This window comes from Podarcis tiliguerta, assembly GCF_965153285.1.
Source record: "Podarcis tiliguerta genome assembly, chromosome: 10".
Taxonomy (NCBI): Eukaryota; Metazoa; Chordata; class Lepidosauria; order Squamata; family Lacertidae; genus Podarcis; species Podarcis tiliguerta.
Genome location: NC_139543.1, coordinates 32899040 through 32970126, shown reverse-complemented (window position 1 = coordinate 32970126; position 71087 = coordinate 32899040). Strand labels below are relative to the sequence as shown.

Here is a 71087-nt window from a genome sequence, read left to right as displayed (position 1 = left end):
AAAGAAGAAACAAAAGGGGTGTATGGGTGGGTGTATATAGTTAATGCAATCAGCAAACAACTGCTATAAATCTATAGGAAAAACATATAATATGATTGTATTACTGTGAACTCATTTTTTAAATAAAGTGCATGCATTATTGTGCGAGATCCTAATAGTAAGTTCTTCTCTCTCATAATTATTAGTAATGCATTCAAAAGGAACACAGTTACATTTTGCCACCACACTATGAATTCATTTCAGAAGCTAGTATCACAGCTGGATGATAGCATATTACTATAGGATCATCATTCTTTCATATTTAAACGCAAAAGCTATGCCAAATTCAAATATACCTATTCTTGAGTCCTATCACTAAGAATTCAAGCTTTTTATAATACAACTGTGCGGGGAAGTCAAGCCTTTCATCCATCTGTTACTTCCTTGGTTGTTGTAAGAACATACCTGGATTTTAAAATATGGCCATTTGACAGATGCTTGATTTCCATTATAGGCCATCTGAGGATTTTAGTAGACATAATAGCATAGCTTTACTGAAGGCATTAATTGCATAGTCTTCTGTTATATCACTTATAAATTGTCTCCCCAGATGTGCAAACTCCTTGCAACCTGTGGCTTAGGTAGCCCAATGAACAGAATACCTCCAGAGGCACAAATAAATAAAAAATCAAAAATCTGCCTTTTACATTGGCACTGAGACCATGAAGATGTAATGCCCTGCTTTGTGGCTTTGTCTCGGTGGCCTGTCAGATTGTATTTATGTATTTGTTTATCTATTTATTCTGGAATAAGGACTCCCAAAGCGTTTCATAAATAACAGTCATGAGACAGTCCCTGCCCTCAGAGTGACAATCTAAAAGACATGGCACAAAAGGAAAAGGGATTGAGCAGGAGGAGAAAACAGGCAAACTCAAGAGACTGTTCCATATGTTTCAAAGTTTGACCAGGTAGAACTAAGTGATTTCAAGGCGATAAGCCAAAAATTGCTGGTCTTGCAGCAGAGGGGGCCCTACAGTACCATCTCTCTCCCTCTCCCATCCAATTTTAACCCATACTGGAATATCACTAGTTCTTCTAAAAACCTTAAGGCTGCGTGGTACTGTACATGCAGGGGTGGGAGAAGAGAAACACTCCCCAGGCCAGGGACTGTGTGTGCATCGTTGATTGGTTATATACAACCACCGTCTCTAAATACTATTTTCAGCGTAAGCTTTCTCTTCACACACTCTGTGGGATCTCAGCTCTTTTTAAGACAATTCTCAGAAAACAAAACACCTTCTTTCTTCTCATTTCCAGATGTTTGTCAAAAAGAAACATAAGTCCACAATTCGCAAGCTGACTGGTGAACGGTGACAGTGAACCCATTTCGACTTGCCTGGAAAACATTCATTTATTTATTTAAATGGCTGCCTTGGAAGCTCTTTTGAGGGAGAAAATTGAGGCTTTCCCCATAGAAAGTTGCAAGGTAATCCTGACTGGCCCTACCATGAGGTAAGGTGAGGCATCCACGTTAGGCAGCAGATTTTGGACGTCATGAAAGGGTAGCAAATTGTCAAGCTCTTTAAACTGTAATTATTGTACTTCATTGCCAGGGAGTAGGATGCTTGTGGGGTTTTCTGGCTCAGGTGCCCAAATAACTTGGTCTGGGCTGAGGTACTATGCACCTCCATTTGCTGTGGGGACATGCTACCATTTGCTACTCTGCCTCAGGCAGCAAAATACCTTGGTCAGCTCTGGCTCCTCCCTTTCCCCTCAATTTGCACCTTCCTCCTCTGTAGCAAAGGAAGCTCACAGCCAAGACAGAACCCAACACATTCAGGTATTTATTTCAGTAATGATTTAAGCATCTTATTTCAAATATATTCTTTGTCCATTGGGCAAGCTTTTACTGATGGAACAATCTCCTTATGTTGAATTCTACCCAATATTCTTTCTAGTGTAAATGATCCCAGAGTTTGCTTGCTTTTGTCTTTGGCGATTTCTGAAACCTCCAAACACTTAAAATGTGAGCTGTAGTTTGTTATTTTAATCATATGTGTCAATAAAGTAATATTGTTTTCTCCTTACTCCCCCCCCCCCTCACCCTTGCAGAATACATACGCAGATCCATAATAACATACTGAGGACCAGTAGAGGTCCAGAAAAAGTAACTGGCAAATCCAAATTGATGATAGACTGGAACCAATAGGGTTCACACATCCATCCTACAATAATACATTTGCAGAGCAAATATTGTGCGGACTAGAAGTCAAGTGAATGAACCCCTGGCTTTGATTTTGTCCTGCCAAACAGCCTCCCTGGCTCTCTATATATGTGGGGTCACAATGGGCAGAAAATGGCTTGCACAGCAGTTAGGACTACAGTTGTAGTCCAGCACATCTTGAGTGCATGAGGGTGAGGAAGGCTCTTCTGTGGTGTGTACTTGCTTGGCCCCTTCCAGCTTATTTTGCTTCTCTCCATGGCTACAAAAATAGATTCCTGCAGGGTTATTTTCTATCAGCATAGGTATCTGATAGCCAGAGTGAGTCAGAAGGAATTGCCATCCTTGACATTTCTGATATACCGCACAAGGATGCTGAGTAACATCAATTAGCTTTATTACAGGCAGACGATACACCTTAAAAATGCATTAGGATAAGGTGAATCTTAATGCAACAGCTATTTTATTCAAGTATACTAATGTACACAAAGGAGACCACTGCTTCAGGTGCAAGGTGTATATGGCATAGATCCTATGCCATAACTTACTAAGTGAGCACATCTGCGAAGACTCTAACTAACCTATCCTATCTCAGCTTAACCAACCACATAGATTGTTGTGCTAAAAAAGGGCTAGAGAGAACCATGTATGCAATGGGTGGGGAACTTTTTGCCCTCCAGATGTTGATGACTTACAACTCCCCTCATCTCTGGCCACTGGTCATACTTTCTGGGGCCAATAAGAGTTTTAATTCAGCAACATCTGGAAGGCCAAAGGTCCCTCACTTCTGAACTTTATGGAGTAAGACATATCATGTTGTGTATCTCCTGGCCTCACCAGTCAATGATATGAAGTGGGCAATCATACAAAGAAATATAATCTTTTTATTTTTAACTATGTAAAATGAAATTTGACAGGAATACAAAGCTCCATTTGAAAATAAACTTCAGTATGAAAGACTCCACTATTTCAAACTGAATACACAGAGAATATTCAGAGAAAATTAGCATTTGAATTTTGGATGGTGAACTACTTTAGGAAACCCCCCAGATTGCCTTTAACTTATATACCGTTCTGTAAGACTACAAAACAAATTTTCTACCACCAAGAGAGGAGTTTAAAAGCTTTTTATTCCACTGTGTAGTTTCTTCGGTTGTAAGCCACCTTAAGGACCACTTCAATGAAAAGATGGGATATAAATCTTTTAAATAAACAATAAATCTTTGAACTCAGTTTGAGATGTGATGCCAGAGGGCTGAGATTTCAATGCTAAATATTAATCTGAGCATGGCTCACTGCAGTTAAAATAATAAAGCAAAAAGGCAGTGAATTAATCAAACTTCAAAAATAGAGCCTACTGAATTATAACACCAATTAATAATTTATGATAGCAGCACACGATACGACAGTTCCCAGATCAGAGAGACCAACGAAAAGAAGAGGCATTTGATAAGCTTTGGATAAAGATAGAAACTGATCCAGCAAGTTTTAAAAGGTGAACTTTCCACACAATATCAAGTAGGGTTGTTTGGGGTTTTTTTGCCGAGTAAGAGCCGCAGAGCCAACTGAGCTTTCTTCCTGAGGAAATCTTAAGGATCTACAGTTCAGCCAGTGGCTTCTTAGTAGTTTGCAGCCAAGAGAAGGTGGGATGTTTCGAAGACAGTGAAAGAAAGGTAGAGCTCACCCGCTGCTCCTATTCAATCTGTTTTCAGGACTCCACAGGAGTACGTATATGAAAATGTAGCTACTGTACTTCTTTCGGTGTATTTGAAGCTGCAGAGTTTATTGTCTGCCAATAAGCATTCAAGTTTTGAACCTGTCCATCCAAACTTAGGTGTTACTAGAGAGCGAAGGTGGGCATGTGTCTCCTCTAAAAATGCCCCCCCTTTCTTCCTCTTCTGCTGGAAAAAACACCCTATTGGTAACGGATGGCCAAAGCAGGAACCACAACTGCTGATTGAGCCCAACAAGCCATATCTGCTTCCCACTCACCTCACAGAGTGTTTGTTGTGAGGGAAGAAGGAGAATGTTAGCCGCTTTGAGACTCCTTCAGGTAGTGATAAAGCGGGATATCAAATCCAAACTCCTCCTCCTCCTCTTCTTCTTCCACCTCTTTTTTCTGAGACATGCTGCAAGTGGCAAGGTTTTGTGGCTGTAAAAACCTATCTGACATGAAAAGAGTTTTATGACATCATATCATATTCATCCCACCCACTCCTAATATTACCACTGAATCCAACATAATTGAGACAAGGTCAATGCAAGCATGTGGAGGTTCTTGCACAAGGATATGTCTGTCTTTTGTAGATATTTATCGAAGCATTATCAATTGGATTTTAGCACAACAAATGCAAATTTGCTTGCTCATTTGATGTGCATAGTCTAGTGCCTTCTATCTTGAGGTCATTCTTCTGTTGCAGAGATACTGCATTTTCTGAGCGACAGATGAGCTGTATTTCGTACCTGATGAAATGTGATGCTTTCCTTAGACAGCGCATCCATCACTGTTGCACAAATGGCATGCCATTTAACTAACACTGTCTATGATGACATAACGCTGAACGATATCTGGAAAAGTTTACAGCCAAGGGAACTTTACAAGGTGCTGCTTATCAGCATCTGAGCTTTCTTTTCTAACTAGCTGCAAGCTGTACACCAGGTGTGGGAATCTTTGGGCTCCCAGTTGCTGCTGAACTATAACTCCTATCCTCCCATGCCATTAGTGTGTTCAACAACATCCGGAGGTCCAAATGTTTCCCACACCTGCTGTTCATCATAAAGTAAGTTTACTAAGGAGAAGAATATTGCAACCCAGTCCCAGAACTCAGTCCATTAGACTCTGAATTTGAAAATCTGACAAAATGTAACGCTAATGGTTACAAAAATGTTCAGTTTGATAAATTCATGTTTCTGCGCAACTGCAGCAGAACTTGCAAATGGAAATATGTGAAACAATTGTTGTGGGTAAGTTACTGCATGTCAGTTCATCTTATATGTCAGATTCTTAACAGCTTGTGTCAAAATGTAAGGCATCACCCCTTTCCCTTGCTCTCTAGTATTTAAACTGTACACATAAACACTGAGCATGTTTCTATATTATACATGCCTCACCAGCCCATTGATCTTATATTTTTTTATGAATCACTTTCAGTTTATTGTGTAATATCTGCAGTTCCAATTGCAGTAATTTGGACAGTACTGGGATGATATAGGCATTGATCCTGAAACACAGTAAATATTTTGTATCATATGATTTAGATGAGTCTGTTTTACTCAGACTGAATAGCACTGCAGACACTGAGAAAACAAATTTATGCAGCAATTTTCTTTCAATCAATACTTTGTCATCTAGAACTGACTCATCTCTAACCCATGACATGGAAGTCTCCCAGTCCTATTTCTATGATGTCTACTACCAATTTATACTGTAAGGTAAAGGTAAAGGGACCCCTGACCATTAGGTCCAGTTGTGACCGACTCTGGGGTTGCGCGCTCATCTCACTCTATAGGCCGAGGGAGCTGGCGTTTGTCCACAGACAGCTTCCTGGTCACGTGGCCAGCATGACTAAGCCGTTTATACTGTAGCATCTTGTAAATAATTGTTCAGGCTCTGTTTCTCTAACATCTACTGTATCTCTCCAGTTACCCTTTCCCCCCCTATTACTATCCCAAAACCTGAGTAGAACAGCTGCTTGTTCATCCCAAGGCATCCCAAGGCAAATCTGTTTTGACTTGGCTTTCGCTAACGCCCAGAGACCATGCTAGTGCCAGGCTCGCTGGCTACCCCCACGCCTTCATTCAAAAATGCATCCTTCCAATGCTTCCTTTCATTAAAGAAACAAACAAACCCTGTCAAGCTTCATCAGAGGTATTTGCATAAAACATGCAGTTTGACCCAGAAGAGGACTGTGTCACACTTTAGCATTGTTATCCAAAGCTACTAAAATGCACTGTTTTGCATCTTACGCCACTTTCTGATTTTCTCTATGAACTGTACTCCCTGTGTGCATAATTAATCCTTGTGGTGTTAAGGCAAGAATCACGGTTTGTCCCTGAAGAGTTGAAAAACTAGTAAGAAATAAGATACTTTAAAGAAACTCATATTTATGTCAAAAAATGTATAATCACATTTCAACTTTTCATTCCACCCCATACCACATTCTTGTTCTCTTTTCTTTTCTTCTCATGATGTTCCAAGAGGTTCTACCTATATTTCTCTACTTGACTGTTGTGTCCCCTGGGTGGAAAAACTACTCTTTTTTTCGCTAACGCAAAAGAAACAAGTGAAAACAGAAAGATGGGTGGGAATCTCATTTAAACTTACAAGGAGAACTGAATCCCCTGCAATGTGATAGCATCACTGGGGCTCTATTAAACTATAATCTAACTTGCTTCCTGATGAATCACTAATCTGCCTCTGCTCTAAAAATATCAGTCAGGAAGTAAAGAACAATAGGGAAGGTACTGTGAGTCCTTCACTGAATTACTATCTTGATTATATATGTAACATTTTCATTGCCAAGAAAAAGTGAGCATGTCATGTTTGATGCCCCACAACTGCCATAGAAAAATATATCTTCCAAACAGACTATTTACTGAGCCATCAATTTCTCTAGCACAATGCTGGTGCCATTTATTACAAATTACAATGTAAGATCCAAAGAAACCCTAAGTAATCCATATGCTAATGTCACCAAGCTCAATGAATGGACAAGCTCTGATCCCGCAGCTTTAAGAATTTTGTTAGTGGCAAAATTCACTAAGTGGTACAGCTTTTCCCATCACAAAGCTGCAGTGATGGAAGAAGTCACACCCGTGATAGTTGTCTATCCACTGTATCCACTCATGCCATATTAAGTTGGTAAGTCATTCAGGTGCCACAAGACTCCTTATCCTTTTTTTAACCTTTTTAAACTTTTTTTTAACTAAAACTGGGAAGGTATTGTATGTTGCAATTGTGAAAGCATCTAAATATGTCTCTCTGCAGTCAGTTCAATTATGAGTTCTGTAATATAGTCAGTCCTATTAATACCCACTTTATTCTGGTAAAGTCTCCCATAAGGCTGCAATCCTACCTGGAAAGTATAAGACTCATTGAACAAAATGGTATTTACTTCTGAGTTAAAATGCATAGAATTTGGTGGATACTTTCTGGTCCACTGCAGAAAAAGCAGGTTTTTGTTTCAAGAGTGCGCAGCATTCTTCATTTTTGGGCACTTCTATGCTAGCCATTTGCTTCATGCTTGCAGTGTCCCAGGCACTCATTTTTAGGTATATTTCCACATGACGTCATGCTGGAATTCAGCATGTCTTGATTCAAACCCCTCCCCCACCTAACATATTATATAGCGTTATCTAAGGGGCGGGGGGGGGGGAGAGATAAGACCAGTAAAATCACAAAAACTAGACAATTCAAAGTGAAACTATTTCATATTGTTGTAAATTGCCCTGTGATCTTTGGATAATTCAGGTGCAGCTATCACACACACACACACACACACACACACACACAGTCCTGTGTGAGTTATTGTGCCACCAATAATAGAGGCATGCCAGGCTTTTCAATGAAGCATAAGTCCTACTCCACCATGAAAAAAACCATTCAGGTCCAGCTGTCACCTCCATCCGCTACTATAGGTGCTGCATGAGTTATAAGTGTGGGCAGACAGTGACAACTGTACAACAGTGAACTTCATGTGGGCATACAATTCCAAAATCCCTGCTGTACTTTGTGATTTGTACATACGCTCAATGAGGTGAAGCAGATAGTCAGTGGGAAACATTAAGAAAGGGAGAGGGCCTACATATGCAAAACAGGCGCACTGAGTCATGCACTGGTGTGGACAGGATACAGCAGACGTAAATACATAAAATTCACAAAGGTGTGTGCCATTCCCGATCCAGATTAAAGCAGAATAAGGGGAGAAAGAAACTGGCAGAAGGCTTCTGTGTAGAAGTATCCTTAATAATTACTGCTTCGCAAAGCAGAGGGCGAAGTCCTGAAACAAAGTCAATGCTGGTGCTGAGTCCTACTGCAAATTAAGGCTTGATGGAGTATGTTAGGAGTATTTTGAGCCTAACTGCTCAGTAGTAGAAAGCAGCAGAGCTCAAGCTTGCTTTGAAACCAACTAGGGGTTATTGCTCCTGATTCACCAGATGTGAATTAGGCTGTGGCTGTTCAAGGGCGTGAAGGGAATGTACTGTTTGGGCTCACAAGCACTCTGTGATGGTGGTATAAGCATTGTTAAGGCATTTCTACAACAGATAAAAAGCTGGACATAGCACATATGCAGTTCAGGAAACTGATCAGAAGAAATGTCTGAATATGAGACTCCCCACAATACCTAACACTAAAAAATCAAGATGTTAAGTCTGAGCACTGCAAATTTCTCCTGTCTTCTGTTCTCACCTTGGTCCCCTCCTGTCTATTCAGCACTCTGCTTTGACATGCAACACCTCTGCTTAGAATCTTCATAGCCTCGCCCCTTTCTGATTGCTCTGCTTTTGAATCCTGTACATCCCTGCCTATTTATTTACTTATGTCCAGGACAAAGTATCTAGGTGAACATAACATATCCATAAAACTGCAAAAATACTTAGCCAATACCTGGACAATGATGCACAATAACTGATTGTTGAGCTATACATCTTAAAAATGCTTAAGTAGACTTAAGTAGCCATCTGAAATGAAATGATTCTTGCTAATGAGTAATAGGCAAGACGTTTAGTGTGTGCAGACACTAAATATCCTCTGTTTTGTAGAAGCAAGGCAAACATCACGTGGCATCCTTAACCGTGCCTCCCTGGCTGAATGTAATGATGGAGCAGATTTATATGGGGCAAGGCAGTGCCTCAGTTAACTGGCCCCAACCTGTTCAGGGCTTTATATACTTCTAGCAATACCGAAATTTGGTCCATTAACATTTAGACAACCAATGCAGATCCTTATGCAGAAGTGCTATAAACTGTTGATGGGAATCCCCCACCAGCAGCCAGACAGTTGCATTTTACACAATTTGTGGCTTCTTGACCAAACACAAGGGAAGTCCCACATAAAGTAATAGTGTAATTTTGAGATTACCAATGCATGAAGCACAGAGACCAAGCTAATCTTGATCCAGGAATGGCTGCAGCTGTCTTACCAGATGAAGTTTATAGGTGCTCCTAGTCACTGAGACCATTTGGGCCTCTAGTGATAAAGATGGATGCAGAAGGACCACACTTCAGACCTGTTTCCTTAGCATAAGCCCATCGAGGATAGACACTTTACCTGTCTCCTAATCACAGAAACCACTCACCCACTGTGCCTCCATCTTACTGGGACTCAAACTCTGTTTATTGGCCCCCATCCATCCCACCACTGCATCCTGGCATTGGTCCAGGGCTTGCACAGTCTCACCTGATTCAGATGTAATAGAGAAGTACGGCTGAGTGTCATCAGCATACTGATGATTTCCCACCCGAAAACTCCTAATGAAGCTTCCAACAGATTTATATAGCTATTTAAAAGCATTGGCGATAAAATGGTGCCCTATGACCTTCACTCGTCCATCTCCATAATCCTCAATTGTCCCAAGTCTCCAGGTTCCTCAAATGAGTCCATCCTTTGTCTTTTGCTGACCCTTTAGCCTAGAACTCAGACACCAGAAGGACATCTGCGTTATTTCCTTGAAATCTCTCTCAAACCCCACTTTTTTGAGCGAAGCCTGGGCAATTTATTTCACACTGACCTGAAATCAAGCTTAAGTACTGAAATAAACACATTTTATACTCCTGGCTCCATCTTCCACTGCCGCCTGCCCTGTATCAAACTGGAAACTCTTCGGGGCAGAGATCTGTCTTCTTACACTTTGTAATGCACCGTGTTTGTGGATGGTAGCAATGATGATGGTGAACATGGCAATACTGACCAAATCAGCGCCAATATGGGACAGAATGGAAGATGGAATCTCTCTCTCTCTCTCTCTCTCACACACACACACACACACACACACACACAGAGTGTATATACAAGCGCACAGAAGAAATGCAGGCAGGATGCGCTTGAAGCGCTGCTCAGTCTGTGGCCAGGATTAGCCAGGCTGGCCGTCACGCAGGGCCGGAGGGAACCACCCAAGGCGCGCCCCAAGCTTTCAGCTCTCCCTTTCCCTTTCCTTGCCAACTGCCCGCCAGCCCGGGCTCGCGGCGCTGCAATCCTCCCTCCCCTTTCACTTCCTCCCCCCCCCCCAACTCCACGCACACGCTCCACACACCCAAGCGCGCTCGCGCGCTGTTGTTTGTCCCAGGGAACCCGGGACCACGTGGCCTTGCCTGTGGCGTGCCCAAGGCCTGGCTCGCGCCCGGGCCCCGGTGGTTGGCTGGGACTTTGGTTGGCGGGCTGATTGGCGGGCGAGAGAGAGAGAAAGAGGTGAGAGGAAAGAAGAGCCCGCTGCTTGTCACTAGGCAGCAAGGCTCGCCGTTCCAAGGCGCGCGCACGCACGGGGTTGCCTGGAGACAGGGGCGCGCGGGAAGAGGAAGGGGAGGGGAAGGACAGAGAGGAGGAGGGGGAAGAGGAGGGGGGATGTTACGTGGTGACGTTAATTCTATATGAGCGCGAGCGGCGGGAGCTCGGGTCTTTTTACCGCCAGCCGCGCGGCGCTTCTCCCTCGCTCCTGAGTCACTGCGAGACCCGGCCTCGCGCAGGTAGGTAAGCGTGGGCTCGGAGGGTGGGGGCCTCCTGTTACAATAGGAGGCGGTTGGTGGCGGGGGAGGGAGGGGGAGCCTCTGCCCTGGCTTGGAGGGGATCTCGCGCTCTGCTCTGAGGCGGAGGGGGAGAAAACAGGGAGGGGGCAGAGGCGGCCCCCTTCTCTGGCGGCCCCTCCGCAGGCGGGGAACGTTCCCCCACCGTGGCCATTCTCGATGGGGCGCCGTGGGGGGCAGTACGTGCGGGGAAAGGGCCGCCCGCCCGCCCATCTCCGCTTCTCCCTCGGGGCGAGGCTGCGGTCAAGCGGGCCGCCCCAGCTTGGCCTAGTCTGACCGGCTGAGCCACAGGCGAGCACGTGGGGACGAGACGCGGTTCTGGCTGGGCGGCCTCCGTCTCCCCTCTCGCCCGCCCGCCCGCCCGCCCGCCTCGGGCATGTTGAGGAGAAAGGAGCCGCGGCGCTGTGGTGCCGAAACGTAAATAAGCCTCGCGGCGACTGTGGCGGGTTGGGAGGGCGGAGAAGCGGGAGGGAAGCGGAGGGCCCGATGGGGAAGGGGAGGCACCGCGCCTGGGCAGGGCTTGGAGGGGGGGGGGCGCTTGTGGCGGGAAGGTTGAGAGTCCCTCCACGCTTCCTTCTGTTCGGAGGAGAGGCGAGACTGGCCAGAGCAGCTCCGGGACGGCTGGGTGTGCTCGAGGAAAGGCTTCCCCACGGCGGAGCCTGGCCGGGCTGCGTCCGCCAGGTAGTAAACAACCGCTGGCCTCGGTTTCCCGCATTTTGTGCGCCCTTCTTGTCGCTCTTGGAGATTGAAAGGCTGCAGGGTGAGTGCGTGTGAATAAAAATGGGCGTTTTGCTCTTTTTGAGGTGTCAACTAAGTGTCCCAAATAACCGGCTCGGGGGGTAGTTGTGCTGCCTTTAAATTATTCCAAACGCCCCTTATCAGGTGCTTTTTTAAAGGTGCCACAAAACCCGAGGTTTTCTTTTTACATGGTTAGTTTACAGGCGCCTGGGTGGGTTGCACTGAAGACGAGGGCACGGGGAATGACGCTGGGCGGAGGCAGGGAGGCTTACGGTCTTGAAGGTACTGCCCACTGCCGCCTTGGTTTTCAACTGGCAGATGGATCATCGCACGTGGGTTGCGTCTGATCCAAGGTGGGTCTCTTCTTGAAGCGGTGGATTACGGGTCCGGAGAGACGTGCCATGTAAAATATTAAAAGAAGGGTCCGTGTTGTGGGTTAGGGTAAAAGTGGGTCTGAAAAGGCAGCAAAAGACGGATTTGTCTCTGTAATGATAGGCTGGCTAAGTGGAAAAGCTTGTTGTGGAACGAAGACCTTCAAGACATGGCTGTTTTCTGTAGTCTTTGTTTAACATCCAGCAACAGCCTGTAGATGGTCAGATAAGTGCTGAGAAGGCCTGACACTCGGCTGGAGTTGTTGGCTTTTCTTAAATTGTAAATACCAAACAAATCAGGCTTTAAAATTGGCTTGGATTTCAAACAGTGGGTTTCAAGGTTCATATTTACCTTGAAGATCTCATTGAACAATGGATGTTGAGTTTTTCACAAACAGGAATTTTAAAGATTAAAAGTGACCCTTCTAGGCTCCATGTTGTGTGTGTGACCTAATATTAAATTTTGTGTATGGACGCTAATGTCAATTTTTGTGGCCTTAGTATATTTACTACAGCAGTATAGGCAGTGTAAAAACATTCTATAGATTTGTTGGTAACCTCAAGCAAGTCACCAGTCTCTGCTTCAGTTACTCTTCTGAGGGTGGATTTGCAGAATTGTAAAGTACTTTGTTCCCCATGTTATTCAGATATTCATAGCAGGCAGTGATAAAACATTCAGAATAACAAAGTCTCAGTTTAACAGATTCCCATTGTGTGTGTTTTAATAGAGGTCTAAAGCTGGAATTATTTTAGCAGTTAATTAGGAGCAAGCCCTGGTGAACTTGGTGGGACTTACTTCTGAGTATACATATATAGGATTGTGCTGTTAGTGAATGCATTGTGGCTTAATTCCACATGGGTGTTCTTAGGATTAACCATGCTTGGCTTGCATATCTCATAAGGCTCGAAAATGAAAGGGGTATACAATTGATATTACTTACCACTGTGTAGTTCAAATAAGAATTGCAAAAGTGACCCTTCAGGTGTTCCTGTGCTTCAGGATTTAATAAAGTATGATTTAATAAAGTAAATAATAAACATTCACACTTAAGATGGAGGAGAGTTGCTCTTCAGGACTAGGTAAAGGGGCTATGTTTAAAGTGATGGTGGTTACATTGGGTATTTCGTAGGCCCCTCAAGATGGTGAAATGTGTATTTCAACAATGCTATGCGAGTTGAAATTCATTTGAGATTGATAGTCCTATGTAGGTGCTCTGCCCATAAATAAGAGGTATCACAATATGGCGTGGAAGATCCCTGTTCCCCTTACTCTGTGACAGTGCATTCACAGATGCTGTGTGTCTAGGTGCAAAGGCCCTGTATGGTTTTTATCTTGTTCAGCTGTTTGCATTCCTTAACCTATGGATGAGGGGAGCTGAACAGGAGTATTTGAGTTCTGCACAGACCTCCATTTTCTGTGTTCCCATGCATGTGTGCCATGAGGATGCCGGGCATTTGTGCATGGGGGGGGGGGGTCCCTGCATGTGCTTGTGGTCTGCTTTGAGGTTTCTATCTTATGTTGTCTCGGAAGGTTGCAAATGGCACCATGCATGTACCTTTAAATGAATGAAAATCCTAGTTTACCTTAGTACAGTGACTTCACCAAACTCATAGCATCAACAGAAGTGATACTTAATGAAACTTGTGTATCAGGGTCAATGCGTGGAAGTTAGACTGCATTTTGGAATTATAGTACAGGGATGTAATAATCGTATCCAGCCCAGTAGAGAAAAGAAGAAGAAGAGTTTGGATTTGATATCCCGCTTTATCACTACCCAAAGGAGCCTCAAAGCAGCTAACATTCTCCTTTCCCTTCCTCCCCCACAACAAACACTCTGTGAGGTGAGTGGGGCTGAGAGACTTCAGAGAAGTGTGACTAGCCCAAGGTCACCCAGCAGCTGCATGTGGAGAAGTGTTGACAGGAACCCGGTTCACCAGATTATAAGTCTACCGCTCTTAACCACTACACCGCAGTAGCTTTAGTGCATCCCTATCTACTATAAAACTGCTTAATATTGGTAAAAATTGTTGAAAGAAGGTGACACTAGGTAGACTAGCAGCAAACTATGCATAATGTTGACAGAGAGAACTGGCCAAACATTGAGACCAAAATACAGCCACGCCTGCTATGATGCTGTTCTTTCTGCCTTTAGTTCATATGCCTCTTCTATGTCTGAACTCTTTTATTTGTTCTTTAGCAGTTCTTTTTTGTTGACAAAGTAACTCCAGGTCTCTTTTTACCATATTGAAAGCAGCACTTTTTACACTTCGATGACTAGTGTATGTATTTCTGCTAGTCTTTTTAACATACTGGTAGCACAGTACAATGTCACAGCTTGTTCTATTCACCAGTAAGGTCCCCTGATACGATTTTGTTTTCATAGTTCAATTAAGTATAAAATTATTTCCCTTACAACTAAATCCTTCTCTATTGATTATATTGGCAGGAATTCTATTTTTATGTTGTAAGGATGGTGCGAGCTGTGACCAAAATGTTTGGGGAAAATCTCAGAAAACAAGTAAGGACGGGGCACTTAGATGCCTTTGTCTTTCAGTTCCCTTGAATACCAGGAAGGGAATATAATGTGTGAAAGTTGGAGGTGGAGGAATTAGTTGCATACCTCTCCTCAAGTTGTCCTTTGCCTTTATCCACTTCTAGAGGCTATCCCCCCTTTACATTGAAATGTCTGTTGGAACATTTAACCTAGTGCATGTTGATTGAATGGATCTGAGAGGGTTCTAGTGTATTGTTCCTGAATATACTTTGTTACTTCTAAATGATTGGCAGCAGTCCCTTGTTCAGTTTGGAAGCCCTAGGAAATACAGTGGACGCTTGGGTTGCGAACGTGATCCATGCGGGAGGCATGTTCGCAACCCGCAGTGCTGCATCTGCGCACGCATGGGTTGCGCTTCTGTGCATGTGCGACCGCCAAAACCCGGAAGTAACCCGTTCCGGTACTTCCAGGTTTCGGCACATGCGTACTCCCCCCCCCAAAAAAAAACCCGCTACCTGAAGCGTCTGTAACCCGAGGTTCTTAACAGGGGTAGCAAACAGTAGTTGTCAGATATATGGACTGCAATTTGTAACATTCCTAGCGAGGATTGAACAACAGACTTGTTTGAATCCCACACTGAATCAGACTGATTTGTGCTGAATCTGGATAGGGTCAAGGCAGCTATAGTACATGTCAGGTAGACCTAAATTGATTTGTAGTGATATGTGCTGATCTGGAGCTCAAAACAGTCTCTTAAAACTCCAGATAGACTGTCTCCAAAGTTGTGCAATTATTGCAACATCATATAAGGAGAACATCCAGGTGAGGTAGGAGTGGGAGAGGAGCAGGACATTGTTCATTAAGGGTCAGAATCTCATCCAGCATTGTCTCTTAGGCGTTCTGACTCTTAGAAGTAGTTTGGTGGCATTTATGTTCTTTTTCCTGCACAGTACTCTACCTGTCCTTAGGCATATTCATTTTCCATTCTTTCTTGATCAATCCTAGTCCCATACCTACACAATAACATAAGCGTATTTGTCTTTGTTTTAGCTACTTAAGCTGTGTCACACACCCCTCCCATTTGGACCCTAGTTTTTTAAAGTTAGGTTTGCATTTTATTTACATCGGTGTTCTGTTTTCTGTGTCTCTTTATTTGTGCTTTTGTGTCGGTATGTCTTGTATAATAGCGCATACATTATGTGCACAAGGAGCACACATATAGTATAATAGCGCATACATCAGCATTTTTTTTTCTTTTTCAAAAAAGCAAACTTCAAAGATGGCTAACACAAAACCCCTAGAGCTACTAGTCTTAAATTTGGCAGAGTTAATCTCCTTTTGAGCAGCTATTCTATCTCCAGATTTCATGCACCTAGGTGAAAAAACAAAGTTATGGTCATTTTGATTTCCTGGTGCAAGTGAATTGAAATACAGTGGTACCTTGGGTTACGAACCGTCCTGCTTACGAATGCTTCGGGTTACGAACTCCGCAAACTTGGAAGTAGGTGTTCCGGGTTGCGAACTTTGCCCCTGGATACGAACGTAATCTGCTTCCGGGACCTATGTAGGGAATGTGCGCCTTGGGTTAAGAATGGACTTCCGGAACAAATAAAGTTCGTAACGCGAGGTACCACTGTACAAGTTTTGGATTTTAGGTAGTGTAGTATATGAGCTGTGTATTCTATGGGGCATCCACTGAAATAATTTTTTGTGTGAGATACTGTCATCTTAAAGGGTGTAATGGCAGTAATAAAGTTTGGATCATTACTAATTTTTTTTCTTAATAGGACCTGTTTGTTACATTATAGAAATATTAATTTTCAGGGTGTTTTATCTTGAGGTCTGCATACTATTTCTATTTCTCGATAATACATATTTTAGTTGCTCACAGTACTGATGGTTTTCATTTTCACTTTATTGATTTATTTTCTATTTACTAACTGGGAATATTAGTCTTGTTCATGCTAGGGTACAGCAGCATACAAATCTTATCTCTGGCATGTTGTAGTAATTTTCAGTATTTTTTTCATAAGTATTTCCAAGTACTGTATTATTTTATACATAAACTAGATATGAATCTAGTAGCATCAGCATGCTTGTAAATTGACTTCTGCTCATTCAGGTGGGACTTACCCTTCCTTTTGGTCCCCTGCAGACCCAATGTGCCCCCAAAACCTGCTCTGGATGTTGGGTGACCCTCAAGAGCTGATGGGAGGATAGTAGGGGACTGTAGAGGGAGACCATCTTAACATGTACATAAAATATTTGGGGAAAAATATTCCAAATATTTTAAAGTCTCTTTTAGGAAATACATTTTATCCCCCCACCCCCATGGTTTCAGAAACTAATATTTCTATACCATTTAATGTTTAGATGTGTTCTTTAGTATATTTTGGTTGACATACCATCTTAGCAAATTGCCCTGTCAAATATGTACGTGTTTACTTTAAAAAGAGAAAATCATATGAAAAGAGTAGATAGAATTAGCATTTGAAGCAACTTTGGATCTGGCGATCCTTTGTGTTTAGCCAAATATGCTGTCTTGCATTCAGCTTCATTTTCATTTCTTAAGCTGCCTTTAGACTTCAAACCATAAGGTATATATAACAATACTTTTTCTTCCTCTCTGCCCAAGAACATCTCAGATAAGATTTGCTTCAAAGCTAAAGAGAAGGTACCATGCTTATGTTAATTATCCTTTTCTAGCAAGTTGAAACTAACAGAGCAATGACAAAGTATGAATGTTATTGTTTGACTTTTGTTTGAAATACATTTACTTCGGCAGATTGCTTTCTAAAGAATAAACTTGTACCAGGAATAGTTTTATAGAAGGCCTTCCAACTACAATGTTTTCACTAAGACAGACAGCTACTGTCACAAACTTGAAACTTACTCCCCATCCACCCAAGAGTTCAAAGAGGAAACGTACAGTCCAGTTGAAGGCTGTGAGGAGAATTTCAAGGGAGGGGAGTGGGAAATCAATGTTATGTCTTCCTTTATCCCAAGTCTTTGCAGACTTGAGCATTGTGCAGATTGGCTAACACACATAATTTTACCCCCAAGAAAAATCTGGCCATGGTTTTGCACTTTAAAAAGCTTATGTATATGTCATGGTCTCCCCCCCCCTTTTTTAAAAGGACATCCTGCATGCATGAAATATGCAGGAAGTGACAGGGCTCATGCCTAACCCAACTTTTTGTTAGCAAGTGCTCATATTCTGACATTTCAGGATGAAACGGGCTGTTCATTTGGCTGAGAACCTGCTTCTATTGTATTACATCTATTTCCACTTATTCCATTAATATAGAAGTTCTTTTGTAACTTAATTCCTCATATCAATATTTTAGCTGTCCTCCAAGTTTAACTTAAGTGTATTTAACTGTGCTTAAGAAATGAGAGTTTGAACTTAGGGTTTGGCCTTTATAAGCAGCTGTTCTGATCATCATTAGTAAAGCCTGATGACACTACCAAGCAAGGCTTCAGAGTGAGCCCTGGCATTGTTAGCATGTCTTGCTACTTTGTGCCAGCAACTCTGGCAAGGCAGAAAACGGTTCTGGAATCTCAGTTGAAGGTCTCTTGAATATCACTGCTGCTTCTGTCCTAGTGCTGGGGTGAAAATACTTGATAGAAAATTCTGATAGAGAATTCCAATGAGAGATTAAATGACTTGCTCTGCAGTGCAGAAGGAATGAATGATGGAGAAACTGTAGTTCTGGAAGATTTATGGATATTAGGGTTTTTGATTAGGGGCAGAATCATTTATTGAATACCACTGTTGAAAATGGGGTAAGGTCACATACTTGCGGATACATAAGTTTGTCAAGAATAAATGAGAACTTTCAATAATTTCCACATTCTTTTAACCCCCAGCTTGCAAGGCTCGGTTGTACATACTTCATGAATCTACTCTTTCCCATCTCTTATTCACTCTTCTTATCCTTACATATTTTTAAAAGAAAATGGAAGTTGCTGGTTGCAACTCATCTCTGGGATGCAGTCATTGATCATGTAGTCAAGACTCAGGCACTCTTGATAAATCCTATGCCATGCCACTGTTGCTTCTATATTTGAACTCCAACCATAAGAACAGTTACTCCTGTGCTCAAGGAGGCTCGGTTGAAGTTCTTCCATGGCCTTTGCTTCTCCAATTTAAGATGCATCTGATAGCTTGGCTTGCAGAGCACCTACTTAGAGTGAAGAGCAGTGTTCGAAATTCAACAAACTCGTTTTGCAAATGGCCATCAGCCACTTGCAACCACATGAAGATGACTGACTGACATCTTGACCATCTGAAAGTCCATGCCTAGAGTTCATTGGATCTGGACTGTTTTAACACACTTCTGCCACATCCAGTAGAATTCTATCAATTCTAATTTATCCACACAATTGGAATAAATTTCAGGAACCAAAATGCTTTTTCTGTGCAGCTTGAGCAGGAGCAGTGAACAATGTTAGTTAAATGTTGTAGCTTACTCCACCCCATTGCCCTGCTTACAGTTGTGAAGAATATCCCTACGTTATGAATGGTCTGTGCCATCATTCATTAAGGCAAAAAAGGTTATGCTGGGGATTGGAGTCCTGAAGTCAGCAATGTGCTGGGAGATTGGAACTTTTCCTTTTATCAGTGTGTTGCTTGTCTGCAAGGTGCTTTGAAGTCCAACTTCAGGACCTCAAAGCACCAAACATCAAATCACCTGACATAATTTTTGACACCACTTATTTTGGTCCACGGACCCAGAACGTTTCCACACTTCTGCTGTAAGAAAGCATTTTATCAAGTTGTAGATGGGAATTGCTGACAGCCACTTTCTTAACAATACATTTCTCTTACAGTCACAGGGATCCTGCAGTTATAGCCATGCAGTTCACACCTGAAATTCTTAGAGTCACCATAATTTTTCTCATGCTGATAATGCACAATGCTGCAATTTATTCCCAAAGTGTATATATCATGAGATGTGAGAAGAAACACCCTAAGATTATGACATCAAAATAGTATTTACACATAGTATTTAAAGTTGTGCTTCCAGATAACATGAAATACTGCCATATAAAAGGTTTTGTATCATGCAGAAGCCTTCAAATATTGTATCTTCATCTGCTGAATCTTAGGCCTGTGACACTAGGTACAGGATTATTTCATATGAGTATGAAAGGATGTGACCAAATAGGTGATATGTATGAGAGGGGTTCGTGAAAAGAAGGAAATGGACGTCAGAGAAGGAATTGAAATAGGACATGCCTCACATAGCCAAAAACGGCTGGAAATTGGAGACCTTAAAATAAATGGTGGCTGGTTGAGTGATCAGCCCTGGTGAGACCACTATGTTAAGTCTTCCATGCAGAAGCCTTTTAAGTGGTCTCCCAACTGATGGCTGCAGTGGAAGAATTTGCCTTAAATAGTACTGTCTCTTGACTGACAAATAGTCCTGTAATTCAGAATGTGCACAAACCTAGCAATGCTAAAACCTTTTGTATATGATTTTGGGGTGGGAATACAAACTTTAGACACATTGGACTTTAGTACTAATGTCGTACAATTATTAGTTTTTTCAAGCAGTCTCCGACATTAGTTGTAATGTTAGAATATGAAATGACTGACAGTATGACAAAACGTCAGACTGAATATCTGTTTCCCAAAGGCGTTATAAAAGGGTCCTATCCTGTTTTATTATTTTATTGTTTAAGCTGCAACTTAATGTAAAATGTTTTCTGTTCTTTTCTAGGGGTTTTCTGAGGTCTAGGAAAATGGCAGACATTGACAAGTAAGCATGCTAAATTTTGGCTAATGCGCCGTTCTATCTTTCTATCTATTGTGTGAAATCTGCAGATGTGTTCTTTCTTACAAGGGCATATATAGTTAGTAGCAAACAATGTTCTAGGTCTTCCAGTTGTTAATATAAATTTGTAAATTTATAGGCAATACTTTTTAATCCTAGACTTACCGTAGTTCAGATACTTAGCCAAGGCCCAGCAGTGTTTATGTTGGAGGAGCAAATACCGCTTATTTTGACCATGCACATGATGCAACGCGTTCTTCCTACTCAATTTTTTGTGTGTATCAAGCCTGCATGTAAGGGCTCTCTGGGTGCTTTTCCCATATCAAAACATATTAAATGTTATTGCACATTTATGCAAAGTGTATACTGTATTTGTAGTAACCTTTGCTTGGGACTTAGGGACATACCCAGCAGGTTCGACTGAATAATAGCAATTTAATTGTACATATGGATCCTGGTCCCTTAAAAGGTTGGCAATAATTATAAACCACATACATGGACTCAGAAAGAGGTGTGTGCTGGTCATTTCTTATGTAGCTATTTGCAAGCAGGCTTGCGGTTTACCCAATAGACATTCATATCAGGTGCAAACTAGAGAACATTGCATGCCTTCAGTCCTGTCACAGTGAGGACAGGGTGTTTTCTCTTCAGTTAGGATAATAATGTTAAATCAGAAAGACAGTGTTGTCTTACCTCCTCCTGAAAATGTCAGTTACATTTGCTTCTGATGCTAAAGGCAAGGTAGTGCACAGTTGGGGAAAGATGCAAGTAGAAACATTTATGCAAGGAAGGTAGAACATCAATTAATTTTCAGTATGTCTATGTAGAACATGGGTTGCAAGTTGTGAATACAAATTTTGCTTCATCCCCTCCCTCAATAAAGTTAAAAAATCAAACAGTCAGCTTGTAGAAGTCTGATTCTAATAATCATTTATCACTCTTGGAGGGTCTTATCAAATCTTTGTTCTGTTGCCCACCAGTTAAGCAGTGCTGTGGCTCTCAGTCCAGGAGTATTAGTGTGGCTTATTATCAGGCTGTAACCATTACAGAGTATAGTTATGCTCAATCTCCTGATGCCAAAGTGTTTGACAAGTTATATCCTTCCTTCTACTTGTGATGGATCTCTGGTGTAAATAATATCTTAAAATACTTTTCACTAGATTTTTCTTTTTGCAAAAGGTCACATATTTTATCTGCTTTACACTGCACCTAACACCTTCCAATAACATACGTGCAATTGCAAACTATCCAAAGGTTCTCTGTATAGCTGGAGTAAGTGTACATCTCTCCTCTTCCTCTAGTGATAATTGCTTTTTTTTAAATCAAACGAGGGAAATCATAGGCTATATCTGTCATGCACAGTGCCTCTTATGGATCATGAATATACACCTTAATAGAACAGTGTTTGTCTCTGATTATACTGGCTTTTTGCATGTTGCATGTGCTTTTGCAGTGAGAGCCTTAAAAGCTCAAGTCCCTGCCAACTTATAGATAACATATGGGATGTACATTAGAGAAATGATTTGAAAGACACTAGCTTCTGGGCATTTTCTGAACTTTAATATGCTAGATTAAATCTGAATTGGTAACTTGCTAGATGTACTTTCATACTACATTTTTTTGGGTTAAAGAGATTCAAATTCCTGTTTTGACTTGGAATTTAATAGCAAAGAACAGGCTGAGCTGGACCAGCAAGATATGGAAGATGTTGAAGAGGTAGAAGAGGAAGAAACTGGAGAGGATGCTAACAGTAAAGGTAAGGGGAAAATGAGCCCAGGCAAAGGTTTTCTTCTGTAGGCATAATGGAAGAAGTGCTTTTCTTGGCTCAGATACCTGCTGGTTAAATATTCACCTTCAGCAGATCTTGCCATTCAGAGGAAAAACAAATTGATTGTTTAGTGCAATGCTTACCTTAAATGCTTTAGGCAAACTAGTGTGATTTTTGTTTCCCATCTCATAATCTAGCTTTTCCTGTGCATGCTTACTTGGAGGCAAGTATTGCTGCCCAAGTAATGTGTATAGGATTGCTGTCTTTATAAACATAGATATTTAGCATTAAATTTTGTGACTCTTGAGGTGCGTGTTAGACCTTATGTATCCTAATTATATGTGTTACCTCTTTTGGTTACTTAACATGGGAGGTAGATATTTAAAAATAGTCATCCTTCTGCTATAACAGTAGATCTGTTGAGGCAGGTTTCTTTTGACGCTTGACTTCTAGGCAATAAGTAATGCAAAATCTTGACATTTTATGTTATATCATTTGGTAAAATCTGAATTGCAAGCACTGGGCTAAAATTTCATAATGGGGGAGTATAATAGTGTTTTTTAAAACTTCTTTTGTTTTGTTAAGCACGCCAGCTGACTGTACAAATGATGCAGAATCCTCAAATTCTTGCAGCCCTTCAGGAAAGACTTGACGGTCTGGTTGGAACACCTACAGGATATATAGAGAGGTAGAGTGTTCAGCAGTTACATATATTATTTCCTCTTTGTTTGTTCGTACCTCTTTAATAGATAAAATTATTTGCGTTATGTTAAATGGTCTTTGTTCTGCAATATTAAGTACAGAAGTACGACCTACAGGTTAGAAATAGTGATGTTGGAAGGTAGTCTAAAATCAGGACATAACAATCTGCTTGAGAGAGTAATAGTGACTGCTACTTCAGAAAACTTAAGTAATTAAGGCTGCAGTTACACACACACACTGCTTGAGAATAAGTATAACTGAACTCAGTTGGGCATGGAAACAATTGCACTTTTAGTATTGAAGATCAGAATGTGGTTGCTGAACCACATATCTGTTTTGTGGGTGTTGTATGTTTGAGCAGTCTATACAGGTATTTCATTTTTGAGACATATACAGAGTTTGCTTCCTTTGAAATTTGCAGAGCATATGTGTGCTCTCCATATTGCACATTCTGCCCCTCTTGATAAACTTCTGATTTATCTCAGGTTACACTGACTCATGAAAAAAAACATTGTAATAAAATGATAAAATTTTCTTGGTATGCATTTTGTAAGAGTGGAGATGGAAGATTGAAACCGATTGACCATACTGCTGAAAATTCACAACCCATGTACTATTTCAGGCTTCAGGTATAAAAGTGAATGTTGTGCCAGTGTAATAGGCCCCAAGTCCACTGCTTTCCACACAATGGAGAGCCACAAGTTTTTGGTAGGTAGGTAGTACAAGTAGTAACAATCCTCACAGCTGAGTGGGCAGTGATCTCCATCACTAGCATTTTGTGGGCTACTTCAGAAAAGTATTAATGACACTACCTTCAGATCATCTGCAAGATTGGACTGATGGATGCTGGGTAGAATATACTGCTTTTAGGTTGGAAGAAGGAAACAAGTTTCAAATGATATGTCCTTTAGATAAATCCAAAATGTGAGAATTACTTTTAAAAAAGGAAAAAGCAGGTATGCATTTGAATAGAGCTTCAATAAAGAAAGTTTCTCACTTTTTAGGAAGACATCTGTACAAGTGTTGTTCCCAAGAAGCACCTGCAATACTTTTTCTCTCCCCCCCCCCTTCTTTTCCTTTTCCTTTTTACATTCAAGTGTCTATAATGATGCCCTGATAACGCTTTTTCTGAATAAAAAATGTAATGGGAAGCTGTAATTTTGACCACAGAATGAGGCACGTTTGGTTTGTTACCTCCAGGCTTTTTCTGTTCCAAAAAGCCTCTTCGGTGTCCCATCCTGAGGTGCCACATAAGCATTTTACTTCTATGCAAGCGTAGAAGTGGAATTCTGTAGGAAGGAAGCAACTGGGCAATCAGTTTGGAGCAGAAATGACAAGCAAGGAAAAGGTCAAACACCCTAGAGCTGCTGCTCCGAATAAAAAAGTCCCACACCATCTAATCGCTGGCCACAATTGATCTTACATCTGCTATGAACTTGCTTTCTTTTCTCTCGTAGCATATTTAAGTAACCTGCAAGGTCCTTGATCCAAGATCAGCAAGTCCTTACTGAGTTTCATGCTGTGCTTTCACTGAGATACTATACCTTTTTGAGAGTTTTCAAAAAGCCATCTCTTCATCACTTCAAGTACAGTAGCTCATCCCTAAAGCTTATATAGCATGTCAACTAAAGCATTTGAAGCAAAATAAATTAACAGGAGTACTGTGTTTGAGCTTTGTCTAATACTTGCACGTTTGCTTGATCTTAAAATGTTTTGTAGATGTCCATTGCATTTCATACTTGATATCACCTCTGAATATGAATTAGAAGGGCAGGTTTGGACTACTTATCTATAGAATATGCAATGTATTCCTTGAATTGATTCAAGAGAAGCTACTCTCTGTTACACAAACTGACAGGTGGAGAATTGGGAGCCCTTATTTATTACTGTAACTTTTACTCCTTTGTCAATTTTTAACTTGATCTAGTATACTGAAATATAGTCTACCCAATCAAGCTAAAGAAATATTGCTCAGCTATGTCATTTCCTGTTTGTAAGTAGTCAGCCCCTGTCCCCTGGCCAGCTGATATAACTGGCTGGTGCCCCATAATCCCTGACCATTTACCATACTGGCTAGGACTGGTGATAGCTGTAGTCCAAGCGTCTGAAGGCACAGTGTTAACTACCCTTAGGCTGGCCCAACTGCTACTCAGTTATTGAGGCGCCCACCTGTCAATCACTTGTCATTAAGCCATCAGGTGACAGCATAAAATGGGCTCGCTATCAGCGTTGGTTAGCTTATTGGCACTGTGAACCCCATTTATTCCATTTACAGGCAGTGTTTGGATTCAAACCATGTCTGGAGACAGGCCATTTTCTCCTACTGCAAACCTGTCTGTAAAGAGTCTGCAGAGGACAAATGCCACTTACCTTTGATTTGTAACAGTTTACTCATGCAAACAGGGGCTCTTGGTGGGTGTGCAAAAATGCAAAGGAACAAGAAGTTCTCTACGTCATTATTTGTTGGTCTCTGTTTTTTCAACCCAACATAAAGAAATTTAACTGAAGCCAAACAAAAACAGGTATCTCATTTAAAAAATTGTTAAAAGCTTCTGCTTTTAATATTCTTTACAAACATTTAAATGTTTTTCTCCTGACCATAAACTAAAGGTAACAAACATTGTGACCTCCAGGTGTTGTTTGGCTGCAAATCATGTCTGATGAAAGTTAAAGTCCAGCAAAATCTGGATGCTCCCCCTCCCTAAACCCATCCTGTGACCAGCTGTGAGTTGCTGCTTTGGAATCCCTGTTGTAAAAAAGGCTCTTCAGTAGTTTAATTACTCCACAGTGCCTCAGAAGCAAAAAATGATTGGTATTGGATTTCTGGAAAAAGAGTATCGCATACACATTTAGATAAAAAATACCCATCAATACAGTCCTATTTTTGTATGATTTAATATGGAGCGGTTATTAAGAACCTGATTTCTTGTTATCTAAAGAGGAATTGTTGTATTTCCCCCCTTTTTGTGTGTGTTTACTAATTCCCCCTGGTTTTGTGACCAGTATAGGCCACATTAGCCCAAACAGAGTAGGCAGCAAAGTTACCCAATTTTGAATAAAGACACAGTAGAGTGTCCCATTGATTGCAGCAGGATATATCACCATGTGGTATTTTTTGGAGTGTTGCTGTACTTAAGAAGCATTCACTTAGGGTTCTCCCCCCCCACAAGGTTTCTGGAAGAATACTGCTTACCCCTTTTTTAAATAGCCTTCACAGTAAACCTGGGTCTCACTTCTACAGCTTGTAAAATTGCTTTAGTAATGTGTTGCGATCTTTTTTTCTTTTCTGGTTTTGGTCGTCCTTCAAACATTTTCACATTACCAAAAATAGGATATGAATAACTGAAAGCAGGATAATATGCAAACACTAAGTTATATATGGTGATCAAATTTAGAAATAATTACTAGAATTTCAATTTAATAGACTTCGATCCAAATAATTGCCTATCTAAAATTCTCCACCCATTGACCACCTTGTCTCAGTAAGAACTGGAGCCCTCTCCTGAATGTCCAGTGTTGGGCATCCAGGAAGGTGGGTAGTGGCCTGACACTGAAAGAAGGCACATGTCCACTCACGTTCATTACTGAAATGAAGTTATCCGAATGGGTTTCTGTAAGAAGCTTTAGTTTGGCCTCAATATTGAAATATGCAACTTTCATACTATTTTTCAACTTGGTGTGAACAGATACAACAATATGAAATTAACCTTGAAATTTACTGACTTGTAGCTTTATTAGGTTTTGCTTACAAATTCTACCTGAAAGGTGTTGCCATGCTATTTATTACAAAGCATACCTAATACTGACATAGCTTGTAATGTAAAGCAGTTGTGTGCTGGTGTATCAATCCTGGGGATCATGTAACACATTGTTTTTATCTAACTCTGACTACAGTAAACTCTGTATAAATAAATACTAGATAGAGCTTTGAATTTGGAGCTTTTGCTTACTAACTGTCCTTAAGTCCACCCAAGACTAATTTAAACTATGAAAAGGAGGGGGTGGGGTGGAGAAAAAAGTAGGTGTATAATGTTAATATTTTGTGTGAAATATCAAAGCAGGAACTTCTATCACTATGGTTGCATATGTGTGTGTGTGTGTGTGTGTGTGTGTGCATGTATGTATAGATGTTCTTTTTAAACAAGTCTCATCTATTCAAGAAATGGCAGGTTTTGTCCTAAGCATTGGTGCTGCAGGGTTTAAACAATTGGCTATTGGACACGCTTGGTGAGACAGCAGTATTGGGGAAGTTGAGGAACTTACCATGCTGTACTTCTCCCCTGTCTTCTGCTTGTATATGACGAGGTGCCAGAGGCATGCTTAAGTCTTGACTGGTGAACTTTGGAAAGTTGACATGTGCAAAGCACACCTGAAATTGCTTAATCGGTGTAAGGCTAGGGGGCATGATAAGTCGGGTAAAGGTGGCCCAGGCTGGACTCCATCCAGGATACGTCAGTATCTGGGATTGACCCTGTTAAATTGTTATCCTTGTCACGAATTAAAATTACCAGCTCAGAATACTTTAATAGATCTTTGTTGTCTGTGCCTAGTTGTTGCCAGAATTCACTTTTACTTCAGTATGTGCTGAATTATTAAAGAAAACAATGGGTTCTTAGAATCCAGAGAATTCCAAAATTCTCTCAATGTTCAGCACTCAGTCGAATCCTTTATCCTAAAATCAGCTGACCTGAGCAGCATTTTTAATGTGTTTACTCAACTTTTCAGTTGTTAGTGTCATGTCACTTTAACTTTTGAACTGCATGGAGTGCACTTAATATACTGCTTGCAAAGAAGTCACAGATAGTTGTTTAATCTGTCTTTTCAGGTGCTAAATTAAGTTATTTAAAAAGTTAGTTTCTAAAACATATATACACCTTGAATTCTGAAATTTCAGTTGATAATTGATATTAAGAATTGTGTTCAAATTGAACAATATTTTCCACAAAGAAATATGGTCTGAAACACTTAAGGGATTTCCTGGGATGGGCGATTATGGGGTTTATCTTGTTCTATATGTAAGTGATTCAGAATTGATATTGTATATGTTAATATCCATAAAACCTTCAAAAATAAAAATCACTCTTGTGTTAATATCACAGTTTTGCTCTGCTGTTGCTCTTGGAAATAAAAGTTAACAGCATAATTCAACCTGTTTAAAGGAAACTTTATTAGGAGAATGAATCAACATGATTGTCATTGATGTAACAATGTAGTATTATATTCCTCCCTCAGCTTGCCTAAAGTAGTTAAGAGACGTGTAAATGCACTCAAGAACCTTCAAGTTAAATGTGCACAGATAGAAGCAAAGTTCTATGAAGAAGTTCATGAATTGGAAAGGAAATATGCTGCTCTTTATCAGCCCTTGTTTGACAAGGTAATCTTTATACTTTTACCTCTAGGGATGAGAGTTTAATTGTGCAGAGTCAAATGGGACCAAATTCCCACTGGTTCAGTAATTCTGTAACCTTTTATTTGCAAAAAAATTAATAATAATACTTATTTGTTGCTTTTGTTGGTATTGGGTCAAACTAAATTCTGGTAACCTGAATAAACAAACAATTTACTCTTCCAGAGGAGTGAAATCATCAACGCAGTTTATGAACCTACTGAAGAAGAATGTGAATGGAAAACAGATGTTGAAGAAGAAATTTCAGTGAGTACTTAAATATGATTGTGGGTGGAATTAATTGTGTATTCGTGCTTTACAAGTTTGAAGTACTGTAGACTTATTCTAGTAGGAAATGCAGACAAATCATTCAATTTATAACTCTAAATTGTTTGCCCCCTTGATGGCTAGTAAACATTTTGATCGGGTTAATGTTGTTTTGTATTGGATTGATATAGCAGCCCATCAATAAACATTTCCTGTGTGTCTTATAACAATTAAACACAGTGACCCCGTTCTCATGTGGCTCTAAGATAAGACATGGCTTAGTTCAAACATGTGGATTTCCAAATAGCAGATTGCAGCTGTTGCACTCTTCCCTGGTCCTCCTGCTGCCAAGAGGTCTGAAACACTTAGTGTGCTATGTGAACCAGGATTCATGGTTTGCCTCCTCCAGAGAAACCATGTGCTTATATGACCAAATTTTGTTTGGGGGTTTATAACTCATGGTTTGTCTGGGATGAGACAAACAAAGAGTCTCTGTTCAGACAGCACATCGTACCATGGTTTACCTCACACCAGTACAGTAGCAGAAGGACCAGGGGAGAGCGCATTCACACTAAGTCATGATTAGGCTTACTGTTATATGCATACTGAACCAATATATATATTACATATATATATGTAAATATGTACATATTTACATATATATATGTAAATATGTAAATATGTTAAATTACATATATATATGTAATTTAAACAAGACAGCCAAAAATATTCCTTTACAGATGCAGCATAAAAACAGCATAAAACATTTTACAACTCATATTTAAAAGAGTTAAAATGTTCTGATATCCTATGTGTGCCTTGAGAGGTTCTGTGTAGCTTTAAGTAGTAAGGTGCCTGTCTTACATAAATATTGGAGTATACAGCCACTAATCTTAAATACTATTAGATTGACTGAAGGTTTTCCTGTTTGTTGTGGTTACTAGTATAACACTAGATTTCTTGGTTAGTGTGCAGTACTCAAATTTTAGAAAGAGTAACTTCTTAATTTTAACAAGGAGGAAATGAAAGAGAAAGCCAAGCTTGAAGAAGAGAAAAAAGATGAAGAAAAAGATGACCCTAAAGGAATTCCTGAATTTTGGCTGACTGTGTTCAAGAATGTTGACTTACTCAGTGATATGGTTCAGGTAAAAGAATGACTTTTAATTTCTTGCAATTTTGCTGGTAAGCTAAGGGTTGCATCTAGTGTTGTCTTGCTTAGAGTAGACCCACTGAAAATTATGGGCGTGACTTTCCCAGGTTCACTGATTTAAGTGGGTCCACTTAGAGTAGAATTTAGTTCCAGACTCTAAGGAGCCTGTTTTTTTCTGGAATTCAGCTTTAGTTTCTAGTAATCCAGTAATCCATTTTTTCTGAGAAACATTCAGAAAGAATAGATCATTTGTCTTTATGAACTCAAAATTCTACACCATAAGAACATGACATAGTTGTCTTAGATCAATCTACAGTGGAATCTCGTCCAATATTTTGTTCCTAAGTGTTTCAGCAGTGCCTTTTGGGAAACCCACAAGTTAGGGGGTGAAAGGTGCAACCATTTAAAGTTGGTCCCCAGTATCTCATATTTGGTGGCATACTGCCTCAGAACATGGATGACCCAGTTAATTTCATGGACATCAAATGCTAATCTAAAAGCTTTTTAAACCAGTAGTCCTGGTTACATGCTGTGGCAGTGAATTCCTCTTAAGTTTCTGAACTTTCTACCACCTATGTTGAATGTTATTCAGCTGTCATTGCTCTCACATTAGTCTACATCAGAAGCTGTCATAAGGGCTAAAAGTAACATGTCATACAACAAAAACTCTGATTCTTGAAAAGCTGGATACCTCACTCAATATCACATTCCACATTTGCATCAAATTGCAAAGTACATACAGCCCTGGGCATGTGGTATGCTTTTTCATTTCTCAGAAGCTTGTGTTTTATGAGAGTACTTGTTCAATGGTTGCCACTACCTGGAGAACTAGCTTTGATTGAAATATGGATTTATGAATCAAATGCTCACCCCAGATTATTTGTATTTGCTTCTTTTTGCTATGTTACGCTGCTTTTTCTTCTTGTAGCTACATGATAATTGTCATGTTTTTTGTAGGAACATGATGAACCAATTCTGAAACACTTGAAAGATATTAAAGTGAAGTTTTCAGAGGCTGGGCAGCCTATGGTAAGTTCTTGATGAGAGTACATTGAATATTGAGATACATAAACTATGCTTCTGTTCAGTACCGTACAGTAATCAACTGTAACACTTGAAAATTTTGCAATCTATTCTACGCTTGTAGGAGTCTTAAACTTGATGGTCCACATGACTTGTTAGCTGAAAATTAGGGTTGAGTTAAATACGTAGGATTTTGATACTTAATCATGCAAAGACTTATCTCTGATTTGCGGCTGAATGTGTGGACTGGCTCCATTTGAAAAGGATATATTATGAATATGGATATGTGAAGATTCTGTAAGAACTTCATAAAGATCTGTGTTTCCAGTTGGGCATTGCTAAATGAGAGCTTTACTGAAAATGGGATCCCACCAGTGTAAGTTCCTTGAAAAAATGGGGAACACAAATGAATGCCATGCAGAAAATAAAATGTACATTTACGTGTTTGTTTTGCAAAATTGAAGTATAACAGTTTGGTTATACTTTTGAAGTATAACAAAACATTGTGTAGACCTGCTTTCCCAACTTGATACCCTCCTGATGTTTTAGACTCCAACTCCTAACCCAGCCAACTCCCTGCTGTCCGAGACTGATGGAAGTTACAGTCATAGAATCATAGAGTTGGAAGGAACCCTGAAAATTCTCTAGTCCAGCCCCCTGTAGTTCAGGAATATGCAGCCATCCCTTACGGGGACTGAACCTGCAACCTTGGCATTATCAGCACCACACTCTGACCAACTGAGCTATTCAGCTGATGTGTCCAAAACATCTGGAGGACATTGAAGGTGTAGAAGGCTGCACTATCCAATGTATCCATTTGAGCAAGAAATAGAACTTAAGCAGCACTGTTTGCTCCTTTATGGTACTAAAGTAATTCCATTGTTTTGACATATTGGATAGCTGACCTGCGGTGCTTAATGATGCATTACTCACTTCTTTCTAACACAGTCTTTCTATATTTTTTAAAAAGACTTTCACATTAGAGTTCCACTTTGAACCCAATGAATATTTCACAAATGACGTGGTGACAAAAACATACAGAATGAGGTCAGAACCTGATGATTCTGATCCTTTCTCCTTCGATGGACCAGAAATTATGGGTTGCACAGGGTAAGTGTGATGTTCTCTTAAAATAAGTGGTTTACAGTCTTCCATAACATGAGACTGGCCCAGTTTGCATGCAGTTCTAAGCCAAACTCTTTGCAGGCTCCTCAAAAGGAGATAGCAGCCCAGTCATTTAGCGACTATGCTGAGCCAAGCTGTGGTTTTGCTTAGCATCCTGTTCAAATTCACATTCATAGTTTAGCTTTCTCCAGGCAAACCAAGAGCTATAACCAAAGTTTTCCTGCTTGGTTTACCGGCACGTCTGCAAATGAGGACAAAATCTGTAATCTATTGTAAGAATATATACAAGTAAACTATGATAATCCAGTAAATTAAAAAAGTGAGGCAAAGAAAAACAAAGAGTAACATAAATTCCACTAATAGCAGCTGCTATTAAGTTCTCAAGTAAAAGAAGAGTTTTTTTAGCTGTCAGCCTAAAGGCTAGCAAGTAGGTGCCTGACAAATAAACAGAGTTTTAATAGGCAATGTTCTATCACATGAAAAGAACTTTCACTTGTTGTTACCCACCTTGCCTCTGAAGGTGGGGGCACCAAAATCAGGGCCTCTGTTGAAGTCAGTATGGGTATGAATGTGTGCCTGCTTACTTCACAATGTAAATTTGTTTTAGTACAATAGATCATATTTTAATGGACGCAAAATGTTTTAACTTGTGAGTGATATACCCCTTACTCTAAAGAGAGATAGGTAAGTTAGATATAAATTATATGTGCATTCTCTACACCCAGCAATCACAGTTCAGAAAATGACAAACATTTAAACCTGGAACAAACCATTTCACTAAAGTGTAATTAAATTCACAGATATTCCCTGACTCTTACTTATGACCAAAGTCCAGCCCAAATTGAATATTCACCATTACATTTTAATTAGCAATTTTAACCTCTAGGAACATTAATGCCTTGCCTGTATGCTGAATTCCTTGTGTAACATGCATGCTGGAATGGTTGCTGGGGTTTAGCTTGAGATTGCTCACTTTTTGATTTAGGGCCTTGTGCATTGCTTTGAAGTCAGGTTCTTCTGATCCTGGTATTTGAACCAGAGTTATGAACCCAGTTTCTGGTAGTTGAATGGTGCTTGTTATCCTGCCTGTGCATGATCATCACGAGTGCCTAGATACTAATCCACCCAGCTTTGTCTTGCCAGCCTAAAAACAAAACTAACTTGTATTGCAACATGTTCAAAGGAAGTTACTTAAAAACATCTGGATGTTCAAAGATGGTTACTTTAAAACATCCAGACCTTCTCTGCATAGGCAGAGGAATTTCCCCCCCACCCCCAGCATGTTCAGCATTACTTGAAGTAATTAGTGGCAGAGTTTCAAAGTGATGGTAACACCTTTGATACTACAGTGCTGCCTACAATACACTTGAGAGGCTTTATGGAGAAGATTCAAATGGGGGGTTTAAGGGCAAGGACAGCCTATTGGAGGACTGAATGTCCTGGAACAAGAGAGACCCTGCAGCCTTTCAGCTTAGATGTATTGCAGGTGGGATATGTGTTGAAATACTGTATGAAGAGAGAACTCATTTTCAAACCACGTATTTTGCGGTTTTATGACCCCTCCCCCTGTGACCTGCAGGTATAGGGCAGTATATAAATTCAATAAATATTAATACTGTTAAGAGGGAAAGAAAAATGTAATTGATTCATTTAATTCAGGCGTTACTTTTTTCCTCATACTAGACAGCTCTGGGAAAAATAGCATGAGAACAGGCCTGACACTGGCTTGTTATTCATAGGATTGAATTGGACTCCAACCCCACAAGTACTTAACTGCTAGTGTTCTAAACCAGCTGAAATACTTATATAAGGATATCCTTGATTTATTAATTTAATTTTCTCATAGGTGCCAAATAGATTGGAAAAAGGGAAAAAATGTTACTTTGAAAACTATCAAAAAGAAACAGAAGCACAAGGGGCGTGGAACAGTTAGAACAGTGACGAAAACAGTTTCCAACGATTCTTTCTTCAATTTTTTCAGTCCTCCTGAAGGTAAATGGTTTCTGATGTTTTTTTTATTACAGTAAAATCTGAATATTGTGGATTTTTAAATATAAGTATAATCCTATATCTTACTACTTTTCCTTTGCAGTTCCTGAAAGTGGAGACTTGGTAAGTCCCTCTAGTTTAATTTCCTAATAAATGTAACTTGGAGAATATTTAAGATAAAAGCAGTAGCAAGAGATAAATTTTAGGCTTCTTTAAGATAATTTGAAGTGATTTAAGCAGTATTTCAAGTTTTCAAACCCAAATTAAATGTGTTATTTTTGGTGACTGAAATTGAGAATTCAGCACTCAGTCGGGGCACAAATAAAGATTTTTTTTTTTTTTGGAGATAATGAATTAATTTTGCAATCTGTTATAAATAATTGGGGAGAATATGGCTTTAGACAAATTTTGTGTCATAGAATGGTATCATTCCCCCCCCCTAAATGCAAAGTCATAAAGCTTTGAATTCCTATTACCTGTGCAGGATGATGATGCTGAAGCAATTCTGGCAGCTGATTTTGAAATCGGTCACTTTCTACGGGAGCGCATAGTTCCACGATCAGTATTGTATTTCACAGGAGAAGCCATTGAGGATGATGATGATGATGTAAGTCGTGCTTGTTTTCAGCTGTGCCAAAATTACCTTGGAACAGTAGCTGTACCTCAGGGCTTAAACGGAGCTATAACTTACCACACAGACTTCATTAATTATAATAGAATTAGACATAGATGAAAGTGCATGTTACGTTATGGTGCTAGATTGTACGGTTACACATAGGGCTGAATTTCAGGCTGGGTGCTTTATGTTCTTCATGCAAGAGCTTGTTTTTAGAACACATAAAGTATGAATTGGGATACAATCAGAATGAGTTTCCCCCCTAAGCAGGCGCAATAATTAGATGTCAAAGCGATTTGAGTTTAGAGTGCAGCTTTCCTTTTCATGCTGAGGTTTAAGTGTATGTAGAATTGTGGCATTAATTGGGTTTTTGCTAAAAGTTCCCATGCTTTGCAAAGTGCTCCTGTGCAATGTAAATTAACATTGTTATGTCTGGAAATAAATGCAACTCAAAAGCTCTAATATGCAGAGTAATGTCCTTAAAGTACTACTGTCCTCTTATCTTAATTTTTGTCTCCCTCCTTCTCCCCCCAGTATGACGAAGAGGGTGAGGAGGCCGATGATGAGGTGAGTTTCATGGTGGCTTAACTGGTTTCAGTAGTTAAAACGTAGCACAAAAGTGCTTACGAATCCTGGAATGTCAGACTCTCAGCTTTGCTCTTTATGACACGCAAGTGCGCATTCAATGTATGTGCTGTATATTTCAGGAAGGGGAAGAAGAAGCGGATGAGGAAAATGATCCAGATTATGACCCCAAGGTCAGTAATTGATGCATCTGACCTTTGTAAATCATTTCCCTCCAATAAAGTTATCAAAGTCCTGTAGCACAGCTGTGGTCTTCACACTGATATGTTGGTGTGTTTTTTCTTCAACAGAAGGATCAAAACCCAGCAGAATGCAAGCAGCAGTGAAACAGTGTGTATGTGGCCTTGAGGATTATCTGCACTGTAATAGCCTAAACACAACTATTAGTTACTTACAGCCTTATGTTTTGTATCTTGGTAGAATTAAGTAAACAATTTGTTAAAACAAACTGACAGAACCAGTTTAAAATGTAGGTTCCTTGTACCTAGCATTTTAATAGTACTTTTCTGCCAAAATGTAGAATGCAGTAAATCCCTAAAGCATGAATAGTTAATTCATTGCTATATATAGTTTGGTTCTTGTGAAGTCTGTTGTCATGTAGCTATTAGACTGCAGCTGTGAAGATACCAGAACTGTTGACGGAGACCAATCTTTGCCTCCTTTCCTGAAGAACCAACCAAATCTGTCAATTTCCATCAAGACCACATTGGACGTTCATAACTGTCTGCTTGTTTATGCTCTAGGTTTTTGTATTTTGTGATGGTGACCTACAGAAAAAAAAACTAGAGACATCATATTAAGGTTGTTTACCACTGGGGTGTGAATAAACCTAGTATTTTCAGAAATTCGTTGTGTGCCTGTGTACATTTAAAAAAAAATAAAAAATCACTGTAGGATGTTTTTGCTGAACAGGACCAACCCCTGATGGTTATGTGCACAAGCACCATTGAAATGCCTTCAGGGTTGTACTCCTGCACAAGTTTGTTTCAGTAGGCTTGCATAAACTACAGTGGTGCCCCGCAAGACGAATGCCTCGCAAGACGGAAAACCCGCTAGACGAAAGGGTTTTCCATTTTGGAGGTGCTTCGCAAAACAAATTTGCTATGGGCTTGCTTCGCAAGACGAAAATGTCTTGCGAAGCAACTTAACAGCTGTTAGCTAAGCCGCTTGACAGCTGATGGCTAAGCCGCCTAACAGCTGATCTAAGCTGCTTATCAGCTGATCTAAGCCACTAATAGCTTTTTAGCAGCTAATCCGCTAATCCCTTAAGACTTTAATAGCGCTAATCCGCTAATGGGCTTGCTTCGCAAGACGAAAAAAACCGCAAGACGAAGAGACTCGCGGAACGGATTCTTTTCGTCTTGCGAGGCACCACTGTATCTCAAAGGACATTTGCACTACAACTGAGCACTTTCCTGCCTAGAAACTTTGAAGATCCAGTTATAATATAACTTTTTAACTGCCTTGTCCCCTTAAAAGTAGGACAGGAGAACCTCTGACCATCCATATGTTTTTGGACTCCTATCCCAACCAGCATGATCAGTGGTCAAGAATGGTGGGAATCGTAGCTGAACACCTGGAAGGCTATAGGTTCCCCATTCCCGATTTGTTCAAATAAGGTTATAGGATTAGGTACTTCTCTGACATGTTTAACAGAGGTAGGCATCTTCAATTACTCCTTTAACATGGTCTTTACTTGTAGCTGAATTGAGATTCATCCTATCTAAATCTCCAGTGTGCTCCAGACAACAAAAAAGAATAAATTTTGTACGTCCAGTTTTGAATTAAGCTGGTGATTGTCTGACAAACTTCTCGGCTGTAAACTACTAACCAATCTTTATCAGAACATCCATCTGGATATGCGTTGGGGAGAAGTAAACCATCACACCTAAAGAAATAAACATTCAGTCAGCTTGAAACTTTCCCAACTTTACAATTTGTTCAGGATTACTTCTTTTTTTAGAAGTAGTGTGTCAAAACTATTCAGACTCAGGATAATTGGGCAAACTCAGAGATGCAGAGTTTTGGTGAATGCTCCGATGCCCCTACTTTCTATTGTAATTCTAGTGCCACCTGAAAAGAGGCTTCTGAAATATGGAAAAACCCTTTTGCCTTGCACCTGATACAGCATGAGAAACCACAGTCAGGAGAAACTGAATAGGAGTCCTAAGTCCTAACAGAATTCTTTCTGCAAAACAAGTATATATTTAGCCAGGGCCAGCCCACCTATGAGGCAAGATGAAGCAACTGCTTCAGGCAGCAGAGTGCACAAGGGCAGCAGATCCTGATATTAAACTTTCTCTCCCCCCCCCCCTTCCTGATGTAGATCTTTACTCACCCCTTCTTCCCTGGCAGGGAGGCAGCCACCATTTTGCAGTTTGCCTCAGGTGCCAAAATGTCTTGGGCCAGCCCTGTCTTTAGTACATGGCGGGTTTTTTCACACCAATACCACAATTGCCGGAACAGCAAGTTATATTTCACCACTTAAGGCACAAATGTATTTTCATACTACATACATATATTACCCCCACGCTGCTGAATATATATCTTTTCCTGCTTATTGAGAGGCCTACTCTTAATACAAGAATTCCAGAAATAGACCTTGGACTCCCAAGAAGAAGTGCAGCATAAAGAACAGTGGGTGCAGGAGCCATTGCTTATTCAAAGGCAGTAGCTTCACTGTTTAGATGAGTTTTAGATTCTTATTAGAGAGCATATTGATCCTGTGTCAAAGCAGATTCAGTGGAAGAAACGAGTCTCAGAACCTGCAGCTTCCTTAGAAATGCTACCTCTTTTAGAGGAGGGTGGGAGGTGCCTTCTGTTAGTACTCCCTCAAGTACCAGCTGTGAATCCAAAAGCTAAATAACTTTCAGCTGGTTACAGGGTGGCTGCTGGGGTGGTCTGATGCAGTGCAACAGATTGTAGGCACAAGTTCAACTGCAGTCACTGAAAAGGCTCTTAACTGAACAAATTCAGTTTTAACTCCATGTAGCAGCATTCATCAAGGCTCCATTCCCTGTACATCTGGCCGGAGGTAAATATGTTCCAGTAACATGTTCTGTTTGTGTATTTCTGGTAGCTATGCTTTTCCACAAGGAACAAATTTGGCAAGTTTGTAGGAAAGGATAAAGACAGGCAGCCAACGCCTTTAAAATTACAGTTCGTTTTAAGTTCAGCGTTTCCCAACACTAGTTTGGCAACTTCCATGCACGTTGAGTTGCTTTTAAAGGAATTTATTTTGCACAGAGTAATATGAGCAATTACATTTTGCAACATTCCTAACAGATGAAATATTTCAAGTGTGACATTTAAGAATGTTTTGTACATACCGCTCTTATTTGACCACTGATAATGAGCCCACCTTTGGGTTACCTGACAAGTAAATGGAAAGTGCAGTAAGTATCACACTTTGCATACTACTGAAGCAGGGGCTTTTACAGGATCCTAGAGATGGTTAGGGATGCGGGTGGCGCTGTGGTCTAGACTGTGGGGCCTAGGGCTTGCCAATCAGAAGGTCGGCGGTTCGAATCCCCGCGACAGGGTGAGCTCCTGTTGTTCAGTCCCTGCTTCTGCCAACTTAGCAGTTCGAAAGCACGTCAAAGTGCAAGTAGATAAATAGGTACCACTCCAGTGGGAAGGTAAACGGCATTTCCGTGCACTGCTCTGGTTCGCCAGAAGCGGCTTAGTCATGCTGGCCACATGACCTGGAAGCTGTACGCCGGCTCCCTCAGCCAATAAAGCAAGATGAGCGCCGCAACCCCAGAGTTGGTCACGACTGTACCTAATGGTCAGGGGTCCCTTTACCTTTAGAGATTGTTAGAGTTTGTTGGTGCTATGTTTAGTTTTCAGACAAGTGGCTGTATTTGCTGCAGGAAAAACAGCTAAATTATGTTCCTCTTTGAAAAGTAAATTATTTTAGCATAAGCCTTCATTGGCCAAAGCAACCTGATTTGATGTCTGGGTTATATATATGTACATTGAGTACAGAAGACTTTTGGGGAGGTGGAGGGGAAACACTTTTACTACAGCAGACTCAACAGGTCAATTGAGAGCTATAGGTGTACCACATTTTTATATTGAGCATAAACACAAAATTTAGTTTGACACTAGAGGGCGTCTGTGTGCTACAGTATCCAAGGACAAATTACTTAGGCTTGCTGCTTGTTTTGGTAATGTTGGTAATGCATCTGATACGAAGATGCAGACAAAGCTGATTGAACTATGGTTTTTGAAAGTGCTAATTAGCAGAACTTAAAGGTAAAGGGACCCCTGACTGTTAGGTCCAGTCATACAAATTCAAATAATGAGGTATCCGTGTGTCTAAACATCATTTACTTCTATTATCATGGAACCTGAACATAATCTTTGGAATATATGCTATGCTCATGGATGCGTTGAATTTTAAAATGGTATTGAATAAGTATCCCTACCAAATGTATTCTGCTTGTATGAATGTTAAGACATTTTATATAGGACTGCCATGGTAGCTAGAGCGGTGCTGTTTCCTAATACAGGAAGAATTCATTATATTAGACCTGCATATCATAAAGCCTTCCCCCACAGAGGAAATCTAAATAAACGTTGATAGCTTGGAGTGGCAGAATGCTAATACACGCATTCAGAAGTGTATGAGGGAGTTGACACCCATTTTTGCAGCCAGATGTTGCTGCTGAACTCTGCTACAAGTAATAGAAACAAGGCTATGTAAGATAAGCAGAACAGCAAAAATGGAGGCTGACATAAGATGCCAGAGGAAAAGGGGATTTAACCACGCTTTAAGATCCGTGGACTAAAACGAGAAATGGGGGGAGTGGAAAGAAGGGGTAAGCTATGAGATGGGCAGAGAGGGAGAGGGTAAATTTGAGCGGGCTTTACAATTTTAACTAAAAAGCTTTGCTGCTTACAAACGATGTAGGCTCTCAAGTCATTAAAAAAGGGTCTGCAAAGGGATTTGAGGCATTTGGAAACTCTGGTGTATTTTTAAGAAGGCATTATGAACTAGCTTCCCTTCCTTCACTAGCAAGGATTGTGCTGTAGCTTCCTTCAACATATATTTTAGAGCTATTTTAGCGAAGGTATTTATAGAGAGGCTTCAGAAAGCATGAGTTGCACTCAGGGTGTTTTGATCCAAGTCTCAGCTGCTGTGTTCACATGATTACGTAGATTTGTACACTTCCTTGACCGTTGACAGATATAACTTGGGTGCAAGCAACAATTCTGTTTATTTTTCTTCTCTATTTTTTCAGTCACAAAGTGCTGGCTTGTATCCGCTTCTTTCTTTGATTTTCCTGTTGTCAGTCTTATCACTTGGTACAAAGTAGATGAATGCAGCCTTCCTCTGAAATAGATTCAGAGGATTCTTGACTACTTCCACTGTCTTTGAGTCCCTGAAAAAGATACCTCTCCTGCTAAAACAGGGGTCAGCAACCTTTTTCAGCTGTGGGCCGGTCCACCGCCCCTCAGACCATGTGGTAGGCCAGACTATATTTGGGGGGGACGACCCAAAACGAATTCCTATGGCCCACAAATAACTCAGAGATGCATTTTAAATAAAAGGAGACATTCTACTCATGTAAAAACACATTCCTGAGAAGGCGATTGGGCTGCATCCGGCCCACGGGCCTTAGGTGGCCTACCATGAGCTAAAACAACTCAAACTCTTACAATTTGGAGCAGTGCCTATAATCCCTGGCCATTAGCCACGGTGGCTGTGAGCTGATGGGAGTTGGACTCCTCTAGCATCTAGAGGGCTGTAGGTTCCCCATACCCAGTTTAGATCACAATAAGTTGGTGTGTATCTTGGGTCCCCACTCGTGCCCTCAGCGTCAAACCCCCTGCCTACTAAGCCCTCCCTGCCCTTCTCATTTTTTTACTTCAAAGTGAGGAGTTTGGGTGCTTTGTTTTGTTAGGAGGTTGCCTGCCTCACTGTATGTATTGTTTGGGGAAGGTGTATGTTACCTGTTTTATTGGGGACAAGTGCCTGAGCATCACTCATTTGTCTGTGCAAAGAGCATTTCATTGATTTTCAAATGTCTCCTAAAAGATTGGGGGTCTGCAGTGTGGGCTCTCACTTGCTAGCCAACAATGTATGCTGTCCAGTTGCCTTACAAGAAATGATAGTGTTATTTGGTGATCCTATGAGAAGGTGCATTGGATAGTGACTATGACACTCCTCTATATGTTCAGTCTTGAGACTGCGTATTTGTGCGTTCGGGCCCCTAGGAGTTTTAGCCTCCACATCAGCACAAGTATCATATAAATGCCTCGGGGCGTTTTTTCACACCGTGCGTGCCGCCCTCGATCCAATATAACGATCGCACTGCGGAGGAGTTCCGCCGTTGCAGAAACAAACAAAACTGTTATGGATGATTCGTGAGGCACTTTTTTTTTTTTAAAGGAAGCCCCGCGTCGTGACACAAGCAGCTCCTCAGCAGAACTGTTGCCTTCCGTCGGGAGGAGAAGTTGGGCGGGCTGGGAGGCGTCGGGAGGGCGGCCCTCCGTGTCCCCCCCCCCCCGGTGAATCAGCTCCTGTGGGTGGCGCATTCTCCAGGGGGCGCCAGGACTGCAGCCTGCCTGCCTGCCGATGCCATTTAAAAAGTGCTCCAGCCCGGAGCGCGCCGGGTTCCTCGCCTCCTCGAGTTTGAGGAGCGGAAATGGCCAGCGCGGGAGAAGCGCTTTGTTCTTTGGCGGCGGCGCGGCGGTTCGCGTGAGGCGCTACAGGCCTCTCTGGCGGGAGGGCAGGAGACGGAGAAGCGAGCGAGGCGGGGAGGCGCGCCGGCCCTGAGGCGAAGGGTGTGCGAGCGAGAGCGCGGCGGGGCTTCCCTCCTCCGGCCAGCCTCTTCTTCCGCGAGCGCCCTCGGCCCCCTTGACGCGCCCGGCTGGGGTGGAGGAAGCGCGTTCAAAAGCAGCGCGAGCCCAGCAGCTTCCCTCAGTGGCTGCGGGGGACGCCCGGGCGTCGTCGGAGGCGGAGAAAAGGCTCCCGGGACCCCGAAGGCTCCTCTCCTTGCCCGGGTCTTGCGGGAACTTTGTTCCGGCGGCGCCGCCGGGAGGATGCTGGAGGGCGGCTGCAAAGCCGTGAAGGAGGGCGTGCTGGAGAAGCGCAGCGACGGCTTGCTGCAGCTGTGGAAGAAGAAGCGCTGCATCCTCACCGAGGAAGGGCTCCTCCTCATCCCGCCCAAGCAGCCAGAGCTGGCGGCGGCGGCGGCGGCGGCTCCTGCTCCGCCGCCTGCTGCTCCTCTCCCCGGCCTGGAGACGACGACGACGACGACGAGCGCGGCGCCCTCCGTGGTGGCCAAGATCAAGGAGCTGCCCTTCTCCACCATGAAGACGGTGGACTGCGTGGAGCGCAAAGGCAAGTACGTGTACTTCACGGTGGTGATGGCCGAGGGCAAAGAGATCGACTTTCGGTGCCCGCAGGAGCAGGGCTGGAACGCCGAGATCACGCTGCAGCTGGTGCAGTACAAGAACCGCCAGGCCATCCTGGCCGTCAAGTCCACGCGGCAGAAGCAGCAGCACCTCGTCCAGCAGCACGGGCCGCGCCTGCGGAGCGCCTCCAACTCCGCCTAGCCGGGCCCCAGCCAGGGCAGGTAGGAGCCGGCGCCCCCCTGGAGCCAGGCGGGGAGAGGGCAACTCTCCGGCCGCCGATCGCCCCGCTCCCCTTGCAGCCCTTCCCCAGCGCCTCTCTGGAAAAAGCATTTCCGGACGGATCCCCTAACAATCACCTCTCTCCCGTCTTAGTTTTGCCCGGCGAAAAGTGCCGTGTGGGGTTGCAAACTCGTGTTGCTTTCCTGAAGCGCGCGTCTGGATGGGCAGCCCGCTTCACGCGCGCGATGTTTTGCTTGGAATCATAGAGTTGGAAGGGACCCTGAGGATCATCTAGTCCAATAAAATAATAATAATAATAATAATAATAATAATAATAATAATAATAATTAATTTATTCTTTATAGCCTGCCCATCTGGCTGGGTTTCCCCAGCCACTCTGCACTGCAGGAATATGCAGCTGCCCCATGCATGGGGTCGAACTTGCAACCTTGGCGGTTATCAGCACCAGTCTGTAACCGGCTGAGCTGTCCCACTGAGAGAAGTTGTGCATGAGGCTCAAGCATGAAAAACGTGCGCAGATGCTCTCCTGTGGTTAGTGCACGTGTGTGTGTGTGTTTCATTAGCTGTGTGTGTAAAAGAGAGAGAGAGTCACTGGGTGACTTTCATTCCTTTCCCTGCACAGATATCCTCTTCCGTAATTAAGAGTAAGGCTTGAAGCGCTCTAGCAACCCTAGAGCATGTTGTTTGTCTTGCTCGCTGGACTAATAGCCTCAGTGGACAGCTCTTCCGGCCCTTCTCAAACAGCATGTGCTTGCAGTGCGCTGTGGCATGATGGATTATTGTGCAGCTGCTAGATCAAGGCTGGCCCAAGTGCTTTGCCACCGGAGACAGAGCAAGAAATGCTCTCCTCTGCAAGTCAAGGTGAAGAGCACCCAAAGTCAATCAGGTGAATTTGCAACCATGATTGCTGTGCTTTAGCGAACACCATTTTTTTTTTTAAAAAAAATAATCCCTGCCCATATCTGCAAATCATTCAGTTCACATGTCATGCTTCTCCTTCCAAGCAATGGGGCTGAGAACAGTTAGTGACCCTTTGCATGTAACTGTAAAAGGAATGGGGGGTGGTGGTGGTTAGAGCTAGCATCTTCCTGGTGCTGAAGCCTAGTTGTGGAAATAGCCGCCAGAGCCTCAGGTTGTTGCCTCTTGCAAGGACACTTTGCAAGAGACCCTGTTGTTTGTATTGGCGCTGTTTTAGGTAGGAAGTGTATCCGTGGCTGTAAAAGAAGAATGCTGCTCAGTTATTCAGATCACTGTCCTGTGTTGTTATAGATGGAATTCAAGCAATGCTTCTGGAAGCAAGGTGGACCCTCTCCATCGATCACAACCTTGGCAAACAAAGGGACTGCAGACACAAGGGAGAGCATCATTTCTGCTGCTGGAGTCTTTCCACTTTTGATACTGCCCATGATTACTCCAGGGAAGCATTTCAACTCTTGTAACTTTGACTACTGCTTATGAAGATTTGAAAGGATTATTTGGCCTGCCGGGCCTCAAAAAATATAAGATTGTTGCTGCCATATTCCACCACCACCCAATCTGTTTTCTTTTTTATGTTAATTTATTAGTGGAGACTTTTGCAAGGTATTTCTGAAAGTAGGCCATTTAGAAAGGAATCACACACAGAGTATAGTTGCATTGGCTATATTGCTACACTTGAAGGGAGGAGGAAGGCAGAGGAGAGAAGGTGATGTTGGAGAAATGAAGAGATGTACCAGAATATGGACTTTACAACTAGCCCCCCCCCATGTCACTTTTTACATCCGTTTTCCGTTGCCACAAGTGAGAGACTATTATGAAACGAACATGTGAAATATGTCCTGGAATAAGGAAAGCAATGACTTGGAACCTGATTTCTAGGTTGCTTTAATTTTTATTATATGTTCATTTGGAGAGTATTATATTTTGTATTCAGTAGTAAATGCATTTGGGTATGCCACTTGTATGTATTCCTGCTTCGTGAAGAGGCTAAGGAAATCTGACTTCATGATCAAGGATAATCGATTTAAAAATACAATCATGCTATGTTCTTTTATTCAGATAATAGAACCATGCAGAGAACTGTTCATTGCACTTCTTTGTTTAAGTTTGGGACCCTGTCTGTAATGTTTCTCAGAGCTGTTACTTGATTCTGTTCAAATCATTCTAAAACCTCTTCAAATGCTACACTAATCATCCCATCCAGTAAATGTCTTACTGTTTAACTGAGGAGCTTTCCCAGAATTCCTTTAATTGAGTTCCCTAGATGAGCCTCAGCGCAACATTTTCCATTGCCCCCTGCCATAGCCTCTAAGAACATAGGACATTTCAGTCAGGGAGCAGCCCTTTTTTAAAAAAAACAACAACTAAGCAAATATTCTGCTTTTGTTGTTTGTTTCTATTTACAGTCTTAATATGGAACAAGTAAGGCTTCTAATAACATTGTTTCTTTTCAAATGTTATTTTTAAATTGGTTCATTCAGTTACAAGGAGCCTAACGTAGTTAATTGGATAAGGGAAGGCCTTTGGTTTTGCAAGCATGTGTTGAACTTAAATCCAAACTTAACCAGTCCTGCATCAGGAGAAGACATTGTAAGGCACCTGCTGATACTGAAAGCATAGGTTCCTCTGAGTACCCAAGACTGTTCTCCTCTTCGCTGTTAAAACCTGTTTACTTGAGCATGCAAGCACTCTAGGTAGATATGTAGATTGGGCAAGTGAATAGATTGAAGCAGCAACCATTGAAGTCATTCAGGGAGGGACCTTATGAAGCATGCCTTGCCCAAAGGCTTCCCCAAAGCCAGCCCTTTATAAAGGGTACCTTATGGTTCCTTTTATCCAAGTTAGTCTAAGCCTGCCAACAACAAATAATGAGAACTTACTCTGCCCCCATTAACAACAGATTAGTACTGCAGAGCACACTCTGTTAAGAATGCAGGCCTATACATATTAATTCAGACAAGTTATGAATGGCCTGTCTTAGGCTTTGGTGATACCCAGTGTTCATCAGTGTTGATTTCAATAGTAGACCTATTGAAGTCAACAGGCTTAAGTCTATTGATTTCAGTGGATCTAATCTTCATGTCTGTTGACAGTATTCCTGGCTTCTTTCCTCCACATTATCTAAATAGTGTTTAAATATTTGTAAAATAAATCCCCCCGAAACACCAGTGGTTTCAGAAACGGGACTTAACCTGATTAGTTTTGCCAGTCTCCTTTTCCCACCCAAATCATTGAGAGCCTCTATGTGTGTCTACCTCCACTTCCACTGTTTAATGTTATGGAATGGGGAATTGGACCAAAATATTAAATTCCATGCTCAATTTCTTGAGGTTAACTGATGTTGTCATAACTTCTCAATACAGTGGTACCTCTGGTTACGAACTTAATTCGTTCTGGAGGTCCGTTTTTAACCTGAAACCGTTCTTAACCTGAGGTACCACTTTAGCTAATAGTGCCTCCTGCTGCCGCTACGCCGCCGCCGCACAATTTTGTTCTCATCCTGAGGTAAAGTTCTTAACCTGAGGTACTACTTCTGGGTTAGCGGAGTCTGTAACCCGAGGTGTTTGTAACCAGAGGTACCACTGTATACTGTGTTTTTTTAAAAAATGGTGGCAGAAGTCTTCAGTCATGCCAACTTTTGCTATTTTTCACAATGTATTGGAAAACTTTGATGCTAGCTAAGCCTTGTAAGCTCCAGCGGGAAGGTAAACAGCGTTTCTGTGCGCTGCTCTGGTTTGCCAGAAGTGGCTTAGTCATTCTGGCCACATGACCCGGAAGCTGTATGCCAGCTCCCTCGGCCAATAAAGCGACATGAGCGCCACAACCCCAGAGTTGTCCGTGACTGGACCTAACAGTCAGTGGTCCCTTTACCTTTAAGCCTTGTAATGGTGGATTCAGCTGATGCTACTGCCTTTAATGCATGACTGACAGTCACCTCAGAACAAATTGTAGGAAAAATATGAGAAGTGTGAAGGAATCATGCTTATTCTCTGATATGAAGAATAAACATCTTCACTTTTTGTGGCCTCCTGTTGGGCTTATCTTAAGGACAAACTTCCTTCCCATCCCAAGTTCATTTTTTTGTACTGAGAATATTTGACTTGTATGATCAAGTTGGCTGTGGCTTTGTGCTTCTTTAGGATTGCTTTATTTTGTATTACCTTTAAGACTTAGAAGAAATATCCACAGGAATTGCTCCGCTGCGTCTCTGTTGCTAAGAAATGTCTTTGCAGTGTATGAAACAGAGGTCATTCCTAGACTGTTTGAGACTATGACAGAGGGCAACAACTTTAGGGATGTCTCCAACTATGCTTTATTGAGAACACACCCATTTTAATTAATGAACCTCAATAATATTACAAGTTTCATGAGGAAAGGACAATTTTTACCAAGGAAATTCAGGGTATAGTTACTTAGTAATAATGGATGGTTTTGCACATGAGCTTTCTTGGGCTTCTCCTCCCTCTGTGTGATTATGCATTATGCAGAGACCCCACAAATGGAGCCTGTTACAGTGGCTTCGCTACCAGCCTATCTCCAAATAAGGTCCCAGTGAAAAGTTTTACATTAGTGTTACAAATTAATGGTGGGGGGAAAAGTAACAGGTAGGCCACCTGTGATTCTCCTCGGATGAAGATAGAACTTTAATAAAACAAACAAATTTCCGTGTCATGGTAAACCTATGAACTGCAGAGGTTTTTTGTGCTTCACTCCTTCCTGAACAAAAGCAGGAGCAACCAACCACGGTCCCTGACTTAGAATTACATTGGAACTAGGGATCAGGGTTTCTTTCATGCCAAACAAACTACAGTATGAAGCCACAATTTCGTATTGGCTTACTAATTGTGGTTTGTTTGAGCAAAACAAAACAAAATCACCGGCTTGGATTTATCATGAAGTCAGGGTTCATGGTTTGTTTACTCATCCTAGGGGAGGAGTGAAGCTGGAGCAATCTCCACATTCATTATAAACTTTATAATGACGTGTAAACTGGACATTTGTTTCTCAGTAGGAGATGCCTGTTTTCAGTTTTCAGAAGAAAGGAAATCACCCCTGTGGTTTTTCTGCTACATTTTGGAAGTAAAAAAACTCCCCACCCTTTTCTTTTTTAGTTCATTGTTTTCAATTACTGGCTTTTGCAAAGTAGCTGCAGTGATGTACCAAATGTTTTCCGGCACATTGTGAGCTGAAACAAGTGTTATCAAACAAAATATGTGTAAATATGATGCAAATGATTTCTGAGAGATGTGATTTATTTTTCAATATGCATTCCATTTCAAATAAAGAAATATTCATTGAAATGTTCCCTTGATTTGGTATGAAAAGACTACATCTTCAAAGGAAGATGGAAACAAATTTTCTGGACATAATCAATAGACTGCTGTAAAGCTTACATCTGTGGAATATCATTTTCATTGATTCAACCATTTTGAGGTCACGACATAGAAGGTAGCTTGTTTTTAAAGAAAATCTATAATTGGTTTTCATTAGAGAGAGAGGCCTCCTAAGAGAGAGGCTGGGTGACAAAAAACTAATAATTACAGTGGATCTTTTCCAGAAGGGTTTTCCCCCTTTATGACTCACTTGAATGCAAGGTGCATCAATAACACTCTGCTCAACAGGACAACCTTCATCTGTAGCGTCTGTTCCTTTCCTCCTTCACAGCATGGTCCTTTTGGAGAAAATTGTGCTTGCCACAGGCTATAAGCTTTGCTTTCAGGTTGACTTTTTAATATTTCCATTTTACAAAAGAGTGATAGAGGCTGGGAGGTAGCAATTGCACAAGACCACCCAACAGGTTCATGACTGAGCCAGAATTCAATGCCATATTTCCAAAGGTCCGGGCTGAATATGATGTTCATATAAAAAGAGGGAATTTGGTAGTTCACTAAAGTATGTGTTATTATGTGACTAGGAGCCATCACATCACAAGTTAGCTCATTTCCAGTAAGGAGGGAGTGGAAGACACTGAAAATACTGTATGTTTTGAAACAAGGCCTTGTCTGTCCATGCATAGCAATTTTCAGCACTCGAGCGCCTGGCATGCATTCAGCCAGCATCAAAACATTGTGACCTCCCTATTACTCAAGGGAATTGCAAAAGGAATTGCTTAGTCATCATCACACAGCAGTTCTGTAAATCAGTGGGAGGAATACATCATAGTCTTGGATGACTGAATGGTGACTCTGGAACGGTTTCTTTTTCCTTTGCTGAAAACAAGTCCCTAATCCATTCTAGAAATGTTGGTTTCTTTTCTGATAACAGTAAGGCAGATGACATTATTTCGAAACATGCTACCCCTTTTCTATTAAAAAGAGAGAGAGAGAGAGAGAGTCTCACTCAAACTCTCTTTGGCTCATTCTTCTCCATGTTGCTCTCCTTTACCTTCAGCTTGACTGAAGACAATGCGTACTTACATTAAAGGAGTGACAGGGGTCTGTTTAACCTGGCCCAGCTCCACACCCAGACGAAACAATATCCAAGAGATATTGTTTGCAGATGATGCAGCCTGGACAGCGCACCCTACAGACTCATCGGTCGTTTTGCCCAAGCCTACATGGAGTTTGGCCTTACCATCAGCCAGACAAAGACCAACATGCTGGGTCAGTCCATCACCAGTATTGGTGAATACATGCTTGAGGTAGTAGGTATTTTTGTCTACCTGGGCTCCGCTATAACTAGTGTCAGGCTTCAGGGAATCTGATTCCTCCCCCTGTGGCAGTAGATCAGAAGATCAAATTAAGGAATGTCTTACCAGTTAGAAACTTTAATAATCACAGCGAGCGAACAAAGAACACTTCTCCTAGAAATGGTGGCGCTCCCAATTAAGGATCACACCTCCTTCCGTCCCTATTATTCTATATCACTCCTATGTCTTGTAATCTGAGCTTGTACCCTTTGTGCTTTCTGTTCTGAGACTTTCTGAGCTCTTCTTGACCTTGAGCTGAGTGGAGGAATGCTATCCAGAGACTGTGAATCTGTTATAACCCTCACTCTCCCAGTGTTTCTTCTCCTAGCTGTTCCCCATCCTGCATTTCCCAGTTTCTGCCTTCTGAACTATGTCCCTCTGTAAACCAGTGCTCCAAATCTATACTGTCATCCTGCTCCTGGGAAGATGCAGGAGCAGGAGGAGAGGGTGGCTCCCACCATTCCTCCTCAGTGCAGCCCTCCTCAGCACAGTCCTGAAATCCAGCAACTTTTCCATTGATGATGAGCTGGAGAAGCATATTGGTAAAGCGGCTACAGCAAAGCCTTGCCTCTTTGAAGAGGTATGGAATCATGTGATGCTAATAGCCAATACCAAGACGAAAGTCTACCACGTTTGCGCGTTGAGCATGCTGCTTTATGGAAGTTAGTCATGGGCAACTGACACCCCCAAGAATGATGCCTCAATGCCTTCCGTATGCGATGTGTCAGGAACATTTTGGGCATTGCATAGCAGGACAAAGCCTCAAACTAATATGTGCTTTCCCAAGCATGTTTGCACTTCTGTCTCAGTGATGTGTGTGCTGGCTTGGTCATGATCACAGAATGGAAGATGGCAGTTTCCCCAAGGACGTGCTCAATGGGGAGCTGGCTTCAGGCACTAGACTGCTGGCAGACCAACTCTTGTGTTACAACGATGTCCGCAAACATGTAATGAAGTCTGGAAACATTAACCCCTGCCATGTGGGAATCCCTTGCAGATGATCAAAGTACCTGGAGACAGACGGACAGATTGTGTATCTGCAACAGTGACCAGAGAAGGAATGACTGCGGGGAGAAGAAATACCATGGTGCACCCGTAGCAGCAAGACCAGATGCCTTCTTCTGCCCCACTTGCAATAAAACATGTCTCTCCCATATTGGTCTCTACAGCCACTGCAGGCGCTGCAACTCTCCAGTGGTTTGACTTTACCCCTGCAGGCACATTCTTCTATTGTCTCCCGAGAAAGACGGATGCCAACAACTTGACTCTCAGTTCATGTGTTGCATCAGTTATTGGATAGTTGTTAGTGGGTGGGCCACCTCAGGAAGTGAGACAATGAAGGGATAGGTGTACAGTGCAGTCCTACATCTACCGAGAGGTAAGCCCCATGGAGTTTGATGATGCTTTATTCCAGAGAACTATTGTTATGGGATTGGAGGGTTGGTTTGAATGATGTATTTTGGTCCTCTCCAGGTCTGTGGTTTTGTATCTGTCAGGTGGAGATACGTAGTAGAAGGAACTGCTGAAATGGTCAAACCATTTCTCACCTGGCTGGAGGACACCTCATCCTAGAGCCTCAGGGTCTAGTCTGGGCTAGTCTTGCCTGGAGCTGGGAAAACACACTCTCTGCTAGATCCAAAGCTTTGGGGGCCTCCCTAGAAACCATGGGCTACATGCACTCTACTGCTGAGAGGGCTGCATTGGTTACCAATCTGTTTCTGGGCCAAATATGAGGTTTTCGTTAGTTCCCTAAACAACCTGGACTCGAAGTACCTTAAGGACCACCTGAATCCTTATGCTACCCACCCCTTAGTTGCTAAGGTCTTTGGATTGAGCAATTTCAGTGGTCCCAAATGCCCCTGAAGGTTCAGCTGGGCTTTACAAAGGATTGAGCCTTTACTGTGGCAAACACTGCTCAGTTTTAGGCATCTTCTAAAAGTCACATTATTCACAAACCTTTCACACGTGAGGTTTTTGACATCCAGCTCTTATTGATGTGTTCAATGTTTTTATTGTTAATACTTTGTTTTTAGCCTGTATACTTATAGTATCCATGAAAGTACAGTTTGTAAATATTTAAATAAAGACACTTATGAGAAGAAGTATGTAATAATTTCCAAGCAATCTTCTGAATTACGATGCGTTTTTGGGAACAGATCGGCGCTTGCTTTCCTGAACTAAGGTTTATCATAATGCAGTTCACTGTACACCATTAATTGTATTATGAAAGACAAGCTAACGTGCATTCCCCACAGTCTAAATTACTTGCAGAGAGTCAAGAAATGTTTCTGATTCTATTCTGGGCCCGACAGTAAGAAGTCAATGATAAGTTTGCTTGGAAATGTTTAGATCAAGGTCTCATTGCTGTGATTGTGCTAAAAATTGGAGGCTTTGATATCTTTGGGAAATGTAAACTCAGTACAAGTTTTTGAGCTTCCCAGTACTGCCCTTTAGCCAACATTTATTCCTCCCTCCCCTTCAGTTTTCTTTCAATTTTTGCTGAGTTTTCTGTGTTCTTGCATTTCAAGATGTTTATCTTCATGCCAGAAGCTACTACACTTACTTAATTTCTGGCTGTCACACAGCTAATAAAAGCACTTTGGTAAAAGGGGAGGGGGGAATTGCAATGCTGTTCTTAAGGTCTCTGATGAGTTTATTCAACAAATACACTTTAGCAAGCCATTTGGTCCCTTTGCATGTACAGTGGCACCTCGGGTTAAGTACTTAATTTTTCCGGAGGTCCGTTCTTAACCTGAAACTGTTCTTAACCTGAAGCACCACTTTAGCTAATGGGGCCTCCTGCTGCCGCCGTGCCGCCGGAGCCTGATTTCTGTTCTTATCCTGAAGCAAAGTTCTTAACCTGAAGCACTATTTCTGGGTTAGTGGAGTGTGTAACCTGAAGCGTATGTAACCTGAAGCATATGTAACCCGTGGTACCACTGTATTATGTCAATTACATGCCTATGCACATGCCAAACAGCGGGAAGAATGGGATGGATATCGGTATTGCAGCAGTCCATGTGCAAACTCCACATTGCACCAAACTTCATTGCAGCCAAGGCCATTTCAAGTCATCTGAGAAGCTGTTGTGCACATGACCCCTTAAGGTAGTGTGGCAGCAACTACTTTCTCATTAGCACAATGTTGCATTTATCATATTTACAAATGGTTCCATAAAAAGATTGTGTGAAATGTGCTTCACAGGACTGTTATGGGAAGCAAAAGGCAAACTTAAGAAGTTGTTCACTCGCAGTTAAGGAATGTAAAAGGTCCCTAGGGTGTAGGATGACCTTTAAGTTCTGCCAGAAGACTGGTAAGACATATGCTTTCATTTAAAATAAATGTGTATCTTGATCTTTTCCCTATGAAAATAAGAGCAAAAGGGTGAAAAACTGCTCGAGAGCCTTTGCCACACAGCAATATCCAATTTGAACAAGATTTTCATGTGAACATTTTTCTGCTGGCTTCTCTGTAATGAAGATGGCATTAAAGTTGTGGATGGGTTTCTAAATGTATTTTGAGGTTTTATTGTAACTTCAGCACGTACATTTTACCTTTGATCTCCTTGTCTTATGAAGGTAAATGTGTAGTTGCCAAGATAATGTGACATTATGGGCCTCAGAAAAGACAATGCTCTACTGCATGCCAGGGCCATAGCTAGAGGGTGGTGAGGTGGGCGATGGAGGGGTGCAAAATCAGCTAAAAATATGTCCATAAATATAAATATTGATTATTGCCTCATAAGAAATGGTTTTCAATAGAGGGTGAATAGAATGGGGGGGGGGGGAATGTTGGACAAGAGGCAGAAAGAAGAGCTAATTAGTCCGTGGCTAGGGGGTGCAATCTGGACGGTTCTGCCAGGGGCGCAAGATCATCTAGCCATGTCTCTGCTGCATGCTATGATACTGCAAACAATACCTTCATGTCACAAAGGGACTTGTCTCACCTCTGAACAGAGTAACATTTCCATACAGGCAGTCAGGGAGTCCTACTTGTCATTTTCATCTTGCTTTTATACAAGATTGGATCCTGTGTTTTATTTCTCATGGGGCAGGCTACTTACTGGAAAGGGTAAGAAATAATCACCATGATGGATAGAAATACCACATGGCGTTTCTTTCAGAAGGCAGTGCAGTTAGATGCAAGGTTCTTGTAACTGATGGTTGTGGTTGCATTGGCAGGCGATAGTAACTTTAGGAGAGCCCTGAATTTAAAAAGTATGAGGAACAGTGGCTTAGTTGTAAGGTTAGACCTTTGAAAACTGAATTGTCAACACAACTGTGCTTAGGCTATGCCCATAGATAGACTATATTATCGTCCAGCATTACCATCACTTTGCTTGTGGTTGGGAAGTATGGAGGTGGGTTTTGAATTGCTTATTTTGCAACTCTTCCAGGAGCAATTATTTCACATACAGCTAAAAGCTTTGAAAATAATTAAAACTCCGCTGCAAGTGACATGAGAGAAGGGGGCGGGGGAGAGAGAAATCATTCAATGACAATTATGCTTCATGGCCTTCAAGACTCCTTTCCACAGTTCTTAAAAGCAATTAGAAGTAAGTAGCGAGTCTGGATTGTTCATCCCCTTTCACAGCTGCAAACTGAATGGTACTCATTAAGGTGTAATCTGGTTTGAATTTGCAGCTGTCTGCTTCCTAAGTTCCCTTTATTTTTTAAAATATCTATAGCCTCAAGCAACAATAATAAAGGGAAGAAAGAAGCGAAATAGCAACGATTTACCCTGCGGTATTTCCAAGACCTCTTCCTTTCATATGTACGATCATAGCTTCAATCTTATCCCACGCTTTTTATGCAATACTACTCTCAACAGAATCTTTAACAATATAGTTTCTGAGTACCATTTTAACACAACATATAAATGATGAATTAATATAAGTGCATCAGTGGTAAAGAGAGCTCTGTTTACCAGCTTAGGTTGATACGCCATCTGTGACCGGTGTCAGTGGTTGGACCTGCTTCAGTTATGCATGCACTAGTTACTTTCAAAGATGACTACTGTAAGCTACTCTACGGAGGACTGGTTTTGAGGAGGGTTCAAAAGCTCCAGTTTATGCAAAATGTAACTGTCCAGATGTTGAAGGGAGCCAACGAGGCGGGGGGGGGGGGATGTTCCCCTGAACTCAATTTTGCACCAGTTGCATGTGTTGGCGTGTTCCCAGGCAGAATTAAAAGTACAGTGTTAATAACCCTTAGATTCCTAAATTGGGTTGGGCCAGGATAACTAAAGAACCATCAATCCCTGTATAATCCTGCCCATATATTAAGAACAGCTACGAAGGTCCAGCTTGTATGCCTGCCAGTAAAATCTATTAGGCTGGTGGCATGAAAGACAGATCCTTCTTGATGGTGGCTCTGTTGTTATAGAACTCCCTTTCTGGACGGTGCTTGCTCATCTCCCCCCACCTGGTTCAACTGGGACTTAAAAACGTGTCTGTTCCATGTTGCTTTTCCTTAACTGTGTTTCTTGAGACTTTGAGCTGCCTTACAATAGTGTATTCTTATGATGTGACACTTCAAATATTATCTATCTATCTATCATCTATCTATCTATCTATCATCTATCTATCTATCATCTATCATCACCCTTCATTCAAAGAGCTCACGGCAGTTCACAAGATAAAAATACAGGATAAAAATATAGCATAATGTTTTGCATCTCATTGGGTATATGTCCTTGTGGGTGTTGTGCCTTAAAAGTCTGGCTATATATACTTTAATCGTCCTAACCAAATGGTTGACTATTTTATGATATTCACTAAACAGGTGGTGGTAATGGTATTTGGCTGGCAATAAAGATATTTATACAAAAAATTGATGGAAATAATCATAGTAACAATTTGCAATCATTTTTTTTTTAAATCACCCTCCAGAATTCCAGTCATAAATTGTGCATTCACATAAATAAACATCTCCTTTTTTGATAGCTTTGGTCTTTTCCCCAATCCAGTTTTCTTTCCAGCCTTTCAGTTTTAATTGTAGGTTTTAATCTACATCATATAAAGCACCTGGCTCCCTTTCTAATGGCTATTCTAATGGCTACTTAGGCCTTTAAAGACCGGAGAAGTGTTTCAGCTGTTTCTGGAATACAGATTGCTCAGTTTTACACACGGAAATTCCAACTACATCTAACTTTCAGAAAGGCAATACTCCCTCAGCAAAAGTGACTATTGGAAGTGGAGTAAGATGAACCAGGGTAGCACATGTTCCCAAGGTATTCCCAGTACAGAGAAGTTGAGGCCAGATGTATTTGAACATGCAGGAAAATCCTAATGTAGAAAAAGCCTCACGGGACTGCAGCTTACAGGACCTTTGGATCTCTTTCACCCAACTGCAATTAATGTAAGTAGAAATCTTGGCTGCACTCCAAAAAGCACATACGTGGAGCCATCTCACCGGAATTGGAGTGACTTGTTCATTGTAATTAATATCAAGACTGCAGGGGAAAGGGCCTTTGACCAAGTATCAGAGAAAGCAGTCCAGGAGACCCAGGGAAACACAAGAGTTTGGTTTTTATTCCCCACTTCCACTTCCCCTATGCCTTTGTCTCCTAGATTGTGTCAATGCCTTCAACAGATTTTTACATGGTACGAGAGTGCAGATTCCTCTGTTTTTACCAGGTAAAGGTAAAGGGACCCCTGACCATTAGGTCTAGTCGTGACCGACTCTGGGATTGCACACTCATCTCACTTTACTGGCCAAGGGAGTCGACGTTTGTCCGCAGACAGTTTTTCCGGGTCATGTGGCCAGCATGACTAATTCGCTTCCGGCGAACCAGAGCAGCGCACGGAAACACCGTTTACCTTCCCGCCAGGAACTGCTAGGTTGGCAGGAGCTGGGACAGAGCAACGGGAGCTCACCCCATCGCGGGGATTTGAACTGCCGACCTTCTGATCGGCAAGTCCTAGGCTCTGTGCTTTAACCCACAATGCCACCCGCGTCCCTATATTTTACCAGGTTTACCCCACCTAATTAATACAACTTCTGCACTTCTCCTTTTTTGGTTCCATATTACATTGATAGTTCATATGCATGCAAGAATCAACTGTGTGAATCAGCCTGGAAAGCCAATGTGGGGGTGGGGCAGGTGGTTTCTCTGCACAAGGCGTGCAACATTGAGAAGATCCATACTGAGAAAGATCCATTTGGGGGCACCACATGTTAGCCTTACACAAAATCCACCTCTGATGCAGGCAACCCAGCTTTTAGGAGGGGAGGCTAGACATGGCAGTTGTTTCAACCCAATTTGTGCAGCGATTGGAGAGTCCTTTGTGTGCAGTACTACATTGGATGGTTTAATGTGCTGCTACAAATCCACATTGAGGATGTAAACAAGTGCCAAGTTCTCCACACGGCGATTGCTCCGCACAAATGTCTTGCTGAGCTGCAATTATGTGAGTAACCTTCTAGTGGCCCCATTCCCACTTTCTCGGCATGAGTCCCGTAAGAAAACGGGGTGTGTGCATTTGTGTACTCTAATCTAGCCAAAAGCACTGGACAGTTAGTCTGCCTAAATAAGTACACTTCAGAGGGAACGTGGATTTTTAATTAAAGGAAAAACACTGAAATCGAAACTTGGGCAGGTTGGCAATGTTAATTCCTCCAGAAAATAAGAATTCCCACAAATTCTTTTTTTTAAAAACAAAACAAACCAGCAGCCCATAATTCAGCAACCAGCAACCAGTAATTCAGACATGGTGTCTGAATTAATTCAACAAAATAGATGACCAATAGTGGGATCCTAAACTCGAGAAAGAGGATGTTATACCACTTTAAAATGTACTTTATTCTCTGAGGGAACATTCACTCCAACCGCTAAGCAAATCTGCTCAGTTTGGCTTCTATCATTTAGCACACCACATACAATTAATACCTAGTTTTGTTAATAAAAACACTACCCAGTTTCTCTTTATTACAGCCACGGGTTTAACACGGTACCTTCTGTGTTCAAAAGCAGATGCTCTACTACTGAGCTGTGGTCCCTCACACACACCTGTTTTATTTACCATCTAGCCTGCTGAAGAGTTATGGAGAACTCGAAAACTTGCATGCTATTTTGCGACATTTTTGGCTTAGCCTAATAATGGCCCAATATGGATTTTTTATTGTTTATTATGGACTGCCATTACTACCTTTACTTTTAATGAACGTTGATCTCTCCCATAGAGATCAACAACACAACATCATCCTGGTCTCGTAAGAAGAAAAATAATATTGTGTTTAGTCACCAGTTGAAAACTTGATTTGCATATATTTGCATTTGATACAGAGCCAGTAGTTTGACATTACCATTCTTTTCTGCAGCAATAGGTCAGAGGAAACGTATAGAAAATTAAATAGAATAGCATAGCTTATTGTTAACTGTCTGTGGACATCCCTGTCTGTTTAATGAGATATTTCCAATTAAGGTTTTAATTGGCAACCTGAAAATTCACCACTACAGTGTTAGGGGTCAAAATAAGTTGTATATAAAGGAAGGACTGACATTTGGATTTTGCAGCATTAACTGTAATTTAATCAATAGTATCCCACCCTGCTCCACACACAGACGTTTTTCATGAGAACTTACTAGAAACGGTATTGGTTAACATGATTTTGTTGGCATCTGTCTGTCTCGAGAGACAATGAAGGAGTGTGCCTTTGGGGGTGAAGTCAAACCATTGAAGAGTTACAGCGCCTGCTGTGGCTGTAGAGGCCAATACGGGAGAGACATGTTTTGTTGCAGCTGGTGCAGATGAAGGCATCCAGTTGTGCTGCTGCAGGGACACCATGGTGTTTCTTCTTTCTGCACTCCTCCCAGTGGTCATCCCTCCTCTGGTCATTGCTGTAGATACACGACTTGACTGCCTGTCTCCAGGCACTGAGGTTGTCTGCAAGAGATTCCCACATGGTGGGGTTAATGTTGCCAGCCTTCATTACATGTTTGCGGACATCTTTATAACACAAGAGTTGGTCTGCCAGCAGGTCTAGTGCCTGAAGCCAGTTCCCTGCAGAGTATGTCTTTGTGGATCCTGCCATCTTTCATTCTGTGGACATGAACAAGCCACTGTCAACATCCCTGAGACAGGAGAGCAAACATGCACCAACTAATTATTTAGAGGCAGTCAAATTGTGAATTCTGCAAAGAACCCTAAAGCAGGCACTATTTATCCTTCCCTAAAATAAAAGATGCTCTGTCCACAGCACCCAGGATTTAAAGTATCTAAAAAGAACACACCATTACAACTTGACACTTCTTCTTTTTTTGCCCCTTCCAATTGCTACAAAGCTTTCAAAGGCAGTTCTGCATAAAGCACCTAAGAGGATTCTAGTCTTTGAGGCTTCTAGCTCACTTACCTGAGGGAGCTAGTGAATGCAACTCTTGCACACCACTACAGATAATGGGATCATGATTGTGCAAGTTGGTAGTGAACTGGAGCTGTGGTAATGCCTTCACTTTCCACTCCTTGTGATGCTATAAAGTCTTTCTGGTTATAGGTAGCCAGGTGCAATATCAACTTCTTCCCAGTCTATCCCTGACCAGGGCAGCACCCTCTGGAATTCGGTATTTTTTTAAAAGACCAGGCTGTCTTTCTTTCCTGTTTTGCCAAACCTTTGGTTAATTAAATAATCTACAGTGGTACCTCGGGTTACATACGCTTCAGGTTACATACGCTTCAGGTTACAGACTCCGCTAACCCAGAAATAGTGCTTCAGGTTAAGAACTTTGCTTCAGGATGAGAACAGAAATCGGGCTCTGGCGGCGTGGCAGCAGCAGAAGGCCCCATTAGCTAAAGTGGTGCTTCAGGTTAAGAACAGTTTTAGGTTAAGAACAGACCTCCGGAACGAATTAAGTACTTAACCTGGGGAACCGCTGTATAGCCTTTTAAACTGTGTGTGTAGGGGGTTATTGTTTTTATTTGTCACTATGTTGTGTATTTTTGTATTTTTATATTGTAAACTGCTCTGTGATACTCAGATGAAGAGCGGTACAGTATAGACATTTAATATATAATAATAATAATAATTTTATTTTTTGTGTTCATCTTCATTAAGTGTTTATAGCTCTACAAAAAGTCAGACTAACAAATTGGTGGCAAGCAGCAGCCACTTACTCGGATTATGGAAAGTCTTTTCATTTACATAAACCTGTTTTGCTTTTGCACCTGTCTTTTCTTTCTTGAAATGAATCTGCTGTTTGTGTTGCATTTCCCAAATGTAGAAATTAGATGAATCAGTTTCATAAAATTCTTTCCAAAACAGGACCATTTCCCTTCTCTACTTTCTCTCCCACTCATCCCACCTTCTTCCAAGTCAAGCATTTCCAAGAATCAGTGCTTCCTACTGTGGCCATTTTTAAAATATCAAATTGATAGCACAGCATAGGTAACCTTTATGATACATTATCTGATTTTCATTTTAACCAAATGATCTGTTTAGTGGTTGAATGCTATGGTCCCAGCTCTCTTAATCCTCACATATGTGCTTTGCTTTGCAAGGGTAAAGGTCAGTAATTATGAATCATTTCCTCCTACAGCTCCAGAAAAAGGTTTACAGAATGAATCACCAAGGAACAGCTCATGGCTGCAATCTTCTCTGAAGGCAAGTCCCCAGGTCCTGAGGCCTAGACAATGTAAACAAGGATGCCCTTTAATCTTCTAGCTATCTAAAATACTCTCCTGCACTATAAAATGTTATGTAAGAATGCTGAGGAAATGGGTAGCTACAAAATTCAGGAGATGTGTACCCTAAGGTGGCCACAACTAAGAATGATAGTCATCATGCAAATCTCTACTTCTAACTATTGCATTTTGTACACAGCCCAATGGTGTGATTGATGGCTGTGCATAACTGACACAATCCTTGCACAGAGGTTTTATAATCTGTTACACAATGTAAAAAGACAGTTCAGGGTTGAAAAGGAATGGTTGTGGAGGAGAACCAGGAAGTTGTGGATATGGAGAAGAAGGGATGGTGAGGCAGTAGATCAGGAAAAGCTTTGCTATAGAAGTGCTTTAAGATAGGTATGAGAAAGGAAAGGAAAACAGCTTGATTAATAGTGTGAGACATGCACCCTATTGGTGAGGAATTTCAGCGATTCTGCTGTTTACCTGGGTTTAGTTTCCTTATAATAAGGTCACTGGAGACAGATGACATTTCCACCCCTGCTCAAATTCATTTTGTTTGTTTGGGCCCTGTTTCCCAATCTGTTAAGGTGATCTTGAATCCCAATTCTGTCTTTTGTGACATTAGCTACCCCTCCCAGTTTGCTGTCATCTGCAAATTGGATGAGCATCCCCTCAATCCCTTTGTCCAAGTCGTTTATAAAGAGGTTGAACAACAACAGTCCCTGGACAGGACCCTGAAGCACCCACTTTGTAGCTTCTTTTCATAATAATGAGGAACCATTATTTAGTACTCTTGGGGTCTGGTCAGTCAACCAGCTAAAAAAATCTACCTGTTACCTTGTCCGGCCCACATTTTAACAGCTTCTCCACAAGAATGTCATGGGGCCGGGGGAATCTGTCAAAAGCCTTACTGAAATCAAGATAGACTGCGTCCACAACATTCCCTTGAGTCATGGAGTTTACCACCTCTTTGGATAGGCTCTTAGGGTGATATTCAGCTAAGTCATACGTTGAGCATCCAGGTAATCAATTTGATTTCAGTGGGTCGTCTCTGAGTATGATAAAACTGGATTGTGTAGAGTAACGGGAGGAGGAGGGGAAACAAGTTAGAATAAATCCATTTGAAGAAGAAGAAGAAGAAGAAGAAGAAGAAGAAGAAGAAGAAGAAGAGGAGTTTGGATTTGATATCCCGCCTTTCACTCCCTTTAAGGAGTCTCAAAGTGGCTAACATTCTCCTTTCCCTTCCTCCCCCACAACAAACACTCTGTGAGGTGAGTGGGGCTGAGAGACTTCAAATAAATGTGACTGGCCCAAAGTCACCCAGCAGCTGCATGTGGAGGAGCGGAGACACGAACCTGGTTCCCCAGATTACGAGACTACTGCTCTTAACACCACACTGGCATTAGTTCCTCAATAGCAAATTGGAAATACTAATGTATTCTGCATATTTATTTACATGATCTACTGCACTGAATAATTGTGTGAAGGGAACACACACAAGAGGCTTGTGTGATGCAGCTTGATTTCCTCTGGCAATGCCACTGGAGGAGAACACTGAAGGGTTTTTGGTTTTTTTGAGGGGGGAGAGGTTTCAAGAACACAGAAAAGGGGAAACTTTGCACCCCTTTAAATTATGAAAAGTGTGAGGGACGCCACATATGGTTGGGGGCACTTTCAGCCTCTATGAAGAGTCATAGAGCATTAGAACTTTGAAACACTGATCGTTTGGCAACCCCAGGCTGGAATGATCTCTTGTGAAGAAGATTCACGTGCTGAAATAAATGGTAGTTGAATGGAGAGTAAGTATACGTTTTGCACCTCAAAGAAAAAAAACCGAGTCTGTCTTATAAGGTTTCCGAAGGGATCTCACATTTCTGAAACGGACAGCTGGCCTGTTCAATCTGGGACATGCTAATTAACCTACCCGTTATGTTACAACTTGAGAATATTTAACGAGCCGGGACCATAGAAATTGCTGAGGAATTTTGGCACAGTGGACAAGGATCGCCTTGTGCACAGTCAAATCCTTCTCACCTGCTGCCCAAGTACCAGACTATCCTGGCCTCAGTAGGGTCATTAGTCAGGCAAGCCAGCATTTGCCCCCAAATGTAGAGAAACTTTATGGGATTGTCTTTTTTTAAAAAAAGAACTTAAGGCAACTTACAAATAAAATCAAGAACTGTTGCACATTAACAACAGCAGCAGCAGCAGCAGCAGCAACAACAACAACACTGCAGCTTAAGTCCCAGAGTTCATGTCATTACCACCTTTGGTAGCAAATGAATAGACTTTTTATAATCATTGGACTAGATGATCCTCCGCATCCCTTCCAACTCTATGATTCAAGAACATTTAAGATCATAGAAACATAGAATTGCAGAGTTGGAAAGGACCTCAAGGTCATCTAGTCCAACCCCCTGTGGTGCAGGAATCTCAATGAAAGCATCCATGGCAGATAAGGGATTCAAGTTAATTACCATATTTTTCGCTCCATAGAGCGCACTGGACCATAGGGCACACCTAGTTTTTTTGGGGGGGGGGAATAAAGGAAAAAAATTATCCCTGCCCACAGCCCCAAAGAGCAAAGAAGCCAAGACAGCCAGCGGGATCCATCCCGCTGGCTGTCTTGGCTTCCTCTTTAGCCATGCGCAACCTCTCCAGCCGGGAGAGGCTGCGTGGGGCTTCGTTTTTAGCCGGGGCAGGGAAAGCCCGAGGTTCCCCCAACCCCAGAACAGGTCCAGGAGCAGCAGCAAGATTGCACGCAATCTTTCCACCGCTCCTGGAGCTTGCGGGGCTGGGGGGCAGGGGAAGCCCAAGCTTCCCCAGCCCCCAGAACAGGCAGCTATCTGCAAGCCTTCCTAGCGCAGCGGGAACTCCCGCCGCACTCAGAAGGCTTGCGGATAGCTGCCTGAAGTTCGGGGAGTGCAGCGGCAGTTGGCGCTGCGCCCCCTGGGCTTCAGGCTGCTTTCTGCAAGCCTTCGGGCTCCGCAGGCTTGCGGATAGCTGCCTGAAGCCTGGAGAGCAAGAGGGGTCGGTGCACACCGACCCCTCTCGCTCCCCAGGCTTCAGCGAAAGCCTACATTCACTCCATAGGACGCACACACATTTTCCCTTCATTTTTGGAGGGAAAAAGTGCGTCCTATAGAGCGAAAACGGGTGGCGCTGTGGGTAAAAGCCTCAGCACCTAGGGCTTGCCGATCGAAAGGTTGGCGGTTCGAATCCCCGCGGCGGGGTGCGCTCCCGTTGTTCAGTCCCAGCGCCTGCCAACCTAGCAGTTCGAAAGCACTCCCGGGTGCAAGTAGATAAATAGGGACCGCTTACTAGCGGGAATGTAAACGGCGTTTCCGTGTGCGGCTCTGGCTCACCAGAGCAGCGATGTCACGCTGGCCACGTGACCCGGAAGTGTCTCCGGACAGCGCTGGCCCCCGGCCTCTTGAGTGAGATGGGCGCACAACCCTAGAGTCTGTCAAGACTGGCCCGTACGGGCAGGGGTACCTTTACCTTTATAGAGCGAAAAACATGGTACTTTTGACATGCCTTCTGTAGAAATCCTATAGGAAGCTGGTGGTGTGTGGCTTGGGCCTTATTGCCAAGTGAACATGGGTGGTTAGGTATTGCGAATGATTAATTCAATGTAAATTAAATGTTGCTGAATTTCTTCATATGGATTCTAAGTTCAGTATCTACCTTGAGCCATACTGATAAAGGTGTGTGTGTGTGTGTTAGTCCCTCTACGGAAATGACAAAAAAGCACTGCAAGTGGGAAAACTGAGCGCAAAAAATTGCTGCACCCAACATCAGTCACTGACTGGGTCCTATCTGGGTCCATTCACAGTAAGATCACAGGTGACATAAGCAGAGCAAGATGTACTCGAAAAGAATCTCACCACAGTTACATTTTGTAGCAGAAACTTAGGCCAGTCTCTGACCCCCTATGCCAGCTTGTTCTGATACATGATATTTGTTAATCTATAGGAGAAAACAGCATTATTATTTTTTTTAAAAAGTATATTAGTGCATGGTAGAATATTACCACTCTAACTGGCACACATAAAAGATGAAACCCAGCATTATAGAGACATTACTCATTGTATTACCGCACTGATAGCTGATTTGAAAAAGTGTCATGGGCTATTTTGAAAACAGTATCGCATTCCTTTCCCAGTGCATCATTCTACAGTGCTCATGACAAACCACAGTAATTGCTAGTTCCTAGAAATGATTGCGCAATATATACATTTTTTTTTTTAAAAATGAAAACACACCCATCTACAGCATATTAATCTATTCATGCATTAGTGAATATTTTTCATGCTTCATGGTTGACTAGGCTGACAGCACCGCAGAGACGTTCAGAATATGGCACAGATTTGGCCTTTCTCACATGACTTATAAGGTGCTGGTGCTTCTCTTTTAAAGACCTTAGAAGCTTGAAATCTATATGTCTGAGATATGTTTATTCATATTTGAGCTTGTTTATCAAAGCTGATTTGTGGAAAAAACGCATTAACTCATAGAAAGAAACTGGATATGTCTGGATCCAGGTTAATATAGAAAACACCACCACCAGTGCACACTAAATACACACTAAACTGTAGTGTGCACACAGCCTCACAAACCAGTTTTGATGTGAAGAGGACTGATGGAATTCAGCTTCTTATAGCTGGCATACACTGGACGAGTGTTTTAATTTTTTTATTCCTTTCCTAATATATCTAGCAGATACTCCACCTTTTTTTTTTTGCAGCTTCTGCACATTGGGTCAGTGTTTCAGTTTTTCTTATTTTAGATTTTAGCAATCTAGGCCATTCTAAAGAGCTCTTTTTATTTCTCTCCAGATTGAGAAATAATAATTCATACTGAGTACTGTTGCAATGTTTGAGCAACTCTGCTGATTTCATCAGGAAAGTACCCTACTTTTATTGAGGTCAGTGGTACTGCCACACTGAGGACATGGGTCATCAAGCTAGTGGTGTTGCAATAAACCATATAAATATTTTTTTTCCAGTTGTATTGTTTCAAGATTGTATATCCTTCAAGGTAACAATTACTATGTTATCTCACACTCCATAGTCATCTACATTGTATTATTGAGCTGTTTTCATATGTCACCATGTAACTACCACTAAAAATACTACTTCCAGTGGCCGATCTTTGTATCACAGTTTTATCACTGGCTAGCATTGCCTAGATTGTGTTGCTAATTCTCACTGACCCTGGAATGAACCATATAATATGAGTTTCTCAGTTTGTTTGTGCTACAGATGAGATGCGGATCCCCTTAGAAGTAGCATTTTGGCAAGGATCATACCGTCATGAAAATCAGCAATTCCTAAATGCTTATCTAAATGCATATAGTCTTGGTAGATCTTCAGATTGCTGAGGAACAATATGTAGAATTACAGTAAAAGCTAACAAAATGACTTCTGAAGCAGTAGAAAACCGCTGCGGCAGGTCCTATAACAAGATAAACCTTATATTTATAAGCATTCTTAATCTACACTTTTTGTCAACTACTGGCTTGTCTGATATTTCTATGTCATTACTGAAGACATAGCAATGGCAAGGTATCGAAGAATGTATTCATTATGGAAAAATATATTGGGCTACATAAATACACACTCACTCGCTCACTCTCAAGCATTGAGAAGAAGGGGGGCTCAAACTGTATAAAGGGCATGTGCAGGCCCTGTCCTTATGTGTGTCAGCCCCACTCTTATTCTGTTCACGTGTTCAGTGTGTAGAACTGAATGAAGTTCTACTGCACATGAATGAAGAATCTCTCTAAAATGAGATTTTAAAATCTACACCTTTGGTAACTCAAAGATCACATGATTCTTTTTGTAAGCAAATTACTTTTCTTTTTAAGTCACTTGGAACCTTTTTCATCTTTTTTTTACTGCCAGAAGATGGAGACTTGCTTGCGGTAACTTCTGGAAACTGTGAGTAAAACGTTCACTTATTTGCAAAGCTAAGTGTCTGTGATTTATTCTAGCCTAAGTATTTTTTGTGAAGAATGTTTGTTTATAGTTGGATGTTGGCAAATGCAAATTTAACCATGTTTCAGTGTGTTTGGATCAATCACCATTGTGCTTAGCTCTGCTATGAGAGAGTGAAAGGATCTCTCTTCCAAATCTCTCTCCAATAGTTCCAACAACAGGAGTTGCAGTGGTCTAATTAAAGACAGTGCCCCTACCTTCTAAAACATCATTTAGCCCAGGTGTCCTGTTAGGCCCAATGGGGGGCAAATTTGGTCCACAAGACCATAGCTCCCAGTACACATTCACCTGTCCCACTCTCTGCATCATATACAGTGGTACCTTGGGTTACATACACTTCAGGTTACAGATGCTTCAGGTTACAGACTCCGCTAACCCAGAAATAGTACCTCGGGTTAAGAACTTTGCTTCAGGATGAGAACAGAAATCGCACGACGGCGGCGCGGCAGCAGCGGGAGGCCCCATTAGCTAAAATGGTGCTTCAGGTTAAGAACAGTTTCAGGTTAAGAACGGACCTCCGGAATGAATTAAGTACGTAACCAGAGGTACCACTGTACAGGCCTTCACTTCAGAAGAAACTGCTTGAAAACACACTTAAAAGGCAAAGTCTCTCAGCTCCCATCAGCTGATGAGCACTGAGAGACAGCCCTTTGAAACCACTTGGAAACACAACTCAAAGGCAATGGCATCAACTGTATGATTTAGAAGAATAAAAATTAATCATGTGAAAAATGAGGCAAGGAATATTTGATTGGAGGGAGTAGTAAAGCGGCAAACTTTCAAAGCTTAGTTTTTCCAGTGGATAAGGTTTCTAGTTAACTCGGATCCTTTCAATTTAAGTGACTGGGAGCTGCACATTTCCACATCCCCAGTAGGAGATTGCACAGATGTTTTTGTATTTTCTATTTCTATTTTCTTCCCATCAACCCGCTTTCCAATATTGCTGTGAGCAAAGAACTGTGAAAAGCCAAAGGACAGGAACAGACAGCTTTTAGCCAGTGAGCTGCCTTTTCCTCACCAAATTCTTGCAGGATGACAAACTGCAAGCATATTGCACAAAACAACAAAAATCATCTGTCCAGCTAAATATGGTTGCCAGCATTTTATTGTCTGAGACATTTCAAGGGCATTTCCAAATTACTTCAGTATTTATCAGGCACTGTGTTGCAGCTCTTACAACATGCCTCATGAGTTGTCCATGATGCAGTTTTTATTGCTGCTAGTCTTTTCTTCCCAGATATCCTTAAATATTGTGTGAACGCCATCCGGCATTCATTACAGAAAGCAATTTACTAGCTTGTTACCATCTAAGGTGCATTTCAGCAGATGTTTAACAGCTAGCATCTGGTCCCATTAACCTCACTCCAACCTTGTTGACTTAACCAGGGTTTGTGTGGAGCGTGGGGTGGCAGTACTCACTGCTGCAGATGACCAGTTCACTATTTTTTGCTGCCAATGGCAGCCATTTTGTGCTAACATCCACAGTACCTTTATCAGTACAGTGGTACCTTGGTACTCGAATGGCTTGGCTCCCGAACAAATCGGCTCCCGAATGCTGCAAACCCGGAAGTGACTGTTCTGGTTTACGAAGGTTTTTTGGAAGCCGAAATGGACTCCTGGAACAGATTAAGTTCAAGAACCAAGGTATCACTGTACATGAACACACCGTTTTTACTCCCCCCCAAAAAGCTTGTGGAAAACTCAGAGCAGATGACTTACATGAGGTCCTGGGGACTTTCCCATCCATCCAGTGTAGGTAAAGGTAAAGGACCCCTGGATGGTTAAGTCCAGTCAAAGGTGACTTTGGGGTTTTAGCGCTCGTCTTGCTTTCAGGCCGAGGGAGACAGCTTTCCGGGTCATGTGGCCAGAATGACTAAACCGCTTCTGGCACAATGGAAACCAGAGCGCATGGAAACGCTGTTTACCTTCCGGCCACAGCAGTACCTATTTATCTACTTGCACTGGTCTGCTTTTGAACCGCTAGGTTGGCAGGAGCTGGGACAGAACAACGGGAGCTTCCCCATCACAAGGATTCGAACCGCTGACTTTCTGATCGGCAAGGCCAAGAGGCGCAGTGGTTTAGACCACAGTGCCACCTGTGTAGGGGAAAGTATAGGATATAAATAAATTTGCCTGCCTCTTTGCATGTGTGATACAAATAGGATTCTTTCATTACAGTCTAGGATGCTCTTATTTAGCTCTTGGATCTTTTCTACAGCATGACCAGCATGTTCAGTCTGTCCCAACTCATAGTGATGTAAAAATTCATATGACATTCTGCAATATACCTGCAATATTTAAACTATATACCTAAATTGTAAACACCCACTTAATTTCTTTTAAAGTCTTAAAAAATATTTCATCCAACCAAACTTGTAACTATTTGGAAAATCTTTTAACTGGAGTGGGGCAACTGTGCTGTATTGTTTTGTTTTAGGTTGTGTCTCTGCCCCAGATTATTAGTACCGTATATAGTAAGCCATGATACTCCTCACATCCACAGCCCGATTCTGTGAAGCTGTTTCAACATACTGTACCAGATAACATGAGCCAGAGCCAGCTAGCTCTGGTTCTATCAGAGTAGCTTCACCTTGAACACTGTAGTTTTAAAAACTGGGCCAATTTGGGAATGCAGTGAGGCCAGCCAAGTGATGAAATGTTCTTAGTACATCCTAGGCTTGTTGGTAATCTCTGTTCATATGAAGCCATTGGTCAATGAATCATTCAAACAGCAACAGATGCAGAGTAACCCACTCCTTCTCAGTCTGGAAGAGTTGTGAGAATCAACTTGTGAACTTATGCATTTCCTAATTTTTGTTATATGTGTGAACTCAGGGCACACTCTCTTTATTTGAGGCCTGCACCCTTCCCTGGAGGCCACCTTATACCTTGACCACCTGTCTAATTCTCTTTATGAAGTGACCATCTGAGGTGCCTGGATAAGGACTCAGCAGAGGACCCCAGAGACACCCCAAAGCTCTGTACAACTCTGTTTGCTTTGTGATACTGATGACTTATGCGAACGCATCATAATCCTATCGGAATCCTACTTGGGAGTAAATGAATTGAACTTAGTGAGGGTTACTCGCAAGGAAATATGAGTAGCAACAGGCTGTACATTTGCTTTGATGTGCATTTGAACACAAAATGTGCAGTTAGAAAAAGGGGGAAGGACTGGAACAGTTAGGTGCAGTGCTTTTTCCCCTACTCATATTGAAATGCTACCCCTCAACGAGGCCAAACTTAGATTCACAAAATGTTTAGGGGTATGCATCCCCTGCATCCCCTCAGAAAAAAGCACTTCATTCCAATATTCTTCTAACATTCATTAATTTTGCAATATTTCTGTAAATACACTTTAATTTTTTTTCAATCTTCCTTCATCGACTCTTCTCCCTGGTCTCGGATTCTGCCAGTCATTTCTGCCATTTCCATGCAGTCCATCAGTTTCATCTGCCATTCTTCCCGGGTGGGTAGCTCTTGTATCTTCCAATACTTTGCGATGAGTATTCTTGCTGCTGTTGTGGCATACATAAAAAAGGTTCTATCTTTCTTTAACACCAATTGAAACTGCAGACCCAAGAAAAACAGAAGTGCTATATTCTGTTTCAGATATAATTCTGTGTGATCTGAAAGCTTTCATATTAAGCCCAACAAAATATTGTATTAGTTTTTCATACTCCTTGACACCAACATCTCTCATACATGGAGCACAGAGCAGTTTCAAAACAAATTGGTTTTGTTTTTTCATGCAGTTGTCCACTTTTCAAAAGAAAGATACATGAAATAAAACAGAAGTCCTTCCTGTTCTCATTTGAAGAAGAGGCAGCTGTTCAGGATGCCGCATGCACTGGTTGGGTGCATGTGTTTATTTGTAAGAAGAGGTCTCTCCTAGGCTGCATCTATCCTGGAAATGTTTTGAATATATTTTTATTGTTTAATTGCTTGTTCTTTGCTGCCTTAAACTCATTTGCAAGCAAAGGCAAGAAATAAACATCAATCAATCAATCAATCAATCAATTATGCACTTAAATACATATACAATATACAGTCAAACCTCCGAGTTCCAAGGTTGACTGTATACACAGATATGGGTAGAATGTGCACAATTTCCCTACTTATACTGCCCAAACCATATTAAAACAGCTTTTGTTTTTGGCCTACTTCATTTTCAGACAGGTAACACTTCATCACATTCCTTAAAATATTGTTGTTTTAGTGCCTTAGGGTTATATCTCATCCACTTGCCACATTCCTCCCTTGCTGATAGGGGTGTTGGCCATGTCCACAGGTGACCACGTGTTTTGTGGGACAGAGACCTTATGGAAGCACATCTGCATACAGGTAGGCCTGCGTCATTTGGAACCTTGGCCAGCAGGGATTGCAGTTGGATGGAAGAGTCCTATGCACACACACCTCTATTTTTACAGGATCCTTTTCTCACTAAGACTGAACATGTTGCTGCTGGAGGTTATGTCCAGTGTTCACATTGGTATATGAAGGGCATGACTGCTGCGTATCTTCCTGCCACCCCTCATGCGTACGCTGAATGCATTTTTGCAAACACCCCTTTCTTAGCACAGCCTTAGATGTGATAAAATCAGGGATTACTCCAGGAACCCAGTACTGACATTGCTAGACTCCACAAAGAGGCCCACACAATGGTCATGCTGGTTTGCCTTGCGGATGCCATGGCTTAGTTGCACATTGGTGAGCATCTGACTATAACTGACCCATCGCAGAACGCAGATCACACAGGTCAGTTGATTCAGAAATCAATTATTCAAAGAAAGGAACCACCGAGAAGCAGCAAATTGTATTAGCTGATTTGCCACCTGAATAGGTTTTTCCCCCCATGGACAGAACAATCACAAAGCTTAGCCAGTTTTTATTGCGGCATAATTATGCATAGCATAATTGTATGTAGCAAGGCATTTGTCTCCAAAAAGCCTCTGTGCTCTTGTTGAAGCTCATAACTCCTGACTTACTTTTAATCCTTCTGTCCCTAGTAAGTTGACTGTTAGCATGCGTTTGCAACAACATATTATAAGTCTCCGCAGAAGATAGGCAATATTAATTATTAAAGTCAAACATAAGCCTTCAGAGCATAACAAATCATTTTAATAAAGTAAGTAATCATTCACTTTGGCTGATGAAGATAAGCCTCACATTTAGTGGGAACTCAGACACCTTTAGCATAGCAGGAGGTAAATTTTGCCAAGTCAGCAAGTATGAAATGGTTTCTCAGAGACAGTGTT

General features: G+C 41.8%; 2 protein-coding genes across 12 annotated transcripts; both read left to right on the top strand.

Annotated features, from left to right (window-relative positions):
• Positions 1 to 10594: 10594 nt before the first annotated feature.
• NAP1L1 (nucleosome assembly protein 1 like 1) lies at positions 10595 to 35779 on the top strand. 9 transcript variants are annotated; one of them, XM_083401144.1, is made up of 15 exons: positions 10595 to 10882; positions 20270 to 20308; positions 21991 to 22079; positions 22677 to 22779; positions 28026 to 28167; positions 28366 to 28446; positions 29463 to 29591; positions 30554 to 30625; positions 31590 to 31729; positions 33591 to 33736; positions 33837 to 33856; positions 34218 to 34340; positions 34884 to 34916; positions 35057 to 35107; positions 35225 to 35779. In XM_083401144.1, the coding sequence occupies exons 2-15, from the start codon at positions 20292 to 20294 to the stop codon at positions 35258 to 35260; spliced, it is 1182 nt and encodes a 393-aa protein (XP_083257270.1). In that variant the 5' UTR covers positions 10595 to 10882; positions 20270 to 20291; the 3' UTR covers positions 35261 to 35779. The 9 variants fall into 9 exon arrangements, with proteins under 9 accessions (XP_083257270.1, XP_083257272.1, XP_083257275.1 ...); XM_083401146.1 differs by having other exon boundaries at positions 10605 to 10882; positions 29466 to 29591; XM_083401149.1 differs by having other exon boundaries at positions 10740 to 10882; positions 22725 to 22779; positions 29466 to 29591.
• A 5531-nt stretch (positions 35780 to 41310) lies between these two features.
• Positions 41311 to 47818, top strand: PHLDA1 (pleckstrin homology like domain family A member 1). Of its 3 annotated transcripts, none has more exons than XM_083400682.1 (2): positions 41311 to 42289; positions 43809 to 47818. In XM_083400682.1, exons 1-2 carry the CDS (start codon positions 41985 to 41987, stop codon positions 43933 to 43935), a joined length of 432 nt encoding a protein of 143 aa, XP_083256808.1. In that variant the 5' UTR covers positions 41311 to 41984; the 3' UTR covers positions 43936 to 47818. The 3 variants fall into 3 exon arrangements, with proteins under 3 accessions (XP_083256808.1, XP_083256806.1, XP_083256807.1); XM_083400680.1 differs by having other exon boundaries at positions 41314 to 42520; XM_083400681.1 differs by having other exon boundaries at positions 41318 to 42285.
• The last annotated feature ends 23269 nt before the right edge of the window (positions 47819 to 71087 follow it).

What these genes read in the sequence shown, in the direction of transcription:
- NAP1L1 (XM_083401141.1), top strand. Translation starts at nt 11,316, where the DNA reads ATGTTGAGGAGAAAGGAGCCGCGGCGCTGTGGTGCCGAAAC. An exon ending in CGGCGCTGTGGTGCCGAAAC is followed by an intron (nt 11,357 to 20,269) that starts GTAAATAAGCCT and finishes GTTCTTTTCTAG; the next exon opens with GGGTTTTCTGAGGTCTAGGA. An exon ending in TTCCTGAAAGTGGAGACTTG is followed by an intron (nt 33,857 to 34,217) that starts GTAAGTCCCTCT and finishes TTACCTGTGCAG; the next exon opens with GATGATGATGCTGAAGCAAT.
- PHLDA1 (XM_083400680.1), top strand. Translation starts at nt 41,985, where the DNA reads ATGCTGGAGGGCGGCTGCAAAGCCGTGAAGGAGGGCGTGCTGGAGAAG.